The sequence below is a fragment of the Buteo buteo genome, chromosome 13 (genome assembly GCF_964188355.1).
Source record: "Buteo buteo chromosome 13, bButBut1.hap1.1, whole genome shotgun sequence".
Lineage (NCBI taxonomy): Eukaryota > Metazoa > Chordata > Aves > Accipitriformes > Accipitridae > Buteo > Buteo buteo.
In genome coordinates this window covers 20,711,287-20,782,598 of record NC_134183.1, presented here as the reverse complement: position 1 = coordinate 20,782,598, position 71,312 = coordinate 20,711,287, and the positions used below count along the sequence as shown (strand labels likewise).

Sequence of the window (71,312 nt, the reverse complement as noted above, 5' to 3'; positions counted from 1 at the left end):
AAAGATTTAATCTCCACCTCTCCTTAATGCTATAGCATAAAGAGGCCAAAAACCTCTGGAGTCCAGAGCTGGGGGGAAAAAAAAAAAAAAAAAAAAAAATCCAAGTAGAAACAAGGAAATTATCTTGTTTCTGACAAAAAGCACTGGTAAGATAAATCATTAGACAGCTGGGTCCAACTCTGCTTTGAAAAGGGAGACAAATACTGAAGTAAGACCATAGGAGTTGAAAATAATCTAGATACCAGAAACAAGCACTATTGTGCAACATAAAAACTCAACTTCTGCGGTTTAACAAAAGGGAAAGAGGAGGACTCAATTTCTAAGCAGTGGTACCTGTACGCAGGGAGAATATTGGAGATGTAAAAGTGGAAACAGAAGTTACGGAAAGTCACCTTTAAGTAAGATGCAGTTTCCCAGTACTGAAAGCTGCTAAACTTTGAGATGAGTGGCCTTGAAGTGTTTTAAGCAAAATTTGCTCTCTACAAAGAAAAAAAAAAGATTCTGCTTTAGCTCTTAGGAGAAATTCTTCAATCTGTAGATACAACAGTACAGCTGAAAATAAAAATAGGTGAAAGGTGGCTATCCATTTTAATTGAGACAACATAGAATTTGTCTTCTTCATGATCTGACTTGGAACACTCAGCAATTTATACACACTCATATTTGAAAGGATATGGGGAAAGAAGGAGGATTCTTATGCAAGTGAGAGAAGTGTATTGCCAGCCTCAGCATCCGTAGACCAAAGTCTTCCTCTTACTATTCTGTGAGTCTGGAGCCTTGCCTTGTCTTCTTTTATTATCCTTGTGGTTCAACATTAAGAAAATATTTATGCTTCAGAGTCCTGGGCATTAGACAAATACTTGCAATGTCAAAAATAATTCTCACACCTTGGTGGTATAATTCAGCTTCTGGTCTTGCTTTATTCCAGTATTTTTTCCCTTGGCTACATCAAAGATTTTGCAATGCTAGAGATGAGATGTTGAAGAGGTGGTCAAAATTTATGGTGGCAATGGAGACATCTCACAGGTGGTAGCTGGTGTCCGTTCTTTTCGTGCTCAGGATCGCACTGACCACTAGTTTTGGACCTGAGAAGGAAATTAATCCCAGATCAGATTATCAGGGACAGTGAGGAAATTCTTACTGTGTGGGATTACCTGGATATATTTCAGCCAGTTTCTCTAGACATTAGTGCTACCTTGTTATGACCTATTTTCTGCCTACACTTAATATTTGGGCAATGAGAAAGGGCAGAGCAGAGGGAAAAAATTGTACAGAGTTTTAAATAGGTTGCAATATCTGGTCTTATCATAGGTAATTTGTAGTATTTAATAGCCCTGATATACAGGAGGTCACATGAAATCATTTAGAAGTCCTGTCTGGATTCAATTTCTAAGAATGTATTAATCTCTGCCTGGCATGGGAAAGATAATGGCATTTCCTTCAGTAGAGCCTCAGTCAGTGCCAAGAGCAGGAGTCCAACTGTCATCAGATCAGCCAGTGAAAACAAGAGGGGTATTTGGTTGTTTATTTATTGAGTCATTCCAGCTTGATATTGGCTTTATGCCAATGCATATAAGTTCAGAGATAAAGAGTTATTCCTAACGATAGCAGGACAATCCATTTCTCCCCATTACAGCACACAAATCTAGTGCTAAATTAAATCCAATCCCAGATATGCAGGTAACCTGAACCTCGACTTTCACAAGGGAGAAAAGGTTCAGGAGACAAGCTGGGACAAATCCAGAGAAGGGTCATAAAGGTGCAACGAGCCAGACACCTGCATAAAAGTTTTGCTGTCTTTCAACAGCCCAGCGAAGATTTGAACTTGGAAAGGTCCAAAGAAAACTATTTAAAACCAGGTCCCAGAATGCAAAGTGAACTAGTGGGATTGCTCAGGAGCCTGAAGTGGCATTTTTTATAGAGCAAACAATATAAAGTAAATAAGGGAGAATGACAACCCTCTGTATACTCTAAAAGAAAACTAAAAGTCCTGCTGGTGTGCTCTGCTTGTCAGAGAATACAGGAGCAAAATGCAAGCGTGTTAAAAGGCTCTAGCTTGGAAGAACATTTTTTTTCTTCTTCTTTAAAGCAATGAAATGGTTCAACAGCCTTCTGAGAAGGTGAAAAATCTTGCCTGTCTACATTTGTAAGAAAAGCCTGAATTACCTGCCTTTCCCTTTAAGCATTTTCAGATACAAATCAAACACAGATGGCCCATTATGTTTATGACCTCACTGTCAATTGCTCTAGATAGTGCATGCATTAATTATTGAAATATTTTCATAGCATACAACTTTTTAGTGTTCACATTGTCACAGATAATTTCAACTTTTGGATTAGGACATATAAATGGTGTTATTTACGAGAATTAATCTCTCCAATGCCATAAAAGCCACATATATACTGGACTTTTTTTGTAATGAATCCAGCCTAAAAGAAGAAAAAAAAAAAAACAACCAACCAAAAAAAAACTGGCCTCAGTCCTGAAAGTCAACATTATGTTAACATTCCCTGCGATACATAAACGATGCCAAAACCTATTACAATTGCAGTAAATTTTGATTACCAGAGTTGTTTGTTATTTATGTCTAGAAGATAAAGATAATATTGGGAATAGCCCTCTTCTTTGCTGTGTATAAATTACATCCATAAAATATTGTGTTTTTTAAACAGTAAAAGAACTTGATTGAGGTTTTCAAATTGTTGTGTCTATTCTGCTTCAAGAAAACTGCCTTTGGAGAGTGAGCAGGCAGTGGCATTTTTTTAATTCTCATTTACTTGCAGTAGTAAAAATTGAGCAATTCTAGACCAAGTCCAGGAAAGTCCAAAGAGTAGCAAACAGCTCCTAGGAGCAGCGAAGGAATCATTTTCAGAATAGGGTCATCAAAAACACCAGTTTCCCTAGAAACAGCCCATTGACTGAGAGTTAAGGCATTCTCCTAGAGGTAAGATTTAAGTTTACACTCCTGTGAGCAAAGAAGAGGAATAAACCCAAACCTCCCCTTCCTTGGGGATATAGAGGATAAAAGGTGGGGAATGGCCTTTCTGCCAGCTGAGTTTTGGGGAGTACCTTGAGAACATCAGTCAACTGCAGATCCCTTGACATCAAACTGGGATGACCCACCTGTGAACAACACCAGCCCCAGGCATAAGTTCATCATCACTGGATCCACATGCTGGATTCCTTGAAAAAAAATTGAACCTTGAGTTCCTATACTATTTTCCTTCTCCCAAAAGCCTAGATTCATATCGTGAGAAACTTTTCTAGGTAGGAACTGTCTTACTTCAGCAGAAAAGCATAGGTATTTTTATTTCAGTTGCTACTCTTAAAAAAAAAAAAAAAAAAGGCAGATCACCTGGTGATTAAAATTGCAAGAGGCATATCTCTATCTAGAAAAAAAAAAAGAAAAAAATACTGCAGCTTCTTTTACTTATGCTTTTATTGCCTTAACATTTCTGCAAGACAAAACTAGAAAGAGAACCCCAAATTTATGGGGTGAAGAATTAAATGAGTTAATCTGTCCTAGAATATTCCAGATGAGCAAACAGAAAACATGCCTTTTTCATATTACTATTTTCAGCAAACCCTTCCAATAAGCTGATGCCATCCAAAGCAGCAAAGGTAGAACAAGGTGGGGGAAGGAAGAGAAAGAAACATCTCATGGAAGTACCCCAAGGGAGAAATAAGTTCATGACTAGCACATTTACACCTTTCTTGATTTATTTAAGGTACAAGAATAGTGTAATATGACCTGTTTGCTTCCCTAACAAGCTTTTATATTTGCAGCAGATCAAGTCCAGACCCACTTCTTGTGGCACAGGCACCTCTAACAGCCCTACAGAAGACCAAGAGCACAGACCTAAGACCTCTCCAGCTTCCCATAGGCATGGGGGGGGGGGGGGGGGGGGGGGTGAGCAATTAAAGGGGGAGGGGGGGGAAACACACTATTTTTAGCTAAAATTTGTGGTGAAGCAGCAGCACCTCCTTCAATCAAGGGCCCCAACTTCACACACAATCTCCATCTCTAATCTTTCTAGTTAAGTAGGATTTGGCTTTTTGTAGAGCCCAGATTTATTCTCCCCACCCCAGGGAAGAACTACACCAAACAGGGGAGTGCTTTTTGGTACCTCCACGAAACCCTCCCAAGCAAGTATTTCCCATCCCCTTGTGTCACTCTTCTCAAAAGCTCACCATCTGTTGCAGATGCTCTGATAGTTGAAATAACTGAAAAAGAGAAACAGCTGGCAAATAAAAGCCTAAATTTTCCAAGACACCCCTTGCCTCATGAGATGGAGCCTTCTAAGTCCTCCAAGGTCCCAGCATTCCTTTAGGCTAATTCCTTTGGTCCCAACTGGCTATAAATTCAGTGCAGCCCTAGGGCTGCTCCCTTCAATGTATCTTCTTCTTGGAGGTTGTTGTCATTGTTGTCCTCCTCCGCATATGTGCTGTTAGAAGGTAGCTAGGAAGGCAAGAAGAGGTCTTCCCTTAAGTAGAAGTTGCTCTCCTGTGGGTTTTCTGTTGCTCTATTTCTATCCAAAACTGCTCTTAATCTATTGTCTTTTTTTATTTATTCCAAAATTGTTAGCATTAGCTTTTGCTAGATCTGAGAATTAGAAGTAGAAAGATGAGGTTTCTTAATTTGTTGTGGTTTGGGGTTTTTTTTTTTTCTGTAGAGGATTGTTAAGGTTTTTGTACAGCTTGAAGGGCTAAAGCTCACACTTGTGATCATTTCAAATGGATAGTGTCTACTCTTCCAGGACTAGTGCTTATGAGACACAGCAAATATTAACTCTTTCTTTTTTTCTTTCCTCTTTTTTCTGCTTCTATATAGAAGGCAGAGGCCAGGTTAAGCTTTTGTCCTCCTAGATAACTAGGAAGTGTATTGTTTAACTGCAGCAAACCTTTACTGCTTTTTTTACTGTATACTGTGAAGAAAAGTGGATGTTCAGGAAAAGACATATCCTACTGAAACATGTTTGGGGCTGGTGGAGGCGGGCTGGCTGTGCAAACATATCTTTAGGGATTTATGATGATCAGTTTTTCAAGCATTAGGAAAGCCTGAGAGCACATTATTTTTAAATGAGTTATATATTTAGCGCTATGCCCACCATTCTTTCAGTTCTAATTTTAGAGGGCAGGGGACAACTCTGGCACTATTGTAGCCTTGTCTAAATTTAATATAGCTGAGCAGCTGATGATTATCAGAGAGATTGCCTTTTTGCTCCTTCAGGAATTTTTCACTCAGGAAAAAAAGTCGCTGTGTAGTATTCCGCTTAGGGTATCGAACAAACTGTTGTAGTACATGAGAAAAAAGTGTGCTCTAAAATAGTCTTTTAAGCCTTACCTCTTACTCCAGGTAGGCATTTCAGATACAGGAGAAGTGCATGAGGTTGGCTTGGACAATATTTTCCTTTGCCTTCTGTAGAAAGAGTAATAACTTGTGCTGGCACATACCAGCAGACCAGTCCTATCCCATCTCCTTATGAGTATAGATGCCACTAGATAAAGAATGGAGCTAAGGATCTTCCAGTTCACCAGTTGCCTTCTGGAAAGGGTGAGAAGTGTTGTTCTTCTCATCTGCTTGCCCAATGCCAAGGATCAGGTGGTCCATCCAGATCTATGGTTTGAAGACCAGAAGAGGAACTCTTCTAATCCTTCAGTCTCTTACAAGATGAAGCCCCCAGAGAGTTCCCCCAGTTACAGTCATGGGTAAGTGTGACTTTTAACTCTTACGTGGGTGTCAAGACAGTCAGACCTCAATCTGTTGTTTTTCTTATTATGGCCTTAGTAAGCAGTATCGTCTCAAGCAGTGTCTCTCTGAATTTGTCAAATTATATGCTATTCATATTTTATGGAAACGGGGACTTGTGATGCAAGGAGGTTTTTTAAGGATTTGTAAGTGATTAAAGGCAACATACACAAACACCTTAGTATTAGAGGCAAGTTTAATCTGCATTAACTCTACACAGTGTCAAAGACTCATTCTAGACAAAAGGTGCTTAATGAAAAACTTTGTAAAAAGAGGCCTTGCAACTTCCTATAAATATTAGGCTTTCTGCCTTCCTTCTGAAATACATTAACAGCCTCAAGGGGGGTTATGGATGCTGGCAAGTAAGTTTAAGCAGTCCTCAGAAGTTCCTGACACTGTGTACATCATTAGATTTTTGCATATGGTTCCCCCCACACACACTTACATGTTTTGAGGTTGGGGTGACTGCAGGTCTCTGAGAAAGCAAGATTGATAAAGCAAAGCAATCGGAGTTATTTCCTATGCATGAAATTGATTAAATGCTTCACTTAAATGGCTTATAAATTTGGCTCTCATATTTCTGTCACCCACTGCAAAGATTACAGAAACTCCGTCTATAACCATGTTGTATACAATACCAAATTACAAAAGGTTGTAAAAACTAATGTTTTGTTTAAAGTTTTGAGCAGGACCATATGCCTTCGGTGACCTTGAGTAAGCTATTTTAATTCAAAACATTTTAAAGAGTAGAAGGGAAGGAAAAAAATCCATCTGCATAACAAAACTGAACTAACACAATTTAATACTCAGTATGCAGCATATCATTTTTTACTTCGTGCCAGAGAAAATGTTGAATCTCCTTCTACCAGAGTATTCTAATTTTATAGCTATTAAGTGTATATGGTATGAAACCTAGAAGCTCAGGTTTCCCCAGATTGAATTTGCTTTTCTTATTTTATGAACTCTGTCATCAAATCTATCTGGGAACTTACATGGTCCCCTTCACTCTAGAACCCATGTGCATCAGGCAGTAGTGTTTTGGACCTCACCAGACTCTTTAAAGTGAAGCTTTATTGATTTCTGCCTTAGCATAGAGTTTCATTACCACCCAAAATAGGATGAGAAACTGAGGCACAGAGACACTGAGGATCTCAAGATGCCAAAAGCAGGTATGAGCATAGTTTGTACCCAGATCTGCTTGTTTCCCTTTCACGTAGGAGAGTCAAAGGACTTCGTACAGTTTGGGTACTGGGGTATAGCTGTACAAGCATAGTCAGCTGCTGGAGATCTACTGGTACAATATTAATTTCCTGACTGTGCCTAGTCACATGCAGTGTCCTGCACACATTTCATAACAGCTGCTAGTTACACTCAGTTATGCTCTCAGCCCACAGCAGAATAAACTTTGGGCCACCTGAGTCTTCTGTTATTTTAAAATCTTGTGTTGGCTTATGCCTTGGCTGTCCTGGTGTAAACACCTGACCTGGAAACTTGAGCTCACCCAAAGCTATCTAATTGTAGGAAAGCACATTATTTATAAAATCACAGATATATAGTTAGCCACACTAAAATAGGTGGATTGCTTTATAAATCCAACAAACACTGTTCTTCTGACAGTCATAAATAAAAATTTACAGGATCCTTTTTACCTGCAGCTCCATTTTACAGACGGGAAAACTAAGGTTCAGCAAGCAAACAGGCCTTGCCCAGTGTCAGAGAGTAAGTTCTCTGGCAAAGCTGGAGGCTGAGCTCTGGCTCTTCTGCTCCCCAGTGCTTTAAGAATGCAACCATACTCTCCTTAGCTATACAAATAAAGATCTTAAGCGATTAAGTGTAAGTACTGAAGCGAAGCTCAGGGCAAGCAAGAGTGAATTGGCATGAAATGCAAATGTAAGCATGAGAAAATAATCCCTGTGTTTTAACCATAAATGCCTGTTTTCTACAGGAAAAGCTATGTTCTCCTATAACATTTACAAGCCATCTTGTCCCCAGCAAGGATTAACATTTGGCATCGAAGTACTGATCTGGCAAAGAGCTGCCAGTAATGTAATCTTTTTTACAACCAACGACATGCTTAAAGTCTTGACAGACTTGACCTCTGCCCATTGCTAATCCCTAACTTTCTTGCCCATTCAGATGTACATCTTTAAAGAGATGGCACCGAATGTATAGCAAACAGCTAAACTTTAACTGAAGGTGTAACAAGAGCTGCCCAGAGAAAAGCATTGGGTGGAGGGAAATCTGAGTGTTCCTTACCCAGCCTCGTGCTGGGATTTTGACCCCATCGTGGAGGAAGAGGTGCCTTCTCAGTTATACGTGTACAGTGACTTTGTTTCAGCCCAGATGGGAGAACACACCTTTTGGCAAGAGAGGATGTAGTGATTTGCTTGGATTACAGGAGCACTGAAGAGCCCTAACTATAATCAGAGTCTTTATGCTCAGAATGTCTGAACAGTCCTTGATCCCAAAGGATAAAGCTAAACAAAGTAGATGAAGCTCACACAGAAAAATGAGGTATAAAGAGACCTTATGTTTTACTGAATAAGTTTCTCAACTCCCAGTTCAGGCGTTTGGTTGAAAAACCAAAGTGATAGATTTACACTATGTTCAGAGAAAATAACAGCCAATCCAAAAAGATTCCAGCTGTCTTTTCTTTCAGTTGTGTGACAACCAGTCCTGGGACACATGCCAGCTCCTCAGATATTGCTGCTCCACAGTTTAGTTATTCTAACTCCTGGCAACTGGTTATTTGACCTCTTGGTGGCTTGTCGTTTTAATATCACTTTCTCTATGTGGATAATCTAGTGGGAATCCCTCCTTTATAATGCAACAGTCTATACATGGTAATTGGCCAGAACACTGAAGTATTGTGCTGTTAAGTTCAGTCTTGAGCTACAGCTGAGGAGCACTTATTTTGGTTGGGAAGCACAAAAATATGGTTTAGTCTCTTGTTTGTGAATTAGCGGTCCCCAGGCACTAAGAGAAAAGTCTAATCTTTTCTATGCCATGTGTTATATACCAGTTTTGGATCACTCTCTAAAGCCATGTGATAGCAATCCCCTCCTCCCAGCTGAGCACAGCCCTGGCTCCAAAGGACACACAAAGAGGAGATCAGCTGAGGAGCATCAGCCCTCATGGCTTTTGCTGGCTTGTGGGTGATGAGTTACATCACCTTTGTGTGAGAAACCAGATGCGTGTAAAAACTTATCTATATTCTTCTGTCCCATTAACAGTGATTACAAAGTGGCATAAAAGCCAGCAGAGTGCTCTCTATCTCATAGGGATCCTCCAGTGAATGGCCAGTGCTGTTGGTTGAAGGTTGCTTTTCATTAGATTCTAAAGCAGCCTAAAAGCATCTCAGAAGAGCCTGGTGTATCTAGACAGTCTAATCTCCTGATGCTGTACTCGGTGAAAAAGCATGCAAGCAATCCAAACAAAAGAAGCAGCCATATATCTTTAATTTAAGGTTATATTCCATTGTAAGCCCTTTGTCCACCTTGAGCAGTCAGAGCACAGCCATAGATTTTCCAGTAGTCTGGGAATGGGATCTTAGAAAATGGTGCACTCAGTCTCACATGGACTTAAATAGGTTTCAGAATAATCCATTATGCATCAAGTGTTTAATCGACATAATTAATATTTTTAAGGGGAGCCATTTACATTGTAAGTTCTATACACATTATTTACAATTTCAACAGTAACAGTTAATGCTCTGTGACAAACTATATTGTTTCCAGCTTGTTATCCATTCATAACAAGGTCAATCTATTACCATTATTTTTGTGAATGTAGATGTTACCTTGAGGCAAAAAGTTAATTGTAAATTACAGAGGAGGGATTATTGAGTTTTTTAACTGTATTCACTGTAATGTATTGTAATGGTGCTATTTTATGAAACATTTACATTTAAAAGCATTTTGTTATTCATATCGGATATGCTGGACAAATTCACTTCCAAACTTTTCAAGAATTTACTCAATGGGAAGGGAAGAACCATTTGAAAGGATCCAGCTGAACTTTTTATAACCATTGCAGTTAAAACCAGATGTAGTCTCATCTAATTTTCCCCTTTGTCTGAGACTCGTCCCTCTGCCATTACTGTCCAACACAACTCTGAGAAATGCTTAGTGCTCTGAGAAGCAGGAGCAGATTTGATTGTAACTTAGAGTAACGCCTTAGCCCTTACATCACAAAAGTGATCTGTAAGAGATGGATCTTAAGAGTTTATTCAGCCCCTCCTACACAGTAAGTACACAGTGCCAGTCTGATGTCTGAACTCTTCTACCTCCTTACTTTTGCACAATTTCTACTGCATTGGCTGATGCCCTGGCAGACAAAGTTAAATTTTGTATTTACGCCCTGTCTTGTTTGCCCCCACCTGAGAAAAAGTCAAAGGGTATGTGGCATCGCTGGTTCCTAGATCGCAGTAAAGGCTGTCATTCATAGGCTCTGCAGAATAAGATGGAGAACCATCATAAAATCTGTGTTTCTCACATTTTAATGATGCATCTCAAGGCAAAACCCATGAGCTTTCTATTAGATCATGGACTTGTCCCTCATAATGGACAATGGAGAGTTGACACTGTTTAACTTCAATCTAGACAATGCTTCTGCTACACCTACATACAGATACAGCGGGTCTGCCTACCACACTGGTCTCCACCTTGGTTGTCTTCTATATTTGTACTTTGAATTAGGTGACTTATTTAACTGCATTTTATTCTGGCTTCAGTTATAACACTGGCATTGAATCTTTACAATCGCTTCCAGAATAACAGAAGACAAACTCAAAACACTGAATATTTTGAGCTAACTAAAGGAAGCAAGAAGATGATCACTGATCAGATGCAGAAATGCATTTCTAGTAGCACAGGAATAAGAAAAGTGTGTTAGATTTTTATCTTCCTTTCTCTACTGCAGAATAGACAGGTGACAGCTGCTGGGATATTTGCCTAACCATCCTATAAAAGATACATTCTAATCTCTCAGTGATGAAGTTTGTGTAGTATGCTAGGGGTGTTTGGGTGAAAAGAAATTTATTTCCCCTGAAATTTTATGGAGAACAATTTAAATTTGTTAGAATCCATTGCTCCAAAACCCAACTGCTCACTTGAAAAAAATCTCTTCCTTTCTTCCTCAAGTCCTAATGAAAAAGAAATTTGTCAGGCTTATGTCTTCTGTTTGAAAGGCTTAATAAGCCAAATCAGACCAGGTTTTCTTTTACCACACACTCTCAGAAACTTCAAGGCATCATCAGGTATTAGCATATCTAGCTTGGGAAGGGTTAAGTAACATTGTTTCTGTGGTCTCCATTGCTGGTAGTATGTTCAAAGTGCACAAAGCTCAAGACATGTGCATTCTTCATCCAATAACTTGTCCAGTAATTGGTATATTGATTGCTAATGTCATCATGTTTTAGTATATATAAACCCTCTCACTCTATCACACAGCCGCCAACAATCCAAGAAGTCATTGTTTATTCATTGTAACTCCCAAACTGGCCGTGTCAGATTCTGCTTGAGGCCTTGCTGATAAAAATCAGCAGATGATTGGGCACACACATTCTTGACATGGCTGACCCATGACATCTTAGGGCCAGCAGGGAGCCTGTCATTATGTGTACAATACTCTTCTTTCTTTCCCCTTATCTATTCCCAGATGACTTTGAGATTTTTATTAACTCATTAATGACTGAAGATGTCATTAAAGAAAGTGGGGAGGAGGGGGAAGAAGGACATGTTGTTTGTTTGTTTAAAAGTGGGGAGCAGCAAGCCATTGGCTCCACATAGAGAAAGGTGGAGGAAGCTTAAAGACAAAGCTGAAGTCTATCCAGAGGAAAAGATCATTAGTTCATTAGGATGACTAAAGTTAAGCTTTGAAGGGAGAAAAAAAATACTAGACCATATTTGAAACACAACTGAGGAGAGAGGGATGGATTTCTCCACAAAAAGAAAAAAATACTGGTCAGGTTTACATAGTACAACCAGTAGTCCTTACAAGCACAAAAGGACATCTTCCTGGTGTTACCCAGGTGTTCAAATACTTAAGTATTCACTCAGAATGAGTTTTGTGTTCAGGGTTAGCATTTTATCATGTCTTTAAAAGTGTGTTGTTTTCTACAGGGAAATAGTATCTGCTTTTTTTAGTTTTTCTTGTAAATATGTCAATTGAACAGCATTATATGGTAATCACACCTGCAGTTCTCCAGTTGTTTTGGGGTTTTTTTGCATCTTAAGTTTGTGAATTCTATCTGTAAATGTAGCAAACTACTGAATATAGCTTTGCAGACTTTTACTATATGGTCAGGATTTGATTGCATTAGAATATACATTAGGAGCAGAATTTTCATGTGAGTTTGTTCACAGCCTGCTTCTAATCCTACAGCAATCAGTCACTAAACTTCCCCTGAATTTGGGATAAACTAGTCCCACCTTATAGACTTTTCTTCCATTTTAAAATCTTGCCTATATTTCTTAATTTTTCTTTGAAACAATCTCACAGCTGATATTTTTATTGGAAGCTGGATTCCTGTGACAATGAAAGTTGTCTTTTTTCCTCCTGAAATTTGGGTGTTTCCTATCATTAGAGGCCTGTTGGTTTAGAACCAAGGACTGAATATTTTCAAGGATTGCAATTATTTTATTTTAATGATTGCCATTTGTGGATTGACTGAGGAATAGTGAATGCTTTTCTGTCTTAGGCAGCTGCCCTCCATATGGTTGTTGATCTCAACCTAGAAATTCTCTGACATGATTGTAGTGGTACTGGACGTTAAAGTGACATAGAGCTAGATGTCATCTGCATTGGCTGGCCTTTAATAATCTTTGTTTCAATGTCTATCTTTTTGATGAGGTGAGTGGAAGAAAGATGAGCCTGTTTCCCTGAGGGACCTGCATGTATTGGTATAAAATAATGGAATAAGCTCCCTGGATGGGACCTGCGAATTACTAAAACTAACGCAAACAGGAATCTGCTTATTCCATCATATAAACTGCAGATAATGGCTCGGCAATCAGGCATATCAATCTGACCTTATAGACTGACTATAGCAAGTTTTAGAATGCTTGATAGGAGTTTAAAAAGAACAATTTAATTATGCCATATTGTTTCTGACAACTCTCCCTTCTCTCCACTCAATAGATGATCCAGATCACCTGGGTCATAGGGCAAACATTTATTCTTGGGAATAATGATAATATTTGCTGTGTCCTGAGTCCTTGCAAAGGCAGTGGACATTATCTGCAATATTAGAAGTTATTTCTGGTTTGCTTCTTTGAGAGATTTCTTTTCCTTTTTTGTCTCCTGATAATTAACAGAACATCGTTTGTATTGCAGTGAGAGCAGAGGTTCTCCATCAAAGGTCAGAGACTTGTGCAAGGTGCTGTCTGGGGCTTTAAAAACTACATATACATATATATATTCCAGAGGAACACGCATGGGTTTGAAAAAAAGAAAAAAAAAAGAAAATAACAAGAACACATCAGCATATGCTGGCCTAATCAGCTATGCCCAGCTTAATCAAGGTGTGCCATTTACCTAACGCACATTTTTGAGAGGAAGGTTTCCCTTCTCCTTACTTTCTGACATCCAGACTCCCTTCCATCACGTACCAAAGTGGGAACATGTGATGAATCTTTGGATAATGGACTGTTGCTTTGACAAACTACTTCTCTAGCGAAACACGTGCCTGTGTTGGCGACAATAATAGCAAAGTGCGGATTTGTGGAAGAAATAGAGGCTTTGAGGGCTACAGCACCAGACTCTGAGTCTATAAATTGCTGGACTGGGATGTTAGATGCCTTTTAATATTTTCAAACATCCAGTAGAGTAATGAAAGAACTGTAGGACTATCCTGATGTAAGACCTCGGGAGAGTTGTTTTCAGACATCATGGGAGCTCACAACTTGTTTAAGAACATGAAGTCCTATCCAAGTAATAGCTGGAAATAAGTTGCTTGATTTTTCTATCCCTAAAGACAAATTCTTGTAATAGCAAAAGTGTAAAATCCAACAAAGAGAGGCTTGATACTTTCAGATACTCCAGCTACTTCATAGTGGAAAAAAGGCATACTGACAGTGAAACTATTTGGGGTAAATAATGAGGACAGACTTCTCAGAAATAAACTGGCATGGATTTGGCCATGAGATGTCAGATTCATAACTTGGGAAATGAAAGACTCTATATACTAGAGAGCAGGCCCTAGCCCAGCAGTGGCAATTCAGCCTTCTGAGCCACAGGGATTTCTTTATAAGCAGTGGTATATTAAATGTGGAATCGGGTAGGCCAAAGGGACAGCAGTAAAACAGAGACAACGTGCAGTGACCAAAAATGAGCTAAAGCCAGACACTAATTACTTTGCAGTAATTTTGTTTTCCTTTAGAGTTGACTAATATCTCTTGCTCCTGGATGGTAAATGCTTTTCCTATCACTTAGGTTTTACAACTAGTACATTTATTTTTTTTTAGTTTAACTGAAGCTGCAGAGAAAGCAGGTTTTGTCTATTTATCTGATCTAATACCTTTATCAATATAAAGATGAGGGGTGGATTTTTATACTGTGCACATAGCTGGAGTGGGCTGAGGAAGAGCACTTTTAGACAGGCCTAGGTCAACAAAACAGATTCATCCATCACATCTGCCAGAATGGAAAGATAGTTGTCTCGATGCTCAGTCAATCCGAGACCTTTCTGCTGAGTCAACTGACAAGATTGCAGATATTTCTGACAATGAGGACACTTATCCGCTAGTAAATAGACTGAAGACCACCTACACATTTGGCGGTGGGTCTTCAGTTTAGGAAGCTCTAAGCTCTTGAACACCAGCATATTGTTATTTGCAGTCCTCTTCTCCCTATCGGTTGAGAATTGTTACCAAAAACTAAGCTAGAATAAGACAAAATAACAAAAGGAAGGGATTCTGAGGTGATAATGGTGGAAGGTGTGAGAGTCAGTAGAAAGTACAGTAAAGAAACCCATGACAAGTCATGATAAATGGGTCGTTATAAAATTCATGTTTAGGCTGCACCAGTCTGGGGATAATGCCATTCGTCATGGCAACACTGGGGCACTAATGAGCCCTCATTGCATATTCATGGCTTTGGCGCCTCTCTTCTCTCTCTGCCTCCCTCCCACCCTGAACCAATGCCTGGTAAATATCTCCACCTCAAGCTGAAACTCGACTTAGGCTGCTTTTTTTTTTTTTATTTGTTATGTTGCAGCAATTACACTGTAAAAGTGCTGCACAAGATTGATTGCTCTGATCTGTAGTTCAATTGTAAATTAGAATACACATCCCCCTGGGGACACACGGCCCCTATTTGTGATTAAGAAAAAAGCCCCATAATAGACTAATAGCTAAAGTTCTCTCTCTTTTACTTTCAGGCAATTAGCTTGATGAAATGGCCTCTTTTTGTGTACCCTGGAAGTGTAAACCGATATCATAATGAAGTATATGATGTTTATTCTATTATTTTCACCTTGCCATGTATGCAGGAATGCATAAATAATGGCTGCTTTGTCTAGTACATTTACTGATTCAGAAGTAAACTATGTCTTAAAGATGCAGTGTATGATCCTGCAGCCTTACGTTAAGCTGGACACTGTGACTAGTCCCTATAAAAACTAATGTTCTGCTGGAAGAAGTTGGAGACCATTTTTAGTCAGGTGATTAAATACTGTTTGCAAGACACTGCCATTTATAAAGAACCTTAATTGGAAAACCCTCCTAATAACCTTGTGAGAAAAATAAGGTATCTCCATTTTACAGAAAGGAAAACTGATGGGGAGATGCTGAACACGTTACACAAGACCATACAGGACCTCAGTAAGTGCTTAAGAAACCCTAGCTCCTTGAACTTTTTTACAGGCAATCAGAAGGTCCTTTTCCTCTCTTGTAAAGTGTTATTAATGCTGTCCTGGATGGTTCATGGTGTGGCTCTGACCTTAGCTTGCCTCGAAGATGTAAAACTCCACGGTGTCACGCTTGCCTTTGTTCCCATGTGACATACATGGCTAAAGCTCTTTCACCTGAATCCAAGGTGGATATGGTCATGCCCATATTCAATATCAAGTGTTGGCTGTTGGCTTTCCCAAGGCTCAATTCGAGCCGTCAGTCTGAGCAAATGAGTCATGTTGTGCAACAGCATTATAACATTGTGATGGTGTTCGTGCAGTTCAGCTCAAGATAAATATCTGGGAAGAAAACTGCCATATGATGATAGCTCTGGCCATACCTGCTTTGTGACAAAAGGTGCTTCTACATTAGCCTTTCACTTTGGCCCAGGAGTGCACTTTTGAAGTGAATCCTCCAAATGACCCTGCTTACCCTGCCTCACAACGCGAGGCAGTCTTGGAGCACGCAAACCGAATGCCTTTGTGTGAAATCAAACCAGATGATGTGGTCTGGAAGCTCCAGCAGCTAACGGGAATTCAGCCCACAGGAGCATGCTAGAGCTAGTCCGAGTCAACCTCTGACATGCAGTGACCTGGGGCCAGTTTGTGCTCTTCAGTGCACAGTGTTGACATACCTTTATTTGCCTATTTGCTAAGCAAAATGGGGTTCCTAGCCATAGAGTTATGAGAAGTTCAGATAATATGGCAGGGAGGACATGTGAAATGGCCTGAAAAACCTGCATGAGAAAATGCACCACTTTATGTATAATCCCATCAGTTTATCTGCAACAGAAATATTTTCATTTAGTTTAAATTCTGTGTAAGAGAGGTTCTGTAGGGGAATATAAGAGTTTGGAAACATTTTGCTAAGCACTTCCAGTGCAAACCTTCAAAGGGTAACACTCTGTACATGGCTTTAATACCATATTCTGTTTAAACTTGTTCATCATTGTCTTCTTGCATGACAGCCCTGGCATTTAAAATATGTTAGGGGTGACACAATACTTTCACCTGGTGCAGGCATATATCACTGGAAGGATGTTCTCATAAACAAAGTGCTGCAGGCTATGATCTTATCATTCTCCTCTTCCTTCTTCTCAGTTCAGTTCAATGACAAACACGTATTTCTCTTCTCTGCTCCAGTTTCTGGTCAAGAGAAGCCTGGTGTTGGAGCAACAGGTGATGTTGCAAATCAGGAATGACAAGCATTGGTGGTAGCCTGGTGGGGGAAAAGCAGCGGAGGGGGCAGCAAACATGCAATGAATTTTTTCATGCTTTGGCTGGCGCACCAATTCTACATGGTGCTGCAATTTTATAGCATGAGCAAAAGTTTACTCATGTGCATGCCTGCACATGCATGGTTTTTTTGAGAAAGACATAAAGCAAATTAGAGTGTTCACATGTAATTAGCTGACTATTAGTGTGGTTCAGCTGAGGCGATAGGCAGACAGTAAACTTTGAGATAGCTTGCAGATAAAAGGACTGAGGGTGTTCTGGGGAATGGTGGAGGTAATAGTTCAGAAGAGAAATTCCTGACAAATTGAGCAGGCATCTAAGGGTGTTCTTGCCCTATACCATTAGCACAGCACAGTGTAGCTATACAAGCCTTCCCTCTCTCACCTACAAAGCTTGACCCTTCCTGGCATCCAGGGCTCTTTCTCCTTGAGAACATTTTTAAATTATTTAAGAATTAATCATAATTTTCTGTTTAAACACATTAGTTTGGACTAAAACTGAAATTCCCTGCTTATGCTTCCTGCCCTATTTGTGACAGCATATGAAAGAGAGACTACAAGCCTTGTAGAAGCTGGAATACCTCCAGTTACTTATCTAAGAGTGTAGATGACCAGGTCTAGTAAAAACATTATCACTTACCATAAGTAAGCATCACACTTGGAAAGAAACCCAAAGTGTGTCCCAGTTCAAGTCTTTGCAACTTCTATGGAAATGTGGGTATTTTACTAAATCTTTGTGCTAAATGAAAATGGCATTATCTTTTCCCTCATTCTATAGCTGGCAGAGAAGTATTTCTTTCTGTCCTTTGGGAGTTTTCAAGATTTCATTTTTTTTCGACTAATTCTCTGGCTAACCAATAAGCTGCTAAAAAAAAAAAAAAAAAAATCAGACTGAGCCATTTGCTTCAGTAATTTCAAAATATTTCATTTTTTGCTTTCACTTACAGATTAAAAATTAAAACTAAATATATTTCAAAGCAAATAAATGTTCATTTAGAAAAATATCTATTGGGACTCTTGCAAAGATTTGAAATGTCTTTTAACATCTTTTTTTCAGTTGAAGCCTCATGAAAACCACATTATTCCCTCCAAACCTTTTTGCCTGATTGGTGTTTTCCAGTACAAAGTTTTCATGGAAGACCCCTGACATAATCCACTTGTGTCATAAATTCAGTATCTCGGGGTGTTCCTGTCTGGGTTGGCTTCTGATGAGGAATAATTGAGAACTTCATGGTCTGAGTTGATCCGGCACTGAAAATTTAAAATACTGTTGAAATTATCCATACTTCTGAGTATCTGTTCATGTAAAAGCTTACATTTCTCAAGGCCTGTGTACCTATGGCCTGTTGTCCCTTCCATTACTCTCAAATAGGACTGATCTAAAGTGTTTCTGTTGAAGTAAAAATTTGTCATAGGTTTTGCACAACTTTTACACTATTTCTTTGCCAGTGTGTAAACTCCACAACAAGTCTGTTCAGACTCTGTCTGCAAGGAAAATGCACACTTGATATATCAGGGGAAATTTTCTTCTTTTCTGTCATGCCAGACATAGAATTCACCAAATAGGCAGAAGAACTAGCACTGTTGGAGTGGGTAAAGCCATATTCACCAAAGAACACACTATTTTTTGTAGACAAGGAATCACTTTTCAGTGTACAGTTAGCAACATTTGGTAAATAGTAATACTTTAACTCCCAAAGAAAATTACCACTTCTAGTTGTAACACTCACTTGTTCGAGGCTTACGTAGGTATTTGTCATGAACAAAAGTCGGAGTAAATTCTCTCCAGAAGAAATGTTGAATCAAGAGTGCAAGATTGTGTTGATGTTTCAGTTCAGCTTGAAGGAGGGAACCTTCTGCTGTAGATCTCAAGGGATGCTCAAGGGGAAGAATAGCACATACGAGGAGAGGAGCCAGCATGCCGGTGGCCAAGAGCCTACCACTAGAGATAAAGCCTGGGGACCGTGTCAAGGTAAGGGCCCTCAAAAGCCACTCAGCAAATGCTTTCTTTGCAACTTGTGCTGCCCTGCTTACCCCTTCTACCTTACTGTCCTGTTAGTTTTCCTCCTCCCACTCTGCAGAATGACAGGAAAACCTGAGGTTTTTCACAGGTTTCTGGAGAGAGGAGCAAGCTTCCAGACAACCATTTGTCTTGCCTAGAAGTAGCTGTGCTTGCTTAGACCAAAGGTCCAGATAGCCCCTCACCATGTCTGTGGCAGAAACCCCTAGCAGATATGCAGAAAAATGTCGGAAGTCAAACACAAACTAGTTCTTCTGAGGTATTTTCCTTGTTCCTGTTGCTCAGTGCATTGCAGAGGCTAACAATAGAAGTTGCATAAAACAAAAATGTTTAATGGTATCAAAGAAACAATCTTCCATGAATTTCTAGTCCTTTTTTGATCTGATTATATTTTTGGTATTCTGTGGCAGAAAGTTCTGCAATTTAATTGTGCTGTACAACAAACAAATTTTTCCTCACTTTAAACCTCTTTTGCTCCTTGTACTAATATAGTGAATAAATATTCCCATCTTCAGAACATTCTTCATAACATTTGTCATCATATAAACCTCAGCCATCTCCTTTCAAAGAGTTCTAAATTATCTAGTTTTTCTCATGTGGAAGCAGATACGTACAATTACCCACAAGACAACCATTATCACACCCAACTGTTGTTACTGAGACTGAAACTCTTTTGAAAATTAATTTATTTAAAATAATCCAAATGGTGCAAATATCTGAAGATCAGGCAGATCTATAAAACCTGCCCACAGCAAAATCATGCAATTAGAATCATGCTCATAAGTGTTGGAGTCTTAAAACATTAATAGATCATTTTAATGGAAGGAGTTATTAAAATTGTATTTGATTTCCATTATTACAACACTGAATGCACTATGGAAAACTGAGTTCATGAGAGAAGTACAGCGCATAACAGATTCTTATTATCTGAGTTGAAACTTTAAAATAGACCATGCTTTACAGTTCTGCCTGAATTTTCTTTAGTATTATTTCTCTTCTAAATTGATAAGAACTCCTGTTTTTATATTAGAAAGAAAATGAGGAGGAGGATAAGAAAACAGCTGGAGATTGAAATAAAGCCTCAGAAAAGTAATTTGAGGAGAAAAAAAATCCTTTCCAATGTAAGTAATTTTTGTCATATATGAGATATGTTGTTCTGATCATAACAACTATCAGAAGTCCCATGAATTGCAGGGTTGCTGTAGATGATTTAGGAAAAAGTCGCCCCAAATGTGGAAGTAATTATAAAGAAATTCACGACTCACTAGTAAGCATTCCTTGTTTTATTTCTGTTACAAGTAGACTGTAATTTCTGGATCTCTATCTGACATCTCTTTCTTGGGCACTTACCCTCCCTGATGTGTTTATAAAATTCCACGTTTCATTAGTAGGACATCACCAGAAAATCTGATGTACAAACATCTTCCTTAATCCAGTAGAAAGCAGAGTTTGTTGGAGTCAATGGAATCATTTCCATTTCCAACAGACTTAGGAATAAACCTGCAAGGGTTAAAAAAAATATATAAACATGATCACAAAGTGGAGGAAGGAATACAGTGGATTTGCTCTGCAACTGAGATATTTTTAGTTTTGTATTCTTTAGAATCCCTGTAAAGGTATGTCCCTTATGCCTAGTTGTCGAAAATAGCATTTAGGTGTTTAGACTTGAGTTGATTTAATCCAGTACAGAAGTGTGCTCTAAATTTTTCAGTGCAGCACAAATGTGCAAAAATGGTGTCTTCATTTTCAAAAGCTCCGTATCATTTAGAAGAACTGTGCCAATAAATTAAACAAAGAGTATTTGTATTAAAAATAGAAAGTGTCCTGTAGAAAAAATATTCTCTATCTTCTGAACTTAAAATATGGTTTAAAATTCAATGATCAGACCCTTAGCAGGTGTAAATCATCACATCAATGATGCTGTAACACTTTACATGATATTACCAAATTGTCTTGCTGGTAATAAAGAATATCCTCTATGGAATAAGGACCAATGATAGGAGAAAGTATCAGCTGATATTGTCTCAGCACGCATAAGTGGTAGACAGAAATATTCATGTGCATAATCTTACACCTTGCCTACATGATACCCAGTGGGCTAAAGTAATAGCATACAGAATTATCTTGGAAAAGGCAATTCTCAACAGAAACTAAAAATCTTATGCGTTGTCTGTAAGTTTCTCATAATTATACATGGCAAAAATGAAAATAAAACTAACAGACATGCACTTGGAAAATGTTTCTTTAAAGTTTCTTTAAAAATCCAGACCATATAATACTCAAATGTTTTTCAAGACCAATTTTTCTGTTTCATCCCAAGAAAATCAGTATCTCTCTCCCCATTCCTTTCCATGGGTTTATTATGTCTATATTCTACAGCCCATGGAAATAAATGTAATTCTTATTACTCAGAAAGGTGATGAAGTCATTCTGATGAAACATGACAAACTTCTGCTCTGAATTTCTGGTGTAAATTTCAGGGGAAAAGGACACCTCAATTCAATAGCCACTTCCATTAAGAGCCATACAAGCTACACCGGCTGCTACAGCACAGTTCCTTTACCATACCAACATAATGAGTCTTTTCCAGAATCAAACTTTTCTTTAAAAAGCAAGTGCTTCCCTTCCTCATTATTACAAGTGCATCTCTTCTGATGCTTGTGAAAATTATTTTTAACAGCTTCCTTAAGATGTCCATTCTGAGCAGCATAATCTCAGGGTTGGGATCTCAGATGTTGATGAAATGTGCTCTGACCTATGTGTTCTGCTTATGGCTTTCCCCAGTATGCTATGTTTGGGTTTTTTAAATCACTTGGTTTTAATTCAAATAAAGTCACTATGGGGATGGTAGGCCTAAATTCCATGTAACAAAACATGTAGTTGATGACCAATTCCCTGTTTTCTCATATTGGTTAAGATCAATTTTGGTTCCACTATCCAAAAAAACTTTAGAAATAGTCAACTGAGGGAGGAAAAGTATAGTGCATAGTGGTGAATGATGCTTGGGTGCACGTATTTAAAATGTCCTATAAGTCCAGAATAACCAGAATCATGATGTCATAACCAGATGACATTAAAAGGCCAAATATTTACCATACATGAAAACAAAAAAATAGTCTCTATAGACTACCTGTGGGTATCTTTATTGCAGATACTGAAGGATATTCTAGATTAGCAGAAATCAAGAAAGAATTAGGCATATGTGTATGATTAGTCTTTGATCTCATGTAAAATGTAGAAGGCAGAAAATACTGTGTATTACAGGTCCCTGAGCAAGAATCATCTAGGCATCCAGTGCAAACACATTACAATCAGAAGACTTTTTCTGAAGTATGAAAAAAATCTACTAACAGCAGGAAGCAGAAATATTGGAACGTTCCCCTTGAAGCCCTCAAAACTAAATCTGGATGCCTCTGTGTAAGGCAGGCTCCAGCAGCACTGTCTGTCCAGGAGCTCTGATCAGGCTGTCTCCTAACCTCAGTATCTGCACAGTCCAAGCAGGGACACATTGAATAGTAGCATCTTTCTGAAGCTGCTTAATGTATTAGGCTCTTTTTTAACCTGTTGGTATCCTGACTTCTCTTGTATCATGTAACATGGAGAAGTGTAGCCTTTTTCCTTATTAATATAGAACATACAAGTATCCTCATATGAAGACTAGCAAAATGCCACCTGTTGTAAAACAGCAAATATTTTGTATAGAGGGAAAATTCTGTGACCTGCCTACTAAATGAGAAGCATAAACAGTTTATGTATGGCCCTCGGTGAACTCATCCCATTTTGTGCATATTGGAGCTCTGCAAATCTCCAGAGTTTTGTGTTTAGCAAAGCAGATGTGCAAATGGAGATCCTGGTGACCTCACCTCTGAGAATCAGGCCTTTGACATACATTACTCTCCTGCTGACAGCAAGAGAAGTGTGGATCAGTTGGCATTTCACACCTGCAACTAATGTAGAAGTTGTAATGATGTAAGTGAGCATTAGGAATAGAAGTGATGCTTTAGACACGAACCAGCTATATTTAACAGGAAAGGTGCAAATCCACATTACGACTCGGGATATGTATTAGCTGCAGCCCTTCTTTAACCTGGAAAGAAAGAATTATATCCAAGGGAACTTACCTCAGAGAGTTTCTCTTTCCGCTGGCAGAAGTGATGATTAGGCTAAAATTGGCCACTGGTTTTATCTGTAGTTGGGGAATATACGATTTAGTTCATACAGCTTCAGCTGGTAGGCCAGTCTCAGTTCAAGATCCTGATCTACTGTAAGTACCTCTTCACAATCAATAGAGCAATGAACTTGGAGTAGAGCCGAGGACTTTGCCCAGCTCCCTTGGCCTGGACCGAGCTGACCTGGTGAATCTGCAGGGGGATGAGATCTCGCTGAACATCTGGAGTTCTCCAACTCCCCTCTGCCTTGGGAAGTCTGTGCCTCCAGACAGGTTCCTGGGGCCAGGAATTACAACAGCTTTTCACCCACTGTTTTCTTGTTGGTAACATGCTCTGCTCTGCTCCTTGGGCCTTTTGGAACTTCTACTAATGCTGCAGGATGTATTTATCCTATAATATTCATCACTGATTGGGGCTTTCTTCACTAAACCAGATATATCAACTGCAGAGCATTTGGGGTTGGATATGTTTGTCTGTTACTCCATCGAGGAGTAACAAATCTTGTTGGGTGGGTAGGAAGGTATCATCACCCATTATATCAGCTTGCTTAACCCAGGAACTCATCTCCACTTGATAGTTTTTGGAGGTTTTTTTATGAGTGTCTAGCAAGTGGCTGCTCTGATGCCTCCCAGCCTACAGTCTGATGCCTCATGGCTTTCTTCCTACTGAGAAATGTCACAGATGGAAATGAGCAGTTTTGTTTCCTCCTGCCAAGCCTACAGGGTGGAGCGGGTCACGCTGGTACATATCCCCTTGAAAAGTCAGGGGATGCTACCACCACCAAAGTTGGCCCCTGGGCAGTTAGTTACGTGACATTCGGCTTGAGAAAGGAAACCGGTTTGTCACCTCATTGCCTAATGGTGTGATCTCAAGCCAGAGCTGGGGCATACCTATGGGTGCAACAGATAAGATTACATTATTAACAGTATACTCATCATGTTCTGAAGATATTCTAGTTTCCAACCTCCGAATGTGATACAACATTAAAAACGTGGTGGGATTCTCCATTACATGAATACTAATTTATGGGTTCTCATAACAAAGAAAACAAATTATCTCTTCCTACTCATCCTCCTGATATCTGTTAGAAGATACAACAGCTCCAAAGTAGATGAGAGCTGCCATAATCCATGACGCCCTGGCCTGAGAACTGTATATACATGTAGGAAAGGGGTTCTTACCCAGAATAACGTAAGCTATAAATGAAGTATGTGTGAATACTTCTGTATAACATGATAGTGTGTCTATAATCTGCAAAATGTATTTTGGATGTAGTTGAGAATAGTAGTGTATGTGATTCAAAGTAATCAGGTACATTAAAACATGTAGGAAGGGCACAGAAGAGACAAGGGAATGTACAGGTAAAGGCAGGAAAAAAGGAAAGAAAACAGATGTGGAGACAGCTAAAAGGATGACAGGTGTGACAGGCAGGATCAAGTAGGACAAATCCAAATATTTTGTAAGAAGATGGAAAAATGGCTCTCTGGCATTGTACCTTTTAGTGTTTCTCCACGACGATGTTATAGTGCTTTTTCTACTCTTGATGCAAACCAAGTATTGAAGTTCTCCTGGTTTGGGTTTTTTTCCCCCTGTGTAAGATGTCCTTTACACTGCGATGAGATCACTAGTATATTAGTTCATTTTAATCTTTTCAGAAAGAGTCTAGGAACTGCGGTGAGGTCATGACTGCAGTAATGTATAAAAGGATGGGTTTATGGAGGAAAGGAGAAATTTTCCTCTCATTTAGCAAAACTGTAACAGAATTTGTGGCTCTAAAGTGTGTTGGACAAGTTAAGGTTTGTTTATTTTTGTCTGTTGCATGTTTTTGCAAAAGACATCCTGCCTTATACTTTTTTTTTCCTGAAGTATTGCATAAATCCAACAAAGCTTGCAGACAAAGCACCCTGCTAGAGTAGTGCTCCATTTGAACAATCATCTAGAAGCATCTTTACCCATGGTACCTCTCCAGTCATACAGTCAAGAGGGGGGCAAAAAAATCAGACTCCTGTGATGACCTGAATGTCCTCACATTAGACCTTCTGTATCCTTCAGAAGGCAGATGCCTCACTGAGAACATCCTAGTTCCCATCTCTTTCAAGGAGGAAAAATCCTTGGGGCATCCCCCAGGGCCATGGTATCACTGTTTAATACAACATAATTGTGCGTCATTGATCAATGGAGTAATGTCAGGCATGAATTTGGACCATGACATTTCAGGCAATGACAGCGACTCGCAAGTGCCAAATTTTCACTGTTATTCTGATTTTACGTCCAGTCTTTTCCACTCTTTGTTTGCTAAGTGAAGTGACAAGACTTAATTATATAATTCTGAAAGGTCTCTGGATGGATTTAGTACTGTAAAGAAATATGTAGACAGATGGAATCACATGCCTCGCTTTACCATGGCCAATGTATTGTATTTTAATGTGTTCTAATGAACTTAAAAATTACTCCCCAGCGTGCTTGCTGCCTGGGTCAGAGGGGTTATTCTGAGTTTGCCGTCTTCCTGGATTCTTGAGATAATTCCCTCCGGATTTGTTGGGTCAACAACAAAGTGGTGATAACAAATACACTGCTGCTTTAATCCAGTGCTATGCTTTCTCCCTCTTTGCAATGTGGATTTGTGCGTACTAACAGTTACACTGTTCCTAGTTTAACAACTTTAGAGCATTAGTGACATGCAGCATAAGTCCAGTTCCCCTTTCACATCTAGAGACCAAATGTCCTGGATGATCTGTGTGACACAGCGGATGCTGCAGGTTTAGTTTTGCTCAAAGAGTTTAAGAACCTTAGTTACCCAGAAAGAAGTGGGAGATTAATGGCGTTCATGGATAGCGATAGGGAACTGTGTGCTCTAAATGCCATTGCAAGCAAAGAAGAGCCCACCTCTACATACTACGAATATACATAACTATAGAAAGCCTTCCTATTTAAAAAGACTAATTAATAATGCTTAGTGGTCTGGATTTCTAAATATGAATTGTCAGGGATTTTAGTGGGCTTAGGGAGGTGGGGAAATGGGTTAATATTGCATTGTTTAAAATCACAGGGTTTTGATTGTTTAAAACAATAAGCAGATAGGGTTTCCATGCCAGATTTGAGACATTTGTTCTCTTTTATTTGTACTAAAATTTCAGCTTGAGCTCACATTGTCATTCTACCCAGACTGCTTCCCAGACGAGCTAATTTGTCTACCTGTGTTCCATTTTAGGCCTTGGTTTTAATTTGAGGATGATTCCTGCTAATACCAAAGACTGGATAGGACATCCATTAAAAGTCTACACAGCAATTGAAATGGAAAATTCCAAAAGAAACCCTATTAGAGTTTTTCTCCATCAAATCAACATTACAGACTTCTTATGCATTTCTTAATTAGACATTGATATTAACTGGACTGTTGCATGATTTAAATCTAGCTCTTAATCTCAGCTATTCTATGCTGCTGTAGTTTTTATGACATCCAACTAGCGACTGCTTTATGCATTAATCTATCTGGAAAACCACCTTCACATTTTTTTTGTCTTTTTTTAGAAGAATAAAGGCCCCAAGAAGGAAATGAAAGCTTTTGGGTTCAGCCATTAGTAATTTTCTGCTTAGTATTTGAAAAATTGCTTATTTTAATTGCTTCATAGAAGAAAAAGATATCAAAGCTAACATTCTTTCTCTCCAAACTTTGTAATTATTTCTCTCAGACTCTTATTTGAAATGCCTTGAAAGGATTTTCATTGAAATGTAGATTTCTTCTCTTTCAAAAGTACTTTTATTCCCCCGTGCTTCTTTCCCTTTTTTCCTAGTGACTTCCTCTCTAGATTTAGAGCAAAATACATAGACTCCAATTTCTGGACACTGTAGCATGTGTCACACAGATGTCCCTTAAGTGCCATCTTCTTTAAAACTAACCTTCCCATGGCCTAGAGACTGAGCTGACAATTAGCCATAGGTCTTAGATAGCCTGGTATCCTCAGGCTTCCTCCACAGACAGCGAAGAAGAGTCATAGGTGTTACAGGGGTTTGCTATATCAGTCATATTCATTCTGAAAATTGCTGTGTGATTTGCGTATTAATATCACTACCAAAACCAGGGGGAGCCTAACGGAAAAGTTTTATAGATGTTAGTGAGCATGTCAGTGAACTGAAGTTTGGGGCTTGTGATAAAGTCTAGGGACAGGTAAGCTTTGTATAGTTTTGGGTTCTGTTTCCAGCAGTATAAGTCCTGAATACCCTAATCCAGGGAGGAATTTGCTAACCAAAACCTGTAGTTAGTTCTGCATTGTATTTTAACATTCGTAGCACAAAGCTTCAGGATCATGTTAGCCTCATCAGTAATCCTTGATACCAATACAGCAATAGTAGCAAGAAGTTCTTTATTTCACCTATACATTTTCAGGGAACATTATTTACTAATAGATTATGATCTGGTCAAAATGATCTATACATTCATTACATCTAGAGTGGGCTTTCATAACTCACAGTATCTAAGAATGAGGCAAAACTCGCATTTGTTTATAGTGCAGCAATTCTGCTCAGCAAAAAAAGGTGCAGAGAAAATACTGTCCTAAGCACCTTGTGATCTGCTCTGAGTCCCAGGTGATTTCTCATGCCAGCTCAAAAACATCTTTAAGAGCCTCAGAAGAGTGGGGATCTGGCTGCCTCAGAGACTCCTCAAAATATAGCTGTTCTCTCCGCAAGTAAGCGGCCCTGCAAGCCTAGTGCAGTCATGGCTAAGGTTATCTCGTAGGGGGAATCTTCACAGTGAAACAAAACATATTGAGAAGAGAAGATTGAAATGAAGCTAAAGCATTCTCAATATCAGATTTTACTTGCATTTTTTGCAATAACACAAAAGGAAGAAAGAGAACAAGAAAATGAGTTAGAGGAAGATGGAGAGAGAGATGGTCTATTAAGCAGAGCTACTTTTTTACTCTCTGAATTTACAGTCCTGATAGACATCTTTATTCAAAATTACTCATTTTTTATATTCAGATACTACAGTTTTCAATACTAGGTCCTAGATTTGTCTGGACAGATTACCCTCTTATTCCCACAATGAAACTTAATTATCCTTTTTATGTCTTCAGATACTTTCAGTCATTTCCTGAACTGTTTCTGGGGACAGAGCAGCTGATGGGTCAGTGAGTAAAGCAAGTACTGTGCATCCCTGTTGGCCACACATTTCTGAAGGCAGAAGGCCTTTGGCCCCAAGTCTCCTTAGAAAGATTTTGAGCACTAGTACATGCAATTTGCTCAGATCTACTTTTGCTGAGCTTTTTTTTTTTTGACTAGGCAGAGACTCGGCATTTTCTCAGCACCTTTCTGTGTATTACTTGGAAGGATCTAAATGTGAGTAACTCACCTGGAATCTGTAGAAGGTTATTTGAATGATTCATCTCTGAGACAAGAATAACCCCTCATGAAACCCAGGATGGAAATGACTGCATGGTTTAAAACACACCTTCCTGTATCACTGCTCTTGCAGCAGGAAGGAATGCATCTGAGTAGTTAAAGTCCAGATAACTAAAGACATTTGTTCAAAGCAGCAGTAGTAGCACTGAGGGTCATTTAAGTTGCTGGCATTGAGTAGTTACTAGATTTCAGGACACTTCATTGGCTTCATCTGTGAAGAAACTTATAGCCCACATTATCCATTATCACTACCTTCTTTGAGCAAAACTAACAAAGAGTAGTCAACATGGAAAGGTTGCACGAGATAACCCAAGACTTGCAAGTACTAAAGAGAAAATTGTAATGACTATCCATTCAGTCTTTGAGAGTTATTTTTTAGCTCTTATTATTTTTGTAAAAGTCTCAGTTCTTGAAATAAGAAAGTAAAGAAGTGTTACAATAAATTAAAACATAAATAGGCTTAAGAAAATCACCCAGTTCATCAGAAAGCAGAGAAATAGCACAACTGGTGTGTGTTATAGAATCCTTTATGAATTAAATGCTAAATCCCAAAGGGCTGACCCGGTTAAATAATTTTAATATATAAATAGAGCAGGTGTTGCTGTGGTACACAGGTATGCTTCATTGGCTTGAACAAGTAGTGGTCAAATGCAGTTTCACAACTAGGCTGGGATTAACAACAGACTTTGTACGGACTTTATACATTCTATAAAACCCAAATTAAACAAAAATCCACTTACCCTGGAAAAGTATTCATATTCCAGTCACATCTCTGCATGGAAGTTGCTTCTTCCAAATCCAAATTGTGACACCAGCCTGAAAGCAGGGAACAGGATGGCACAGTATCACTGAGACTGCATAGTCTTCCCACCAAAACCAGAGATTGAGACTGCACTGTGGAATAAAACACAAGTTTCTCTGTCACACCTAACCTACATTTTTTCCTGATGAGTTTATCACTCTTAATAATTTCCACTAGCCTGAGAGAACAGATAATCTGTTTTCTATAAATACAGTAAATAGTGCTTCAAAGGACATGGCATTTATTCAATTCATCATTTCAGTGATCCAAAATAAACGTAAAAAGAAAAGATGCCTAAAGCAACAAGCAGCAGAGGGTCTTGAGCTGAGTCCCCATTTTTGCTGCTGATGGGTTCTGCCATCTTAGACCAGTAACTTCAACCTTCAGCCGGGGTGCATTTGTCTGCCTCCATAAAGCAGACAGCACCTTTTATAGGGCTCTTACAGTACAGTGTACTGTACAATCTGTACAGTGCATGGCGGTAAACTAGGTCCTGATCTCATCTGTGCCCTCGCTCCATGTGACTGGAAAATGGGTGATAAAAAATAATAATAAGCTCTGAATAATTATGTATTGTCTTTATAGTGAAGCAGGTCTTGAGAATTGTGAGCTCTCCACTGGGAGAAGTCCCATATAAAAAATCTCCCTGGCATAAAAATGAATCGGATCCTGTCACATGAATGGCCTGCATTTACTATTCTTTTCACTTACTTTCTAGTCGCTCATTTTCTGAGCTGACTTGTGCCTGTTCCCTGGTTGTCAGCAGAAGCTGGGTAACAAGAACTTGCTGGAAATGGAATATTAAACAAACAAACAAACACACACAGAAAGAACTGCTGACTCGGCAGATGCGCTATTACAACCATGATGTAAAACTATCAAACAACAAATGTAACTTCTGAATGTCTCATGATTCACATCACAAACAGCAAGGGAGAAAAGTGAAAGAGGATTTTGACCAGTACTAATGAATTTGGAACAACACTGGATTTTGAGATCATAAGCAATTCAGGATGGGCCCGGATTGAATTCTTGGTCTGTCTGAGCAGCATATGTTCTCCTTCCCGTAACCGTTGCAGCATTAAGCACTGCATCCATCATCTGTAAAAAGGCAGCACTTGGACTACCCTGATAGCAAGGACTACTCTGCTATAACCAAGAAAATCAATCAGCATCTCAGCTCTAGGATACTGAAAATGTTTGGGAAGTTCAGGAGAACGCTTGTCTCCTCCCGAGCTCCTGACAGCTCTGAGCGTCATACCAGGGCTGCTTGTTTCATCTGGGAACTGGGGAAGGCACATGCTGCCTAGACTTTGAAGCTCTTAGAAAAGGTACTAGTTCATACCTGCTGCATTGGGCTCACTCCACGTATGGGGCATCTCCCCCAGGAAGAGGGAGCAAAACAGAATAGGGCAGAGGCAGAAACACTGCGAGTAACCTAACGGAGGTTTTGGTGGGAAGAAGGGGAGATCAATTATCGGAAAAATCTGCCGGCCATTAAGTGTCCTGGAGCAACTATTGTGACACTGAAGCAGTGAGTTTCCATGTGGCTTTAAGACATCTGCCCTAAGGAAGCATTTGCAATTGAAACTGCATCCTCTTTTTCTTAACTCTCCAATTCCCATGGGCCAGCAGTTGCCTTGCTAAATGAAATGCTTCTTTAGGGAGACCGGCTGGCCCCAGGGGACTGGTAATGCAATATAGTGCCTTTCATCTCTCACCCATGAACCCAAGTCAAACAGAGTTTGGTAAATGGCCAATAACCCTTACCATCCCAGGGGCTGTTTGGTGACCTGTGTGAAATGAGGAGGGTCATCTCTGTGTCTGTTTACTAGAAGGCAAGTGTCAACTTCACCATAAAAAGGGACACAGTTACTACTCATTATCACCCAATTTAACATTCTTAAGCCAAGAGAATAAGCCCGGAAAACTCAGCCATCGTCTTACTCAGTGATGGTAGTGCCAGTATGTCAGGGCTTGAAGTACATTAATGAGGACAGTTGCATTGTAGCAAACCTGTGGACAAGAAATCCAAGTCTGAACTACTCACAGTGGCACGTGATTGCAGTTCTCCCCAGATCTATGTGGAAATGCCCAGGAAGAATGGTTCAGTTTTTAGGTGCAGCAGCCACTGAAGCATGGCCATGAAGTTACAGAAAGCTGCAGACTTCTGCAAATCTGCCTTTAGGGTCTTAAATAGACACAGGCAACCTGCATAGGGACACAGCATCCAGCACCGATAGAGTTAATGTGCTGAAAAATCCTTCACTGGAAGGCTCTGTTCCCTCACCCGTCATGAATATACTGTTCTGGTTACCAAAATAGCTGTATTTGGAAGGGTTGAAGGCCAGAAGCTCACTGTGCTACCCATTCTTGCCCTATGCACTGCTCATTTTAAGGTCAGACCTTTAGCATCAGGAACCTGTTAGAAGAAAGAGGAATCACTTTAAAAGTTGTTGCCACTCTGGGGGTTACCCTGGAAGGTCCAAGAGGGGAAAGGGAAGGGCGGGGGCAGATAAACACTTGGTCAAATGAAAAATCAGTTGCCCCTAAATTTCAATAGATCTGCATAAACCTCCGAAACCCACTCAAAACCCCAGCCAGCTTGTTCTTACCCACAATGTTTCTAGTCACCACTATCATTTTCTAGCCCTTCTATGCCATAGCAATGATGACATTGTCATTGTCAATTCTGAGTTACTGTTTAATCCCTACTACTTGATTAATTGCACTAAATTGGTATACCTGTATTAATTAAACAGAAGACAGCAGAGGCAGCTTTTACTTGTTCTTTTGCGTAGACCATTTCCCAGGGCTTCTGAGGTTGTGGAAAAATAACAATACAGACACACCACACATCATATTTCAGCTCAGCTGATAAAACTATTTTACTCACACAGTGGCCCATGATTTTTTTCACATATCACAGTAGAGGCTTAATTACCATGCTGCTGCTGCATGGCAGCTCCCCTTGCTTTTTTTTTTATTTGTATTATTTGCAAGTCGTAATCATGTTTTCCTGTCATCCCCGAGCAATGTGCGTGCGTGCGTACAGGCAAATGCCAAGCCTGGAAAGGAAATTTGATGCGTGTCCATGAATTGGAGTTTTCAAACTTTGGCTGAAGATTAGTACATGTAAACATAGCTCTGCCCCCTTCATCTTGGATAATTGGTCACAAATGCTACTTGACACTTCTCAAATCAGACACTTTACATACTTCTGAGCATAGCTGAACTTTTTTGGCAGGAATTAATTTGCTTTGCAACTCAGCCACTCATTCCTGGCCCGATCCCTACTCCAGTGATTTCAGTGCAATGTTCTGCCAGTGCGAGAAGCACAGAGGCAGGACCAGATCTGTTTGCTAGCGTTGACGAGCCTGGCTTTGTTCACTCCCTCAGAAATACAATTACTGCAGCTAATGTTCTGCCCTTTACCAGCCTTGATTAACAGTGGGATTTCTACCTTTGAGTCCCTCTTTCTATCTCAATTACTGTACAAGTTACATTGCATCAGGGGACAACTCAGAAAAATGAAGGCGGCAATGTAGCATCACCAGAAAATGCAACTTCTGACACGCCAGGACCCTACCACAGCAACATCAGCTTTATGGGGGAGGGCTACAGACACCACCCACCCTCGAAGACATTGTCTCAGCTTTCTCCTACCTCTCCTGCAAACGGTGCACGCCCCAGCAGAGAAGGGGAATCCATTTCTGAAGTGCTGATGAAGTTTGAAGTAGCCACAGAATTTCATGCTATTAAGCAGCCTCCTGTTTGCTCTGACATTGCTGTGCGTTTCCTCACCGAGCACTGGTACTGCAAGAGCTGAGCAGACCATATGCTCACTTAGAAGGGCTGCCAGGTCTCAGGGAGCATTACTATGCCTACTCCAGGAGGGGTTTGGGGCAAGAACACTTTCCATAAAGGTTTTCACTAGGAATATTGTATTTTATCTGGTGATTTATTTCTGTCCAGCCTCTGGACTAAATGGCAGTTTATCAGCATATCCATGTACATTTATGAATAACCAATGGAAAATATCATTCACCCTTTATTCACTGGGATGTTGATAAGCTGCAGCATATTAAAAATGTTTGTCAGTTTGTTCTTTTCAGCTATCAAATGGGATGTATGCCAGCATGCCCTCCTCATGCTGGCTGCTTCATCCAGAAAATGGAGAAAAAATGATGAAACAATGTCAGTTCTAGAAGAGGGCGAAGGTTCGCATGAGTTATTTTAGCATTATTGTCTTGCTCGTCTCTAACACTAAATCTGTAAATTAGGTTGAGCTCCTACCTGCTGAAGCAAAGGATGAAACTCTGTGCTGTGCTTCAGGTATAGACCATGAGAGAAGCAAATACCTGGTCACGCACTCATGTTGCCTTGCCTCTCAGGGCTTCATACAGCTGGAAGCACTGATAAGGAGGAGCCAGGACAGGAACAGTCCATGCGATGTTTCTCTGACTTCTGGTAGCTTGGGCCATGACTGAGAGCTGAACCACCATCCAGCGACAGTCAGAGAACCAGCTGCACCGACCACCTCCCCGTGTGCTTGGTCCCCACACTTTCCAATCCTGGTCTTGTGATGGTTCATCCCTAGAAAAGGAGGGTAGCTGCTGTTATAAGAGTTATGGCAGATTCACTCTGGAGAAGCAAATGCCCTTATTGCCCCTGAATTTGCCATGGAATAATGCAAGAAAAGACATTGCCTGCTAGTATGTCTTGGGTTTTCATAGATTCTTACCTTAAACAGATGGAGACGTATCTTACTTCCTCCTGTTTAACTCTGATGTTGGAACCATTATGGGAGTGGTGGGTATAATATTTATAGGTGAACAAGGCACCAGTTGACAAAGAGATGCAACATAGCTCTAAAGCCTGAGCTAAGGAGGAGGCTTAGTTTCCATTGCTATTATCCATCACTATATAAATTTAGCTTTCAGGTCCTAGACATTTTAAAATAACATGTCTAGTGTTAGAATAGAAGAGTATCGGAAAAAGTGAATTACAGGTTACAGGCTTCTAGTATTTGCAGTAAAAGAACTATTATAGTAATTACACCTACAGAGTACTCATTTATGTTGTTATTAGGGGAAAAGGATGGTAGAATTAGGATGTACGGAAAGAAAATCTTGCAGAAAGGGAGCCAAATGATTTAACTGGGACAAAGAACTATGATGGCTACTCAACACTCTTCTGTTTTCAGCACGTGAGCTTACCTTGTGTGTGTGGACCAGCAGTGGCCAGTGGTTTAGGGGAAACCACTATAGGTCATTGATGTCTGGTGAAAATGGGAACAAACCACAGCCCACGGAAAGGCCTGACATCACACACAAAGCCCCAAACTGGGAGCTGGATGCCTTATTGTACCGCTGAACATCTCCACAGTCTTTGCTAGGCGAGAATGGAAATTGCCCAAATGACTCTGTGAGCTCGATACTTCACAGACAAAAATCCTTCTCCACTGCCAGAAGGATCAAACCCAAACTCTTGAACATTTGAAATGAGACCAGAATAAGAAAAAAAAAAAATCTTTGTTTCAGGGGAAAGGTGAATCTCCATTTTGACTCATTATTTTGTGGTTGGGGATAAGTGGCCATTATTAGTAGTACATAGGTACCCACTGTTGTAAATCTACTGCATTACCTCCTGGATGTCATTACTGAAAGTAAGTGAACTGTTGCTTCAGTGGCTAAAGATTTACTCGCTTAATGCCTGGTGTCATCAACAAATTCAGGCTGGCAATGACATCCTACTTGTCTAAACTAATATACAGCTTTGCACTCTCCTTGTGTTTCTTCCCATTCAAACTTATGGCTTAGTGTTAATGTCTACCACTAACCAACATTACAGCTGAAGTGAATGAAGTGATGAATGAACACACAGTTTGCATGTAGATAATTAGAAGTCCGGCTGAGTAAATCACATTATTTAATGTATCATCATTATTTTTGTATTTTAAAAGCATCTAAACAATATTATTTCTTCTAAAACTCTATCTCTTCAGTGCTCTGACACCAGGGATGAATTGTGTTATGCATTTTGGTAGAGATTTGCTTTCTAAAAAAATGATGGATCCACTTGGAGCTTAAATCATTGCTGTAGTAAGTTAGTAAGTTGTCCCTACTTGAGAAAACTCTTGTGTCAAGAGTAAAACTCCTTGTTTGGCTGTGCTGCAAGAAACAGGGTAATATTTAATTATGACAATTCAAACTCATCTGGTTTCTCCAAGTGCAGACTATATTGATTTACAGTACTAATATAGAAAAGGCAGAATTAAAAAACTGGTTTATTTAGAAACTCACTTATTCCTAAAAATGTCTGTTCAGCTCATTTTTAAATTTGATTTCTTATCCCAGGTGAATTACACTGCATTTCTGAATCTCAAGAACTGCTTGTGCCTGATAACAGCTAATCGAAGTCCCAACATAGTTCAGTCATTTTGATTGTAAGATTTTTGTTTGTTGCTTTATTGGACAATGGTGTTTGCAAAAGAGAGATTAAGAGCACCAGAGACAGCATTACAGACCATGATTAGTGCATGAGACTTAATATTAGTATAGGACCGCAGTCTGTAAGATCAGTGGCAAATGAAACCAGCTTGCAGGCAGAATCAATGTCTTGTTCTGAAAAAACAGTAAGGAAAATCCGTGCCAGTGTTTCAGCATGACAAATGAACTTAGGCAAGTTGAAGATAATCACGATTATTTAATATTCCACAGCTTTACAACTCAATACTCTGTGGACAAAAGATCAGAAGGCTGCTGAGTCCAAAGTTTTGAATCTTTGGGTCAATATGCTTCTCATGTCTTCAGCATTTAGTTTAATTTAGGAGGAAACAGTTCTGAGCTAAGATAAGATCTCAAACAAAATTGACGTGGGCTCGCAACATGGCCTAACATAACAATTTAATCTGTCCTGTGCTTCCCCTGAAAGAAGGCTTAATAGCTGTGGTATGATTTCACCTGCTGCTTCTAACATTTGCTCATTCTTTTTTCCTGAGCAAATTTGGACTATCAGATGGCGAGCAGCTTTGTTCATGGTAGACAAACTTGAATTCATTTAGGTTTAATAACAATGGGTTCAATCCTGGATTCAATGGCAGTCTTAATGAATGGAGTTCTTGGAAGACAAATATTTGTTTGTGTTAAAGAGAAATAATTAATTCTCAATTTTCCTGGGTATGAGGTGATTACAACACATATCAGAAAATGTTTTCCCTGTGTATCCACCCTTGTGCGTAGGAACTGCAGGAATGTTCCCCAAGCCCTGGCATTGCAGATACAGGCCATTTTGACCTTGTTATTTCAAAATCTGAAGTTTCACAATTAATTATTTGGTGTGAGGAAAAACGTATCTCTTACTCACAGTATTATCTCAGGCCCTCGTGGTGATCTGATGCCAGGGAGTAAGGCGAGAAAAAGGTCCACGTCGCTGCGATCCATCAGCAGTCATAGCTCAAGACAGGACTACTCAGATGGAGAAATCCAGGCTGGATCTGGATTTTGGCCCAATCCTCACCATTGTCTTAGATGTGGGCATCTTCCAAATTCCTGTGGGAAATCCCGTATTCTTTACTACTTTCCCTGCCTCTTAGGAAGCAACCGGAGCACACGCCACCACCTTGCCTGGCCAGGGAAGAGCTGGCTGAGCCGCCAGGCTGGGCTGCACTGTCCAAAACTGAGTACCCGCTGGCCTCAGTAAAAATTAGCAGGCTTCAGTAAATTTACCCTGCAGGCAATATTACCCTGGAAAAACATCGCCCACGTTGCTAGAGTTTAGGACAACAAATTAGAGCTTTTCACATGCACTGGAAGCTTCCCCCCCCCCCCCCCCCGCCTTTTTTTCTCCCCCCTCCCTGCCCCCCCAGTAACATCCAGTTGCTTAATTCCATTTGAAATCACCCGGGGTAGGCACCTAAATAATCTTGTCCTTCATGCCTGTCAACATCTTGAGGCACCTAACCACCTTTAGAGATGTGGTGTGAAAGCTTGTGAACGATGCAATCGAGGAGGGAAACAAAAGACAAGTATCCCTATTTGCTGCCCAAGAATCCACAAAGAATGCTGCTTCAGCTCTGCTCTGATTTCTAATTAGATTATGAGTGATGTAGGACTCTGAAGCCAAGCTGGAGTTTGTGCTAGCACTTTGCATGTATGAATGACAAAGGGACACTACTTTCATATTGATTTAAGCAAGCCAGTGGAAGAATGTTTAAACATCAAGTGCTTGATGCCCCAGTTTGCCAGAGCACCTGGAAATATCAAATTAATTCCAGGTGTTCTGCCATTAAGACAGGCTTGCTGCTTTTACAGCCACACACACAAAATGTGGCTCCCAGTTCCACAAATAAAAACTGAGTGGTTTCTGCTCCTAATGCCTCGACAACTCTGACATATTGCAAGTTCTGGAAAGAATTTTAATCTACATAGTTTTTTAAATGGGGAGGGGAGTGAGGGGGGAGGGATTTTAAATATGCTGCATACAATTTGTGATGGTCATCTCTAAAATGCAGCTCCATTATCCTTTTCCATTTGGAATGAATGAGGCTAATTAATTTCAGGCCATACTTGATGAGGTCAGCACCATACGAAGGGTGCGTGCTAGACATTGCTAATCTCTTTCAGCTGAGAGTGATGAATTAAAGATGAAGCATTCCTTTGCAGGCCTAATTTAGAATGTATATCAAAAACCTACAGCAAATAATACTATACCCTACAACAAAGGAAAACTTGTTCTCTCAGGCTCCCATGTAGGGTTGATTTTAAAGGCATTTTCATTTCACTTTGGAATTCCAGCTGTGGATGGGTGAAACAGTTCAGAAAATTCAAGCTTTCTCTCCTTCTATTGCTTTTATGGACAAAAGTAGGCAAGGGGGAGGCTAAGGGGAGAGAGAAACTAGTCAGTGTTTGATCCTGTGTATACTGTGATTCTGACTGTATGCTCGACATTTAGGAAAGCTGCCAGGGTCTTATGCTCCCCAAGCACCTGTGACGTGACACCCCCCCCACCCCCCCAACAGTGCACACTGAAATTTTACTGTTGGATTTTTTTTTAAGTCTGGGGGGAAATCTATCAAGTGTCCTGTTTTGTTCAGCATCATCTCAAGGATGTTTTGTTGGACATTGCAGGCTTTTCCCTGGGAAGAAGGACGGGTCCAGCAGTTCTGCTAGGTCACCCAACAAGGACACAAGAGCTTCCAAGCCAACACGGAGCTGTGTTCGTCCGTAGGGAAAAACACCTCCCTATGCAAAAAGGTCCCATCGCACGTAGGGGCGCAGGTAGCAAAATTTAACAGAAAAAGTCACCACGAAAGCACTCACACCAGGTCTGGAAGCAGCACATATTGCTACAGGGCTCTCAAATTTGCTGAACTTGGGGCTCAGCCAAGCTTTGCCACCTTTCCCTTAAGCAAAGCCCCCCATAAAGCCCACAGGGGTTTTCCCCAAGTGAGGGACTGCGGGATTTGGCCCTGTGGGCAGCAAGAAATTAACCTTAATTGTCCTTTGGGTAAAACAGGGACTATGAAATCCTAATCCGGCCTCGGAAGGAGGCTAAAAACAATAGACCACCAGCTTCCCCACCACTTTGCTGTTTAATACCTGGCAGTTTCTTGAAATTCTTGACAGGTTGCTACAGCCAGTCGAAGTTCCCAACTGGTGGCCATAAGCGGCTGCCGTCTTTGTATCCCAGTAGTCCTCATTAGAACAAAGCTGCTTCGAATTAAATCCAATCTACATGCCGAATCAATCTTTCAACCCTTTGATTGCTTCTGAAAATATTTATATTTCTTAATAATGCACATTTTGTCCCACAGCCCGTGATTAAACCCAGACAAGGTCCGGAGAAGCCTGAAGTATATGTGGAAGGGGTTATTTTGGACAGGAAAAGAAAGATAAAGAACACAGGTTTTTCCTATTGTGAAGCCATTAGAGTGTATAAATCTAGCAATTGCAGTTGTATAAGCATCAGAGTGGGCTTGTAATAAATACAGATTGGAGTATTATAGTAACCAAATGGAGTTTATGGATTATGTTCACTAGTTCATATTTCTCAGCTACTACAATCTAACTAGCGTCATGCTGCACTCAGCTATATTAATATTCCCTATTAATATTCTCTTTACATGTTTGGGGGGGGGGGGGGGGGAAGTTAGGAATCAACTGCTGCTCCCTGTAAAACAAACATGTTTAAAGAATCATGCCCTCCAAAGAAAAAAATAAACAAGGGGATGCTGTAAAGCGACTGTGTTAGAAGGGCACGAGCTGCGGCTGAAATAGGCTCCATTCTGCTTAAAGTTAATAACTTCCACCTGAGTGAGGATCTGGCCCTAATGCAGGGCATTTGCTGCGTGAAAATTAGGATGTAAAAATGAAGACAATAACTGCTACTATCCCTTACCCGGGTAAATTTTGAAGGTGGTAAATAACAAGCTTTGGCTGGAGATGAGAAACACACAAAGGCTTTGAAGCTGTGCTTCGTGGTAAATAGCATATTATTCCCTCCTCAAAAGGTAGAATACATCACAGGTAAGATATGTGGAGATGAAGGGACGGATACATTCCTTGGCTGAGAAGTAGCCCAGATAGGGCCTGATCCTCCAGAGTGGGGATTTGCCATCGATTAAGAAGGTAGCTGTGGCTGAGGACACAGATCAGATAAAGGCACTGTACCTGTCTCCCTCCCTAAACATAAATGACTGCCCTTGTCTATAATAAAAGGGAAAAATTGACTTCAGAAAACATGCCATGATAAATCTCCTTGGATAAAGTAGTAGAATGCCTGGGTGAAAGGGAAAGAAATCCTAGAAACTAAAAATATATTATGCTTATTTAATATCATTGTCAGCAACAGCATCCCATGGTAAATACAGCTAATATACTTCAGCAGTGGGCTGGTAAATGCTTGTGATAGTTTTGCTTGTGACAGTTTCCCCTTTTATAAAGGAGAGAAGGAAATATTCTCAGTTAAAATATTATTCATTGATTCTTTCATCACATATTTCATTATACTAAGCTGTAATTTCCTAAATATGTTGGGGAGGTGGTATTATTATTATACATATATCCTGAGTCTTGACAGCTATTTTGCATTAATATATGATTTGGATGCTCAGTCTTTAAGGTAGAGAGAAGGGGTTTTATCATCGCCAAAAATAAGGGGAGAGGAGTGATGAGAAAAACCTTTCACAAGTAGGGACGGACCCAAAATCTGATCACACACATGAAAATCCATTTTGGATCAGGCCCCCAGCAGAACATTGTATAGTATAACCAGTATTTTCTGAATATCTTCTATTGTTTGACAACCCTGATTTCACACTAAACTTGGAGTTCATTTCCGAACAGAAGCCTTTTGTATAGAAACTTTAAATCATATCCCTTCATGAACACACACATACCATAGAGGATATTGTCTTATTAAAGAGTTTAAGCCTAAAGGTGTATGCCTATTTTTAAAAGAAATTTTCTGATTGTAGATAACTGCTCAATTTGATTTAGTGTCCAATGATAGTGATGGGGTTGATAACTGAGCATTCATCGGTAATTCATCTTGTGCTAGTAGAAATTTACAGCAAAGCAGTGCTTTCCCAACACTGACAAGTCCTATTAATCTTCTTCAGACACATTTCAATAGGTGTCTCCATCTGTGCCCAACATCTAAACACTCTGGCATCACTAGGGACTTGGAGACACCTTCATTTCAGGTTACACTAGTGAAAATGTGATACTAGATTGTACTCTATTTTTAACCTAATTCTCTCTTTTCATTCAATTAGCCTTTCTTGCCTGAATTTTTCTACTCATGTGTAACATCCTTTTCCCAGGAAGAGCTTAAAAATGAGATTTAGCTACTTAAAGAGACAGAATCTGCCAGGGCAAGAGCAACCAATAGCTTAATACATAAAAGCAGGGTAAGAGAGCTCACGCATACAACGCGGAGAACGAATCGCCAACCGCAAAACACGTCCTGTGTTGCTTGCCCACGATACTGCCTTCCTGATGCACCTCTTGCAGGCATTGTTCGGTTAGGACAGGTCTGAAACCAAACACCCCACCTCCAGCTTCCCAATGTTAAAACAATTGCAGAGTATTGGGGGGTTGAAATCCAGTATGTACCAAAACACTTCTGTTTGTTCAGGCTGCACGGGGATCACCACCATACATCCCGACTTCACTTTACATATACGGCTAATGCATGAACAAACACAGCACAGTCAAATTACAGCAATAACATTTATGGGTGGATTATGTTCCAACTTCCTCGCTTATTATTAAAAGCAAGTAAACTGCAAAGCACATGGAAGAGGTAGGGTGCAAATGCGGGTGAATTTCCACTCAGAACCAAATGTTGTTTTTTCACTATCAAAGCTGCGATGAGTTTGTTAGCAGACGCAGCACAGCTTTAAAGCTTACTCATTCAAAAATGTGTGTTTGGGTTCTCTTTTTCCTCCTTACTCCATTTACGTTTGCCTTTCAAAGAAGAGCAGATGCACACCATTTGGATTTGGGTGGCTCCTACTTGCTCTGAACTTTCTTCTGAAAAGAGCAAACCATGAGCCATGCGTCTGCTCCACAACTCAGAGGCAGTTTCAAACTTTGTTTCTGGCTTTATGAAGTTCTCTTGTGAGTCGTATTATAGATCTAAATGACCTTATTGTAGGTGGCAAGTTTAAATGTGCCATATTAATAACTTGTTATCCAAGACAAATTAAGTCCTTATGTGTCAAAAGCACTCTGCTCTGGATTACCTACAAGACAAGTATTTATTGAATAAACGTTGGATCCAATTTCATTTTAATGTGACTGACTGTATGCTTCAGCCCCTTAGAATGAGATAAAAACACTCAAAACCTATAACTGTGTTGCAACATTACACCTAACTTGTCTATTTCTATTATTGTCTTTTTAATGTGAGATATCAAAAGTGTTTGGCGTTTTTAAGGATGATGATGATTATGATGATATTATTATTATTATTATTATTATTATTATTATTATTATTATTAAGGAGAGAGAGAGAAAAAAAGACTGGCATTCAGCCTAAAGAGAAATCATTGAAACAAATTAATCCTATGCCGTTTAAATTGACATGGTAATCCATCATCAGCAAAGGGAAACTCTGAAAGCAATCTAGAATCTGCAGTGTTCTTTCACTGGCCCTCAGGCACAAAGACAGATAGTAAAAGAGGAAGAGGGAAAAAAAATCATAAAAGTTAGCAGCACCTTAGCAAAGGGAAGGGCTAGAGAAAGCAGCTTTCACTTTTTCCTACTTTCAACCATCCAGTTCAGAACACAACGCTGATTAAACTTCAGCCGTTGCCTACTAATGTTTACTTCTGTATGTCAAATCATCTTCGGCTGCTGAGATAGGAGTAATTTCAAATAGTGCAGAGCCCTCATCCTATATAAACTCTACCATTGAAAACTCTGCCAAACATCAACTTGGGCATTTCTGCTTACAGAGGGCCTTTTATTAGCCTAAACTTGATCATTCCAAATGGACGATAAATTCTATTTCACAGCCCTGGACAAAAGAGCTGTACTATCCTTGGGAGTTTAATAGCCAGGATTTTCACAGAGCTAGCATGAAAAACTGAGGGGTTTTATTTGGGTTTGAGTTTGGGGTTGTTTTTTTTTTTTGTCTATCCCCTGCTTTCTCAGCAGGGCTGTCCACTATAATGTATGTTTCCCAAGGGTTTTTTCAATCTAGTTTTAAATATCTAAAGTGATGAGACTTTGTGCACCTTTAAAATTTTATTATACTTACGGTCAGAAGAAAACATAAACCTCTTGGGCCTTGAAAGCCCATTGCAATACAGCCATTATCCCTATAATGTCAACAGAGCTACAAAATTCTCTAGAAATAAACCTTTTAAGAACAGCTTTCCCTGCCTCGTGTTTTCGTTTAAGGTCAGTGGTGCATCACTTTTTGGAAAATGTTTCCCCTCTCTGGCCAGATTTAGCAATCTGAAATAGAATGTATATTACTAAATGAATAAGTTTAATTTTAGACGCTGAAAAAATAAATAGAAGAAGAGAGCTAGGGCAGGAATAATACCTTTCAGTTAGAAACAGGCATAGTAGAAAGAAAAAGTCAGAACTTTAGTGCCAGGGGCAAAGGGGTGAAAGGCTGCCTAATACGAACCATATCCAACATCTGCCCTATTTTAATTTAGCAGGGATAAAGTTTCTTCTTTTTTATTATTAAGAAAACTTTATGTGGCAGAGAAACCCATGAGCTATGTTATCAAAACTGTTTTATTGTCACACTGAAACTTAGAACTATTAAGAATTGGTGGAGCAAAGAGATAAAAACTCCCCTTCTCTCTCCTTTTATACTCTGTGACAAGCCTGGGCTCGGGTCCTGCTGTCTGGGATGTCCTTTTCACATCTTTATGAAGTACTGCACTTGGGGCTGTAACACAAAGGGGAGGTTAATTGTTCAGGATGGGTCCAAATGATTGATTCTCCAGGTAAAAAAAAAAAAAAAAAAAAATCTGAAGATTTAAAACAAAATACTGCTGCAAAGACGTTCGCGGTGGTCGCCCTCAGAGATGAGCGATGGTGGTGGTGTACAACAAGTGTAAAGAAGGGCTGGACTGGGGAGCTAGCTGTATGAGAAACAGCCCAAATTGCCAGGCTGGGACATGATCTCGCTCCATCTAAAGTTTTCCACCTAGATAGTGCAAATTCTACCATAAAATAACAAAGTATACTAAAACACATGTGAGCAGCTGTAGGAGAAAAAGAGCAAATTGGTTTCTGACAAAAGAAGGATGAATACCTTTGGATAATCTAAAGTTGGAATTTGATTGAAAGCATAACATTCCTTTAAGCATCAATATGCTTAGGATCCAAAATATGGTTATTTTATTACCAGTTAATACTTAGATCAAAGCAAAACACTGTAGCTGGAAGGGACATTCTCTCTGGAAATAAAGTTCCATGTAATTATTTCCTATTAAAAACTAAAACTGGTCTTAGATTCAAAAATTTGTGCTTCCTTACATGTGATATAATGCAAGCTTGTCAAGAGAGAACAGACGTGCCATTTTTCACTGTTTGCTGGTATCCCTTTGCTTTAAAGTTTCCAGTTTAGCTTTAACCTTTGAATGTGAAAAATTCTCATCCAATTTACCTCAGTGAAACACAGGGGATTATTCTGGATAATATTGACTAATTTCTTACAAACAGAAATTAGAATTTGATATAAACCAGCACCATTTTAAATAAAGTCTCCAAACATAAGGAGGTAAAATATAAAGAAAATGATACAGCGATTGATCAGCAGTTGAAACTTAAACATTAAATTGTAAACAAGTGTTTTACTCTTGGGTAAAACAGCTCATCTTAATTCAATTCGGGACATGGAGTTTAAAATATGCACTCAAAATATTTCCAAGAAAGCTGCAACCTTTCAGAGGAAAGAGATAAGAATGTATTTTAATTATGAGGTTATAAATATGCGATCTACTTTTTTTTTTTTTTACCATCTCCTAACGTGGTACATAACATTGTTCAGATGCAGTTATATATCTATCTGACTGTCTCTATTCCTGTCCAGGGTTTTCTTTTTAATTTTTTTTTTTCCATTTTTTTCCTGATAGTTCAGTCTCTATTTATGTCATCTCTGATGCAGGCCCTGGAAAAAAATAATATATCTTTCTGTACTTATAAACTACCACAGAATAAATAGGGAATGGTTCCTTTTTAAAACTGATGGGCTAGTATTATAAGTAGCAATATGAAATATTTAGACACATTATTTCAAGCTTTCCGGCTGCTTCTGATTCTGCTAATTGTTTTTGATCTGTCACTCAGAAATAAAAAAAAACTTTAAGGAGTTCATTAGGACTGCAGAAAGGAAGAAGAGTCAGATATAAGGCAGCAATTATAACTTGGTTTTAAGATATTTTTTATTTTTTGCTGACTCCTCAGCTATATTGTTTAGTAGAAGGATGGCTACAATATAATTCTATATTAAAACCTTGTTAAATAAAGAAGGAGCTGAGATATTCAGCTGGGATATTGTTTGCTAGCTCAATTAGTATCCAAAGAATTTGAAAGTACAATAAATGTATCTGAAGACCATATCTAAACATACTTACCAAAAAGTACCCACCTCTCTCAGCAGTTCACATATTTCTGCCTTCTGACTGGGAGGGGGGGAAAAAAGAGAAAAGAAAAAAAAAAAAAAAAAGCCAGTTTGGATGTATAGGTTAAGACTGGCGTATGGCAAGGTTTGTGTGAAATACAAAGAAACCTGTATTTCACTCAACAATTTCATTGCTTAAACATATAGTTTAGAAGCATCTTTTCCTTAAACATGTGGTTCAATAGCATTTTCTTCAAAGGAACAATTCAATGTGTTAAAAGATTTAAGAACAAAGAATGTGCTGCAAAATGCAAATTCTTACAGTGTTATACTGTGTATGCAATTATGTATGTAGGCAGATAGATATAATTTGAGAGTTATTAACTTTCAACATCAATGATGTACCCTGAATCAATACAATGTAACTACCTATTAAAATATAAACCAGGTGTGTTACCAGGCAAATACAGTCTGAGAAGCTTTTCTATATTTTTTTTTTCTTTAAAGATTACAGCTCTACTATGGAAAAGAAGCTCAAGAGATTGCTGCTGGTCCTAAAGATGGAGATTGTTTGGCTTTTTTTTTTTTTTTTTTTTTAATATTTGACATTTCTAGAATATTTCATTTCCTCCACGTTTGAAAAAGAAAAAATTTTTAAAATCCCAGTCTGAAATGGTGTAAAGGGAATAAATTTTTCTCACAAACATCCATACATTTATGCACTTCCCCGTGCATGGGAACAAGAAAAGTTCCATTTCCATTTTTCCTTTGGCTCAAGGGAGGGGAAGGGAGGGAGCAGAAATCATTTTAAGCCTTGCCCCCCCCGCCCCCGTCGGATCGACCCCTCTTGCAAATCCCTTTCTTCTGCCCTCCCTCCCCCAAACACACAGCCTGCCGCAGTTAACCTTGGAGCCGCGCTGGGGAGGGAAGGGTTAATGAAACCAAGCTCTTTACGACCTCCAGGGTCAGACTCTTCCTATCTGCAATCTAAGGAATTAGGTAAGGAGGTTATAAGATTATAGTGAAAGGAGTTATAGGCCCTCGTAGCCTCACACCTGAACATATTGGGCTAATCCACTGGGATTCTTAAAAATCGCTTCAGCTATGGAAAACTGTTAATTAGGCTGAGTCTATCCCGAGGTTTCCTGTTGCATTAGTGATCCAGCCGAGCTGCCTGCGCTCTATAGGCTCACATGAAATGCGCTTAATATGCCTATGTATGTATATATATATATATATATATATAAATTTTTTTTCCCCTTCTCCACAACTAAAGCCAGCATCAGCCACCGATTTCGGGAGAAAGCAGAGTTTGGGTGAAACTCAGCCCGAGAGATGAACAAAAGTCATCTCCCCCCGCCTCGTCCCTGAGCCCTGAGTGCCCGGCAGGCTATTTGCAGCTGTTTCTAACTTCAGTGTTTGTTTACAGTAGCAAAATTAGCACTTGGAGGAGAAGTGAAAAGCTGTTTTCACATCAGTTTTACTCCTCGGTTCCTAGCTTTAGATGTCTTCCCTCCCTCCCTCCCAGCAATCAGCATCATTTAAAGTGCGGCTCAAACTTTCTCCCGCTCCTTTGACTTCGTTCTCTGCAGTCGCACCCTATTTTCTGCTAAAGAAAAACACAGGCAGAAGGTAGCGTTTGAACACGGCCCAAACGTCAGTGATTCGAGGCAATAATAAAAAAAAATATAGATAGATAGATATAAAATCCCAAGCATCCCTAAAGAACGTATTTTAAGGTCGCTTGGCAGAGCCCTGCCCTGCTCCCAGTTTTCTGCCCTTTGGCACTTAGACACTCGCTCGTCTCCAGCAAAGTTTTCTTTAATCCGCTGAGACACCCCAGGGTTGTACCTGAGCCACGGCTGAATTGCTCCCTACGACCGCTAAAATCCTGCAGCAGCAACTCCCCAACTTCAATACTTAAAGCACGGGCTGGTTTTAGCCATTTTGTCATTTGAAGAAATGCTGATTTTTTTTTTTTATGTCATTTGTGGTCACCCTCGAATGGCAGTAATCTGTAGATTACATATTACGAGCCTTGTCATTACGTGGATAAAATGAGGTGGTTAAACGCTAAAATCCATTTTACTCACCACATTTGCTCGGGGGGGGGGGGGGGTGAACAAACTTGTAGGAGAAGGATTTAAACACCTCGCATCTGAGCTGGCTGTGCCCTCGCTTCTGCTGCTGCAGAGCTCCCTGCCTGGTGGGCACCCGGGGCTGGAGACCCCTCAACTTCACCTCGAAGGCAGGCGCCCGTTTACTCCAGCCCTCGCCTTCCCCTCGCTCCCGGGTCTTTTGTCCCCATTTTCGTGGTGTCTCAGCATTGCTTCACAGGGGCGACTTTTCTCTGCCTCTCCTGGGTTTGCTCTGCAGTATTTCTAGGCTCCTACTCGCCTCCTCTCCCCCCCGTTTGCCTCTTTCATGTGTGTCCCTGATCCCTCTCCAGCTGATGCGATTCTTTAGAAATGTGGGTCTTATCCCGTCCCTACCTTTGCCCGGTCTGATTAGATATTATTTTTTCATTGGCTCTGCTACAATGGGTTCCTCCCTTTAATCTCTCGATATATTTTCCCCCTCCCGGTATAACCAAATCCATGAAATTCACAGCCTCTCTCTTTGACACGACTGGCTTGTCTAATCACTCCGTATCGATTTCCCTAACTCTTTTCATCCAGCTGAAGACACATCTTAAAACACTCCAAGCCAGAGTGTGCTCTTTGCTTTATACACACTAATAAAATGATTTACCCTTCTCTCTCTGCTCTCCTCACAGGAGAAAATCGTTCAAGTCCCGGCTATTTGTGTGTGATCAGTAAATATTTAGTGTGGCGACATCTTCAGCTCCTCTCCTGATCAATACGCAACCCAACAGGAGGTGGACTATTGTCCGGGTAGTGACTTGCTGAGATCTCCTTTAGATGAATTCTTTGCCCCCCATACAGTCTGTTATGATTTATCCTCGAAGGGAACCAGGAGAGAGAAATTGAGGCTTTAAAAACGTCTCTTTCTAACCTGTTTACCGTGACATTAAAGCACCTAAGCAAGGAATGGCTTATTCTTCCCCCTCTCCCACCTTCCTTTGATGGGCTAACACATCCAAAGTGCTGCTGGAAAACGAGTATCAAACCGGGCAGCCGTCGCACGGTTGCTTCGCATCCCTGTACCCCTCTGCCCCTCTTCCCCGGCCCCTCCAGCAAAACCCCGTCCTGTCTCTGCAGTGCAATGTCACGATAAAGGGGCGATTCCCCGGTCCCACCCTGCAGCATCTCCGGGCAGCGGACTCGCTCCCACAGCTCTGCCTCAGCGGGTGGGTATCGAAGTGCCCAGGGATGGAGTGTGCCCCAGCAACTTCCAGCCCACCTCCCTCCTCCTCCTCCTCCTCATCGCATCCCGCAGCTCTGCCTGCCCCAGGATCAGGCTGAGGCAGGGCTGGGGGCTGATTGCTTTTTTGTTTGTTTGTCTGTTTGGGGGGAGGGGGGCTGAAACGACGTGGAAAACCTGCAGTGAAGACAAAAAAAAAAAAAAAAAAAAAAAAGGTGGGGGGAAATGGAGAAGAGCTTAAAGCCCGGTTCCTGTGGTTAACCATACACGAGAGCTTTCCCAGGGTGATAAAATGGACAGAAAGAGAAGTTCGTGAGTGTATGTTTTATCCTGATCTGTTATTTCACTCCTGGGAAAGCCTATGGCTCGAATAGGAAATACTTCCACTTGTAATTACCCCAGGACTGTGTGCTGTGTGCCCGCTGATCTCCGGTTAGGTGTCTGTGCAGCACACCCAGGCGAGACAGCTACGCCTTGTGTGCGTGTGTCTGTCTTTGATGCAGGGCTGGGTGCCTATACACAATAGATACACAATTATATCTGTAGTGTGTGTGTGTGTGTGTGTGTGTGTGTGTGTGTGCTTACTCACATCATGTCCTGTAGCCTACAGAAGTGCCCAGCTATTTATATTATTTCCGTGCGTGTGCATTTGCACATAAGCTATAGGTCGAAGGCACTTCTCTCTGTAAATGTACATTGCATGCATACGTGCTGCATAAAGATATGGCTGTGTGTTACAGATGTGCGACTGTTATTCAAATCTCAAACCAGCTACATCCACCTGTTAACTTTGTTTAGAAACCACTTTCACTAATGGCTTTTCGCTAACTTATTCAGTCCGTTACTCGAGTATAGGAGGCAATGGAGGGGAAAAAATCCATATGAAACCCTGCTTACAGCCTCTCTTCGAGAGGACACTTTACACACCTTGCCTAGACAGGGCTCCTATAGAGCGCTTATCTCTCGAATATATCTTTATACTAATGCATACTTAATTGGTCTGTCTTGACTGTCCATATAAAACAATTTAATTAGGGTGCTTTCTGCTTTAGAAAGAAAGAAAAAAAATCTGCCCAGCATTTATTGTATTTAGCACCAATACAGGCAGAAAATGTTGCACAAGTTTTTGGTTGAAAGAGCACCTATGTGTCCATTGAAGGGCGTTGATCCGAAAAGACAGAGAGGACAAGTAAAATCGATTTGAAGCGACCCTCTCTGTCCCTTTCACACCATTCAGACACTCCATTCCTTCTAAGACAAAGACCCAGCGCCTTGGGAATGCTGGCAAGGGGGAAAAAAAGGAGGAAAGAAAAAAAAAAGGGAAAAAAAAAAAAAGGCTTCAATCCCCCCAAGCAAAAGGGAGAGCTCTGAAATTCCTTCATATTGCTGTTATTTACCCCCCCCAAGATATGTTCAACTCCAGGATTTTCTTCAATTCAGGGTCTAACACTGCTACTGCGAGGAATGTCCCTGGAAGGGGAGGAGGTAATTATGGCTATTAGTGCTGCGAGCCCAGCCTCAACCTTGGTCACTCGCAGGCTTTTAGGGTTAAAATAGCCCTCACCTCTGACCCCTGCGGAGCAAAGTTGTAGCTATCACCACAAGTTGGGCCAAAGTTTTCAAATCCAGGGCTGGGCAACACCGGAGGGGGGAAACTTCTCCCTGGAATTATTTTTGGTTGGGATCTTAATCATCTTTAGTCTATTTAATTGCCTTTCCCTCCTCCTTTTACCAGACAATCCCTTTCGGAGTGGTGGGGGGGTATCTCGAAATGCCCTGCTCCCAGTACCTTTCCCACTGCTCTTTCCATTTAGGTTTAATTTGGCAGATTGTTTTCAAGCATGAAAATGGTTATCATCAAACTGAATTACTAGGTCATCCTTTCATCCACGGATCTCAGGAATAAACGGGGGGGGGGGGGTCCCACTTTAGGCTTTCCCCACCACGACCCGTTCAGCTTTACAGAAAAGGAGCGTTAGGAAAAGGAGAGAAAGGACGAAAAGCTTGAATTTGTCTCCTGGGCTTTCTGCGCACCTTCACGATCCTCCTCGGCAAGGGGGGGAATTTGGAGCTGGGGGGGGCAAAGTGAGGAGAGGAGGGAGCCCACAGTTGCAAGTACCCCTCTGGCAATAATAAAAATTCATTCAAGTGGGCTATGTCTCCATCTTCCATGTACTGATTAGACTTAACAAGAGTGGAAACTTGTGTAGACCATATTTATGGTATTAACGAGCAGTTAAAAGATTTATCCTTCTTCTGATCAATATTGTTCGTGCCCGCCCCCTCCCCCCCCCCGGCGCCCCGGCCCTCCCCGAAGGCTGCAATGACAATCGCCTTCATACTTTTTCATCACCGATCGAGGTGGCAAAACCCTTTTGTAATTTTCATTAGCCCAGTAAACATGCAATTAACATGCAGCACTGTGGTTAACTTAATTCCTGTTTTAAGGCAAGGACAAGCAAGAAATGGAAGAGCGTTTGTTCCATTTGTCAAGTATGACACACTTCTTACCCTAACAGTTTCTTAAAATAAAAGCTCGGCTCCCCACCACCACGACCACCACCCCTCTTTCCAGAAACCCCCCACACTGATAAACACACACACAAAAAGGAGCAGGAATCCATTAGTTGGAGAGTATTCTCCTGCCAAAGGCGGTATAATGTATTCCAAATTTTTCCCAAGCCCTCACTGTACTGGGGTCCCGTCCCCCCCCCGCCCCGGGAAGGGGGCTGACGAGCTGATATTTCTCGTGGGTGAAAGATTCAGCCTCCTCCTAACCGTATTCTTTTTTTTTTTTTTTTAATAAAATAAAACTAAACGTGCTTCCCATGTCTAAAAGTTGCCATGTTTGTGAAGGGGGTGGGGAAAAATGTCTCCAAGGGTTTCAATTAGCAACAAATGATTATTGCAACGGATTTTTGGTAATGAAAAAATGTGGAGTACCTCTTTCGAGCTGGGATCTCAGGGGCAGTGAAAGAGAGAGAGAGGGGGAGAGGGAGAGAAGGAGAGAGAGAGAAAGAGATTGCTGATTAGCTCGGATTCTTTCCCAACTTGCTTTAGCGTGTGCTTGCGTTCCCTGCCGACCCTACACAGGACACTATATATTTTTTCCCCTTCGGTGCATGTGTTGATAGTTCAGCCTGTAGTTGTTTGCGGTTGGCTTTTTTTTTTCTTTTTCTTTTTTTTTTTTTTTTCCCTGCCGGGGAGGGGGGAGGTGGGGAGGGGGGGGGCTGAAATCGGTCGCATCCATCCTACCCCCACAGTCATTAAGTTAGGAGATTTCCCTCTCTTATTTTTTTTTTCCTCCCCAATTGGAAGGGTGGGTTGTGAATATTTTTTCTTTTTTTTTTTTTTTTTTTAAGTCTCGCCTTTCCAGCTCCAAACAAGGTGTAGCGAGACGCTCTTCCTTCTAAGGAATGAAATGAGAGACAAGGATCACTCAAAGACATCTCCTACCTTGGGCTTGGGGATTTTTTCTTAAAGGCGAGGCGCACATTCCTAAGCAGCTATGTACAAAGCCCCCCCTGAAATCTTGTCTGTGTAAAGTTAGAGTGTGTTCAGGATTTTTTTTTTCCTCTCTCCCAAGGCTGATCGCTAATAATACATCGAAAGCACTTCCCTTTAGGTTGTGGGAAATCTATTCCCTTCACCTTGCCTCCTTTTTTTTCCCCCTGAAGGCTGTAACTTCACTTTTTTTTTTTGCCTCTTTTTTTTTTTTTTATCAGTTTGCACAATCGCTTAGATAAACACCAAGAAGGAGACTTCTCTTTAATTACCCAACGCACATCTTTCTGGGGGGCAAACAGCGGTCTGATTATTTTTTTTTGTTTGTTTGTTTCACCTGCCAAACTAAAGGAGAGGTAGAAAAAGGAAGATGCAAGCGATTTGGGACCTTGAACAAGGCAAATATGGTTTTGGTATGTTTACTTATAGTTTTTTTCCTTCTTCTTTGACACTTTTTTCGGGCAATGTGTTGTGATTCTTGTGTTTCTCTTTTAAGGAAAACAAAAAATCCAAAAAAGCAAATGTTAGCTAACGTGCGTCTTAAACGATCGTTTCTAAGGTTACGTGGGTTGCTCTAAGGAGGGGAAGAGGGGAGGGGGGGAGACCCAAGTATGTGTAATTGCAGCACCATCAGTTAGCACGTCCTTTAGCTAAATAAAGCAAGCAGCAAACAAACAAACAAGCGACCAAACCCAACGACCGGAATCGGCTTCCAGGTCCGAGGCGAGGCAAAGCGCCTCAAAGTCATTTCCAAAGCAGCGTCCAGGAGGCAGAGCCCGGGCGCTGCCTCCCCTGCCTGGGTCTCAGGCTGCTGGGGGGGAGCGGCAGGCTGACCTGCTCGGGAGGGTGGGGAGGGGAGGACAAGTCTCTTAACTTAAGTGATAGGTATTAAACTGCACGGAATTGTGTCGCCGTGTGCAGCTGGCAGCGTTTATCTAGGGGTGGGGGGGAAGGAAAAAAAAAAAAAAGAAGAGGTCGGTGGTGAAGGTATAGCGCCGAGATCCCCTCTCCCCCTCCGGTCCCTTCTCTGGCTAAGCAAGTACAATGGAAAGAAGCTGGAATATACTCACCATCCGAAGGTGTGGTTGGCAGTTCGGCTGAGGCTTTAAGGCAATTATTTATCCTCTTTTTTTTTTTTTTTAAGTATTATTGCAAAGGACGTAGATCTGACTTTAAGCAGCAAAAGTGTTTTGCTCTGACAACAGCATGCGAGGCACGGTTCCTCGTTTAAAAAAAAAAAAAATCACAAAACAGGATTCCCCCCCCCCCCCATTCCCTTACCACCACTATCCCTTAAAAATACCTATTCGGTACAGCGCTCGCAGAAAGCCTGATGCAGAAATCTTATAGTCCGGTCTAGGAGTGCCCAAGCCAATTAACTTTAAATCCTTAGGAATTAATCAGATTAAAATGTACAGAAGTTTCATTCTCGTATGCATACGTGAGCCAAAAGTCGTTTCCCTTTAAGAGATCCTTTTCTTTTAAAGTTGAATTTTAGGCAGATAAGAGACTTACACTAGGGGGCAGCCAGATACTGTACTTGCTCCAATCTTCAGCAATTTTTTTTCCTCTCTCACAGCATATGCTCTGATTTAGCACTGTAAATTTTTCAGAGGACCCAACTCTGACAGCCCCTGGTGATTTTCAAAGTACCACAAGCCAGTGGTTAAAAATTGCATTGACTTGGAAGTTCAGAGGCACACAATAGGAGCCACTTTCCCTATTCATGGAACTTCAGTGTGGTGGAAGAGAAAAACACACACATACTACATTGAGGGAGAAGAGGAATTCATTGAATTCTGTTAGACGTAACTGCTTTCCACTGAGTTCAGAGCGAAGCTCAGTATTTGTTCGATGCTGTATTCATATTGCGATTTAATCTAGAAAGAATTAGAGGACTGTTAGGCAGCTTTCTGCCAGGAAAGCAGCTTCCCCCTCCTTCCTCCTCTTTTTTAAAACCTAAAGATTTACACCGGCTCTATCCCCTACTCTATTTTAGCAAAATAAATCCTTCCACTCTCTCTCATTAAAATAAATTTACATCTGCAGTAAAATGGCAGGAGGGATGCGTTTGTTTATTTGGAAAACCAATGCGGTCTTAGTTTTAAAACAGAGCATTTCCATTGTCATTAGGCTCGGAGAAGGACAGTTGAGAATCTCCCCCTTCTTTGTGAGGCGCTCAGGTTTCGAGTATTATTTAGCGAAATTAGATGCAGTTCATTTTTACATTCATCTGTTCTGCCTCAACCCACTCGCAGGGGTGTTTTCAAATAAACAGCAAAGCATCTAATGGTGCTAATAGATAGTTATATTGCTGCATCCCTCGAAGAGCAAATAGTTAATCTGGGGCATTCTTCATTAATGCTTGAGCAATCAGCGTATACGGCGGCTTTTAAGCGTATATCAATGGCTTTTCATTTTTACGATCATACGTTCAAACTATTAATATCGTACGTCCTGTTAAAACCGCTTTCTCTTCTGATTTCTGCATTTGTTAAGACGGCATTAATGTTTTTTCATGTGGTGAATTAATCCTGTTTACTTTATCAGATTTGAGACAGGAAAGGTTGGTGTTGGGTTGGGTTTTTGTTTGGGGGTTTTTTTTGGTTGGGTTTTTTGGTGGTTTTTTTTTTTTCCTCAGGAAATTCAGCATCAGCAACAATCTGTGACTATTCTGCATTTTGAACCCCCACCTTCTCCCACCCTCCCCGAAAGGTGACCTCCTCGGCTCTGGGTTATTTGGAAATCATAAGGCAGTTCCCCATATTTTAACGGGGAAAGACTCCTTTCCCCTCTTCAGCCTTTCCAGTCCATCCTGGTCCCTGTTTCAGGGAAAGGTTATTTTTGCTCCATCAGGATCAATGGGAGTGCCGCAGCCTTGCCTTTGAAATTGAGCCGCAGTACATCTTCGTTCGTGGGGTCTTAACACACCAGGTTTCGAAGCAGGACATTGTCAAGTCTAGGTGCTTTTTACAACTTTCCAGTCATCTCAGCACCTGCGGCTTTAGCCACATATATTATTCCTGCGGCAGAAGGGGGTGTGCATGTGGCAACATGAAAAAGTGTGTGTGAGGAGGTGAGGGGCAATTAATCCTTTACAGAGTTGTGCACAGGTCTGTGTCCCCACGTCCGTACTCGGTGGCCAGCTCAAATGTGAGCGTACATACACGCGTGTGTTCGCAGAGGAGGAATTGCCTGGCCGGGCATTCATCTGCCTATTTTAACGTGTTTTCTTTTTTTATCTCTCCGTCGCTTCGCCTGTCCGAGTGTCTTTGGCCATTTTCACCAGGAGATGAACTCAAAGTCCCCGTTCCGCTGCCCGGTAGCTATATTCAGCGGGAAATAAATAAACAACTGCGTACTTAGATCGGTTACCTCTTTAGTGGTGCTCCCACTATAGCACAGAGGTTGTGTTACCGTGTCAGGGTACGTGTGATCCGAAAGGGAAAAAAAAAAAAAAAGAAAAAAAACCCAAACCCCAATCCCCCCCACAAAACCCCAGAATAAAGTTAAAGGGGTCGGGACGAGCTGCGTTACGGCAATGCCGCGGAGGTTGCGAGGGAAAAGACGCGGGTGTCACGTTCTGCCGAGCAGCGTTGCGGGGTTTTCTTTCCTCCATCGCGCTAAGGGGAAGGGGTAGACGGTGTCTGGCGTGAAACCGCCGTCCTCTCGGCCGGCCCGCCGGCTCACCGGGGCGCCGGGGGACGAGGCGCCCGCGCGGGGAGGAGTGCTCGGGAGGAGCGGCGATGCCCCGTTACCCCGCCGGGGACACGGCCGGGAGAGCGGCCCGCACCGCAGCGCCGGGGCGGGACGCGGGACGCTCGGCAGCACCCCGCGGCTCGGCGGGCGGCCGGGGCACGGGGCGAGCGCAGGTGTCGCCGCCGCCGCCGCCGTCCTCCTCCCGCCGGTCGGCCCGGAGCGAGGCCGAGGGGGCCGAGGGCACCGCCGCCCCCGCCAGCGCCCGGCGGGACCTCCGGCGGGCGGGAGCCCGCGTACCTGCGCAGCCCTGCCCCTGACGGGGAGACGGCGGCCGCTCCCCTCCCCCAGGCGGCGGCGGAGGGGCTCGGGTTTATTTTATTCGGGGAGTTTTACCTCATTTTAGCGTCAGTTTTTCTGATTCTCACCCGCGCGCCCCCCCCCCCCACCTCGGCGCCCCGCCGCTCCCCACGACCCCCGAGGCCGTGCCCCGGCGGGCGGCCCCAGGTGAGGCGGCGGCGCTCCGCTCCCCTCGCCGGGCTCGCCTTAACCCCTGGCCCCGACGGGGGAAGCGCGACACGGCGGGGAACCGGGGCGAGGAGTAAAGAGCGAGAGGAGCGCGGAGCCGGCGCGGAGCGGCGTACGCGGGGGGACGCCCCGGCCCCGGTGGCGGCGGCGGCGGGGCGGCGCCTGCCTCTAGGACCGCGCGGGCGGCGGCGGCGGCCATGGCAGGCCGCGCAGGGCGTCGCGGCCCAATGAGGGCCGAGGGGCGGGGCGCGAGCTTTTGACCAGTCAAACGCCGGTCGGGTTGCCTTATAAGGCGCGCGGTCGCCATGGCAACGTGCGCTAAGTTGCAGCAGTCGTGTCAAAGTTCACTCTCCCGCCAGCGGGGCGAGCGGCCGGCGGGGAGCGCGCTCGCCACTCGGCCCACACGCCGCCCGCCCGCGCCGCCGCGCCCCGCCCCGCCCCTCCCCTCACCGCCGCCGGGGGGGGGGGAGCCCCCGCTTTTTTTTGGGGGGGGGGGGGGGAGGGCTGGCGCTCTTCCCCCCGCTCTCCCCGTGGTGATTTTCCCCTCTCCCCCCCCCGGCTGAGAGCGATGCTGCGCGCTGGGTTATGATCCTTCCCTCTCTCCCTCCTCCTCCTCCTCCTCCTCCTCCTCCTCCTCCTCCTCCTCCTCTCCTCCTCCTCCTCCTCTCCTCCTCCTCCTCCTCCCGCTCCCCTCTTTTATCATCCTGGCTGGCTGGGCGCTGCGCTGGCGAGTTGACTCCTTCCCTCCCCCCCGCCCCGCGGCCCCCCTCCCCCCGCCCGCGCCGTGAGCACCGGCGGCGCGGAGGCGAGAGCCCACTTGCGAGGCGGCAGAAGCAGCATAAGGCAGCGCGGCGGCGGCGGCAGCGGCGGCGGCAGCGGCAGCAGCAGCACCCGAGCGGCGGCGGCGGCGGCGGGAGCGGCGGCGGGAGCGGCGGCGGCGGCGGGAGCGGCGGCGGGGACACGGCGCGGCGGGAGCGGCGAAGCGGCTGAGCGGGGCAGAGCGGAGCGCAGCGCGGCGGGGACGGAGAGGAGGAACAAATAAAGAATCATAATCATAATAATTAATAATAATAACAATAATAATAATAATAATAAAAAGGCGAGGAGAGGAGGAGGAGGAGGAGGAGGAGGAGGAAAAAAAACAAACAGCCAGCCCCCCCACCCCCGAGCCCAAAAGAGGGAGAGAGAGAGAGAAAGAGAGCAGCGCCCGGGCGGAGCGGCGGAGAGGAAGAATTAAAGCGAGCGAAGGAGGGAGGAGAGACAGAGCAGAGAGAGAGAGAGGAGGAAAGAGGAGGAAAAAAAAAAAAAAAAAAAAGCCCACAAAAACAAAGCGATCGCAGTTGATGTTGCTGCTGCAAGCTGGACTTCCAAAAACTACGGCGAGACCGTCCGCTCTCCGCGCCGAGAAAAGTCTCCTCAGCTGTGCGTGTTTTTTTCCGCTGTGTGTGTAATCTTTAACCTTTTATTCATTCTTATTTTGATGGCTTTCCTGAATGGCTGACTGCGAGCTTCCCTGGACCTGGCCCCCAGACACCCGCCTCTCCTCCTTCAACTACTCTGCTGCAGATCAGCTCTAAGAGAGAGAGAGGGAGATCTTTGAAGAGATTTTTTTTTTTTCTCCTCTCTCTCTCTCTCTCTCCCTCTCTCCCCCACCCCCACCACCCCTTTACTTTGCTCTCCTGGAGCCCAGACAATCGACTCGCAACTCGCCCCCCCGCACACACACCTCCATCGCCCCGTGCTTCTGCACCTTCGCCGGTACCGGGAGATCCCCCCCACCCCGACCCTCCTGAAAAAAAAAAAAGGAAAAAAAAAACCAAAACAAAACAAAACAAGGCAAAACAACAAAAGAGAGAGGGGGGAAGAGAGAGACAGGGGAGGAGGAGGAAAAAAAAAAAAAAGACTGCTGCAAAGCTGATCTGAAAAGCAAAGCAAACAAACTTTGAAAATAAAGGGGGAACAGGAAGTTTGGCAACGGTGTCCAATAGATATGGCAATGGTAGTCGGTGCGTGGCGAGACCCCCAGGACGATGTGCCCGGAGCTCAGGGAACGCAGCCTTCGCAAGCCCCGCCGGTGCAGGGACCTCCGGCCGGGGCCCCGCACACCCCACAGACCCCGGGGCCCGGGGGCCCTCCCAGTACGCCAGCCCAGACCAACCCGCCAAGCCAGCAGAACCAAGGAGACAAACAGCAGCAGCAGCAGCACATTGAATGTGTGGTTTGTGGGGACAAGTCTAGTGGCAAACATTATGGCCAGTTTACCTGCGAGGGTTGCAAGAGTTTCTTCAAGCGGAGTGTAAGGAGGAATCTCAGCTACACTTGTCGTGCCAACAGGAACTGTCCCATTGACCAGCACCACCGCAATCAGTGTCAGTACTGCCGCCTCAAAAAATGCCTCAAAGTTGGCATGAGACGGGAAGGTATTGGGATTTCATTTGTTTTGCAATTTTTTTTCACTCGCTGCGTTTGGGGGTTTGTTTTGGTTGTTGGTTTGGGGTTGTTTTTTTAATTCTTATTATTTCTAACCTCCCTCCCCAAACCCCAAACCCAGCCAGAACCTTTCCCCACCCCCACCCCCCGAATAAACAGACAGAAACTTTCTCGTAATGAAAGAAAGAGGTGTTGGAGGGGGTGGGCAGAGGAGGCAGGGGCTCTTGCATGCTCTCTCCTGCACTCGTAATTGATTTGTGTTTGTTTTGATTTTGCTGATGGAGGTTTATTGGAAGTGGATTTTTAGTTTCACGCTGCTTAGGAGCGAGATGATTATTCTGACGTGGGGTTACTTTTCCTTCATGCTTCCTCCTGCATGCTCAGCGTTAGCCCCCGTCCCCCGAGCAGCTCCGGGTGCGTGTGTCCGTGTGTCCCTGTGCCCGTGTGTGTACACACACACGCAGCCTCACGAGATGCGTGCACATACACACACGCGCACACACACACACACACACATATATATATATCTCTCCTCCAGCACCCTGCCTTAGATTGCAATTTTACACAGGCGGTTCAAATTACTGTTACAATGGGACTCACCCTACCGAGGCTCTACAGCACTCCACTGTGGATTCCCAGCCGGATTTTTCCTCCTTTAAAAATATATATATATATACACACACGCATATCCGCGCGTGTGTGTACATACATATTTCCGTGTGCCTGCCTCTCCTGATTGTTATTATCGCACTTTTCTCTTCTTCCTCTTATTTTCTTGTTCCTCCGGGAGAGGCAGGAGGGGGGAGAAGGGACCGGGGCGGGGGGGGGGGGGGAGAAGGAGCAGCCCAGAAGTAAGTGTGGGGTGCTCGGGTCTCTGCAAGTCGAGTCTTTGTGATATAAAATTAGACGAGAAATGTGAGCCTGCAGTTTTCCAGTGCGTGCTCTGTGTCTGGACGCTGCTATGTAGGTTAAGGGTTAGGGGGCTTGGGACTTGCTGGGCTCCTCTCTTTGTGTTTCTGCAAGAGTAACTAACCTTGTAATACGTGCGATAACAAATATAAATCAAGCACATTTTTAGGCGTTCGCCCTGCTTGCTGTCTCTCTGCCTCTGAGCCCTTTTTCTCTCTCCTTTTTCTCTCGCTGTCACCGTGTAAATTTATTAACAAAATGAAAGGCCCACTTTCCATGGGCAGCTGAGGAAGGTGCCTTTGGATAATGCCCCCAGTCTCGCCGGGGGACCTGCCAGGGATGTTGTGGGGTGATCTCGCCTCCTTTGATATTTTTTATTGGGGGGGGTGGGGGGTGGAATATGTAATAACAGAAGCAACAATATATTCAGTGGGCGAGAAACGCGTGTGGGACCGGCGCCGGGGATTTTGAACTGAAGTGTTTCTTCCCTCTTCCCCCCCTCCCTCCCCATCCCGCTCCCCCAGCCTCAAATCCGTAAGCTGGTGTAGATGTAATGAAGAAAAATACCCGGGCACACAAAGACGCATCCCACATCTTTTGAAGGAGGGGTGGCGGTGGAGCAGGGGGGGTGTGTGAAATAACTGAATTGTGGTGTGTTTGGGGAAGTGAGGATCTCGGGCTCCTTCAGGCAGTCCTGGCCGAGCGGCTGGCGTTGCTCAGCTTTTATTGTTGCTTTTACTTGACCCGGGAACCGCGGAGCCTTAAAGCGGGGCGCGGGCTGAACTCTGGCTGGAAAAATGCATGTTCCCCCTTAAGCTGACTTGGTACGGTGTCACACAGGCACGCACAGGCACACAAAGCAGGCTGTATTTGAACCGATGGTCGCAATTCAGATATTAATAGCTGTAGTTTCTTCTTTATTTACTGCAGCGGTCCAGAGGGGCAGAATGCCACCCACACAGCCAACTCATGGTCAGTTCGCCTTGACAAACGGGGACCCTCTCAACTGCCATTCCTACCTATCCGGATATATCTCCCTTCTTCTGAGAGCAGAGCCCTACCCCACCTCCCGCTTTGGCAGTCAGTGCATGCAACCCAACAACATCATGGGCATCGAGAACATTTGTGAACTGGCAGCTAGGATGCTCTTCAGCGCGGTGGAGTGGGCCAGGAATATCCCCTTCTTCCCAGACCTCCAGATCACAGACCAGGTGGCCCTCCTGAGGCTGACCTGGAGCGAGTTGTTTGTCCTCAACGCTGCCCAGTGCTCCATGCCCCTCCACGTAGCTCCGCTCCTGGCAGCTGCTGGCCTCCACGCTTCGCCAATGTCTGCTGACCGAGTGGTCGCCTTTATGGACCACATACGAATCTTCCAAGAGCAAGTAGAAAAACTGAAAGCATTGCATGTCGACTCTGCAGAATATAGCTGTTTAAAGGCCATAGTCCTCTTCACCTCAGGTAGGCAGCATTTCTTTGCTCTTCCTTTTTCCTTCCCCCGACCCCCCCTGAGAACTGTTTGCTCTTGCAAAGCGTTATTGCCTGCACCCCATCACTGCTCCCTGCCCCCGAGAACCAGCGCGGTCTCTTTCCTTTTAGGAACCGGTGCCCTGTGGTGTCCCCTTCAGGGCCTCGGATCTGAGCATCCCATCTTCGAGGGAGTGCGAAATTAAAAAAAAAAAAAAAAAAGACATAATAACACACACACACACAAAAAGGCAACCAAAACACACCCCAACCCTAGTCGAATAATGCTGGGGACAGGGGAAGAGGGGGCTCGGGGAGAGGCACCCATTCGCCATGAGAGACTGCGCTTTTCCCATTGAAAATAATATTTTATTTAACAGTATAGCTCTGGGTTGTTGCATTTAATGACACGCATCCGAACAGCAGCAAAATCTGTTTGATGTTGTTAAATACAAGTCGTCCTATCAGTGAAACCACTTTAAAAAGAAGATCATTTTATGGGCAGCCAGGAAGGGAAAAAAGCCCTGCAGGATTAAAAATTGAATTAAAAAAAAAAAGTTAAATGCGCAAAGCTGAGTTTAAAATATGTTCCCTGCCATCCCATAAAATAAAATAAATCAACTTTCCAAAGAGCTGTCTCTGATTTAAACAGAATGTGGCAGTGAGCAGTTCTGTGTCATTTAAGCTAAGGGGAAAAGTTTGCATTTGTACCCAGCAGGAACTGCATAGTCCAAAGCGAGTAGCGGGTGCGAAAAGATCATTACCATAAGTAGACAGGGATAGTATGAAAAAGTAATAAGAGACTGAAGCTGCCACTCCGCAGTGTAATTCCGGGGTGGCACAACCATGCCTCTCCCGAGGAAAAGACCTCGAGGTGTTTCTTAGATAATCAAAGAGAGAGGGGGGAAAATATGTGTCAACTTTTGCTGCCTAGAAATAGTGCATGAGTTATAAAGCAATAATTGAGTGCGTTGTGAAATCTAATTAGCTTGCACTAGAGTTTAACCTGGGTGAGTAATAATCCTGATATTAACTCTGGAGGCTAAATTCTTTCTTTCTTTTTTTTTTTTTTTTTTTTTGAGGGGAAAAAAAATCTGCTCGCTAATTTGTGCAATACGTTATCTCAGATTGCTAACTTTAAGGCTGCATCGGCAACCCAGTGTGCTGGAGCCCTAGAAGTTTGGGGATTAAGTTTAAAAATACCTATATTTCTCCTGTAACTCATTTGAAAGCTTGGGAAAGTGGCCACGCGATAAACATATGAATGGAAGCAGGACCTGTAAAATAATTACTCATCGGAGTTTTTTAAAGCCTGATATCAGGAAACAGGAAAAAAATGTAGTTTATGTGGGAAAAGAAGGGCTCACAATCCATTCCTTGTTGTGTTAAAGGGGGTCTGGGGAACGAAGTCATTTTCTGGACTTTGTCCAGGTTCTGGGTCGTGACCTAAACTTCCTTTTATATATTATTGCTTTACACATAAAAAACTTCTCTTTTTTTTTCCTCCCCCCCCCCAAATTACTCGTGCTAAAGTCCTAAGGTGATCAATGAGCAGGGCGCATCTAGCCACAGGGAGACAGGGATCCTGAGTGGGAAGGGGTGTACGTGGGGTGCTTATTTTATTTTTCTATCCTTTTCTAGGATGCATTTTCCTTTCCCTCGCTCAAACGCTCAGCGAGGATCCCACACACGCTCACATCCCTCCCCAGCCCCTGGCCAGCTCACACCCACACCGAGGAGTTTATTTCCAATCCTGCCTTTTCTCCCAAATCACTTTTTTTTTTTTTTTTTTTTTTTAGCCTTCTGAGAAAACAATCGTCCGATCCTGTCGTAACTGTTTAATTTATTACTATTTTCAAAATGTGAGGCCTGGCGTGTAAATTGCCTCCCAACTAGATAAACGTTTCTTGTTATCTGATTCTGGGGAAGATAGCCACATGCAAAAAAAAAAAAAAAAAAAAAAAAAAAAGAAGGGTGATGCATGCAGCTTCTGCAGCACCCCAATAACACTCCCTGATGTAAAGCAGACGCACATAGATGCATATAATGTTTGCTGCAGCCTCTTTTAAGACGAAAAAAAAAAAAATCTGGGTTCTAATGACTCGCAGAATATGCATGTGTTAGCCCTGTGCCTAGGAAAGCCACAGGGAGGTCAGGTCACAACCTGTGCTCTTTCAGCACAGACGTCTCTGATTTAAAGGGAACTTATTGTATTTTAGCGTATCAGGAAAAAAAAGAGAAAAAAATGTCCAGACCCTATCAGGGAGTTTTCTTCTTGTAAGGGCCTTTAGGTTTAAAAAGAAGAAGAAGAGGAAAAAAAAGAGGGGGGAGTGGAGGGGGGGGAAGAAAGAAAGAGAAAAGAAAAGAGGGGGGAAAAGAAACAGCTCAAATGAACAGAGAGATCACAGTTTGCATGGCTGCCTCTGAATAGGCTAAACTGACAAGATCAGTTTTAAAGGGCCACTTAAATCAGTTTCAAAGACTGAAGAAAAACGCGTTGTCTTCTTTGGGGGAGAATCTGTTGCTGGATCCGGGGCGCCATTATCTTTGGCTGGGCCAGTTTTTTATTATTATTATGATTTCTGTCACTATTATTAGTATTCCTTCGCATCACATGGTTGGGCTCTCCCCAATTATTTTCGGGGGGGGGGGGGGAGAAATAGTGGCTCCCTTTCCCCCTTTTCGACTCAAGCCTTCCCCGCCCCCCCCAGCCTTTCCCCCTAAAATACAGATATACAAAATTACGCTTGGCCAGCACCTCCTTGTCACCCCCTCAGGTCTGTCATGCCATTAGAAATCTCGAATCTTGGAGATTCTCAGTCCTAAAGGAGACCCTCCAGAAGAGAGAGAAATACAAACACACGCACATACACAGGGAGAGAGAGATTGTCCCTTTTGGTAAAACCTACTTAAACTCTGGGGGGCGAGGTGATGGCGCACTACCTACACTTAATTCTAGCAATAAAAAAGATCAAATTAAAAATTTTTAAAAAACCAAAAACCAAACTTTTTAATCTGATGATTGTTTTCTTTTTTTCTTTTCTTTCTTTTTCTTTTTTTTTTTTAATACACTTTCTTCTAGATGCCTGTGGTCTCTCTGATGTAGCCCATGTTGAAAGTTTACAGGAGAAGTCACAGTGTGCTTTGGAAGAGTATGTTAGGAGCCAGTATCCCAACCAGCCAACACGATTCGGGAAGCTATTACTACGTCTCCCCTCCCTTCGCACTGTCTCCTCTTCTGTCATAGAGCAATTGTTTTTCGTCCGTTTGGTAGGTAAAACCCCCATAGAAACCCTAATCAGGGATATGTTACTGTCTGGCAGCAGTTTTAACTGGCCTTATATGTCCATTCAATAAAATATTTGAGAGAGAAAAAAAAATTTAAAAAAATTAAAAATTGAGAAGGGAGATGAAAGAGAGTGAAAGGAAAGCAAATGACATTTGGGTTCTGGTTGTTTCTTAAATTTCCTTCTGCTAAGAAAGGATGTAAAAGGATGTTACAAGTTTGCTAAGAGAAGACAGGAAAAAATTAATGGACTGTGAATTTAAAAAGAGACTGTCAAATGAACTTTTACAGAATGCATTAAAAACTCCCGTGTCGTTCAGAAAAAAAAACTTGCTACTTATCATTTTTTGTAAAAAATAAAAAAAGAGAGAAAGAAAAAAGAAAGAAAGAAAAAAGAGAAAGAAGAAGAAAAGAAATGATGGTCGGCTTTTTCTTTTTTTCTTTTTTCTTCTTTTTTTTCTTTTTTTTGGGGTAAACTTTTTAAAAATTCTCGCTTAAAGTGCATTTAAAGGAAATTTGGAGAAAATTAGCAGAACGGAAGAAAGTAAGTCTTTTTTTTCCAAATTATTAATTGTCCTATGTGTCTATGTACCTATAGCTGTTCTTTTTTGTATTTTTCTGGTTTCAAACCAGTTTATTCTGTGGTTCTATAATAATTTTTGATATAACCTTGGCTTCTTTAAAAAAAAAAAAAACTGTGTATCCTTAAAATATATGTTCTGAAAGAATTAAAACTGAGTCCACGAAAGTATCATAGGAAGAAAGGAAAAGAGAAAAAAAAAACCCTCAACAACACAATGATGGAAGCGCACTTAAGGTGGTGACCCAAAATCTAGCTTGAAGCTGAGAGAGCTATAATTATATAGACCCGAATGAACCACACGTGTCATATAACTACCCCCAAATCTAGGTTTTTTGATATTTCGGACAGAAAATGAACTGTGGGGATTTATTATAGGTAGAAGGAATTCGTGTCCAAGACACACTACGGTTTTGATTTAAAAAAACAAACAAACAAGCAAAGTGAACTTTTGTAATTTGAATTGGGTTCCACATAGTTCATCATGAATTGTTATTAAACTCCTCTATCTGTTTGTATATTTGCAAGCCCTTTGTATTATAATAATTGTTGATATTTTCCCTTTTTAAAAAATACCATTGAAATCAGCATGACAAAATAACACTGTTGGCACTTATAGATAACGTGATTGATTCAGTATCTTAGAGTTTACAGTTTTGTGTTTAAAAAAACTGAAGGTTTTTTTTTTAAGTGCAACATTTCTGTATACTGTAAAAGTTATAATAACTGAACTGTTTGGTCGAGTCTTTGTGTGTTATATTCCAAGGAAAATTGAAAGTATTCAGAAATTAAAATATTATTTGATATCTGAAACTTGTTTGGCTGTCATAAATGTCTTTCAGAAACCACATTACTTCTCTATAGTTTGCAGTCATTTAAGTCCATAGGCGATTGATTTGTTTACTTGTCACAGTAAGTTTGTAGCAGATGTATTGTAGTGTATTTACCTGTTTAATTCCGGGATGGGGGCGGAGGACTTAAGTTCGTGGTTTATCTCTGGTTTTAGGAAGTACTATGCTGAAATGGTAAACCATCAACCCCCATTCATCTAATCCTCCTGTTAATTAAAAATGGATTTTCTGGAAAAAAAAGGCCCTTATTTTTGTCACACTTAAGTGCCTGCGTAGGAAAGGTATTGTTGTGAAAAAGTATTAGAAATCTGGAGATCAGTATCTATTTTATGATCAGAATGGGGCGAAAAATCTTTTGTAAATGTCTGACATACGCGCACAAGATCATTCAAGCAAGGTAATAGCAGTATTGTAAATATAGGTCAGTTGTTTGCAATGAGTTTTCTTTAAGTATGTGTGATTTTTTATAATACTCCGTAGTTGCCATCTATCGTTGTCATTGAGAGGTCTTCAAATGGAGTGGCTTTAGCTTCTAGCACTGAGGAGTCGGTTTTTAATGTATATATACTCTCAAGTGGATTTTTTTTACCTTAGACTGTGAAAGCATGACCACAGGTCATCTCTATATTTTACATATGGGATATATGTCTGTATGTGTACTTGCATACATACATGCGTAGGCGTACATGCATCTTTCCTGTGTAGCTACAGGGCCCTCTCTTGCAGTCCTCGCACAGGCACAGCTTCCACTGATGTGGTGGGGACCTGCCTGGGCGAGTGGCATAGGATCGGACACACCAGTTGTGAATTTAGTGCTATCCCGAGCAGGCGAAAAAACCCCAAACCTGAAGGAAGGCAAGATGATGTGGTTTTGCAAGGGGTTGATATTTTGGGTTGTGTGCGTGCGTGTCTCTTTTTTTCTTTTTTTTTTCTTTTCTTTTTTCTCTCTCTCTCTGTCTCCCCCCACCCGCCCTCCCCTTGGTCTATAGCAGATGCTTTGTATGTGAAAGCTTGCAATTTTGTTCTTGTCTGAGGCTTCCCCCTCTCCCTTTTTACCACACGTAACTACACCATGTTGTGGTTTCACAAAAAGAGAGAGAGGGAGGGAGAGAGATCATTCTGTAAAGTCGATTAAACCCTGATCTTTAGTGTGTTCCAGTTAGACACATCTGTACTGGGGGCAGAGGGGCGTATGACTGTGAATTTGAGCAGAGTTTTACATCTGAATCATGGCTCCTTTTCTATAAATATATAAATATATATAAATATATAAATATACTATTATTGCAGGGGATTGCTGACCTCTAGATTTAGCTTTTTCTATTGCAAGTGCTATCCATGTGAGTGTGTGTGTGTGAAGTTTTTATGCTTACTAAGAACACAGGATCTTGACTTGTTTGTTTTGTGTTAGTTTATTGTAAACAACCATTTGTTGTAAATTGTTATTGGCATTAAATTATAATTTATGATTTTCAAATCCAAAACATTCTCTGCTTTTTATGTTTTAAAGCCTGTAAGCTATCTCTGTATTTATAAGTTTCTTGCAGCGAGCTTTGGTTCACAGAGAATAATAGTAAACAGAAAATGCACCAGGGTTAAATAAAAACACACACACACACACGCACGCACACACACACACACAAGCCCCCATGTATATATGTTTGGAATGCTCAGAGGAGGATTTGTTTAGGGACTTCAGTTAGTTTTAAGTTTATAGCATTTAAAGAAAGTTTTTCTTTTCATGCTGAGTTAGAACAAAAGATCTATCCAAAGATTGAATTGGACAAAAGAGGAGGGTTGGGATCGAGAAGCTTGTTCTATGTGGAATTGAGGAGAGATTTTTTTTTTTTAATGAAAAAAAAAAAAAAAGCTGCTAAACATGGCGACTCTTTCCCTTTAAGTCTGTAATTTATTTTTTTCCTTGCGGTTCCCCCCCCCCTTCCCAACCCTCCCTTTGATTTCCCCCCCCCCCTCTTTAATCTGATCTTAGTTCGCTTTATTCCTTCCCCGCCACCCCTGCCACCGGCGCGGGGAACTGGCGAGGAAAGACCCAAAGGCGACCCGGAACGAGAGCGATCGCTGCAGAGCCGCCCGCGGTGCAAACCACATCTCGGGAAAGGTCTTCTTCACCCCCCCACCCCCCTTCCTCCTCCTCCTCCCTCTCCCTCCCCGCCGCCGCTCTCCCAAACCTTCCCCGACCCCGCCGGGGGAGCGGCGGCGGGGGATGGAGCCGGGGGGGGGGGTTGGCCGCCCGCGCTGTGCGTGCGCGGGGCGCGGAGGGGCCGCGGAGAGGAGGCGGCTCTCCCAAGTTCAGACAAAAGCGGAGGGTTGGGGCGTAGAGGAGGTGCTTTGGCGGGCGGTGCCAGCCCGCCCGTGGGGCTGGCGGGGCCGGGCAGCGCCCGTAGCCCGCGGGGTTCGCCCGTGGGGCCGCACCGCCGGCGGCCGGGGGGGAAAGGGGCGGGCGGGCGGGTTGGACGGGTGGGTGGGAGGGGAGGACGAGGTGGAGGGGGGGGGGGTGGAGGTGAAGAGGAGGAGGGGGGGGGACACCGCGGAGCGCTGCGCGGCCGCGGGGGCGACGCGTGGGAAAGTCCGCCGCGGGGTCCGATGAGCTCAGCCAACATGGCGTCCCCGGCCCTGCTCGCTCGTTCCGCGCCGCGCGGAGGTCGGGGGGGGGGCGAGGGGGGGGGGGAAGCGGGGGGGAGGCCTCCGGCCTCCCCCCCGCTTCCCCCCCCCCTCGCCCCCCCCCCGACCTCCGCGCAGGGTCCCCGCGGCCGGGGGGTCGCCGGGCCGGGCCGGCGGGAAGAGTTGCCGGCCCGTCGGAGCGGCGGGTGTCTCTTCCCCCGGCGTTCGTATCCCATCTGCATGTAAATGACCTGTGGAAGCATCTCCCCCGTGCGAGCGCGGCTCAATGGCCATTGAAGCGGAGTCAGCCCTACCCCCGGGGTGTTAAACATTTAGGGTTTGAGCCTGCGGAGACAGCGGGATCCTCGGGAAGGTGCCTTAAAAAGAAAGGGAAGGGGGGGGGAACCCAACACACGCACGCAAACCAAAACAAAAAAAAAAAAGGGGGGGGAAGAGAGGAAAGGGAGGAAAAGGGAAGGAGAAAGGGGGATGTTTCCAGGCGCTCCGTAACCGCCGCTGCTGATAACAGGCGGGATGTGGGAATGGAGATGGGATTTTTATTTTTATTTCTTCTTTTTTTTTTTTTTTTTTAATTAAAACTTTAGTGGGTCCTGGGGATCGTGCTCGCTTCGCTTTGCTTTGTAGAATGGAAAGAGATACACGGAGAAATGCAGGCCTTGTCAGGATTTATTGAAGTTGGGTTTAAAAAACGTGCTTCAGATGATTTTTCCCATTTTCTCAGATTTCAAAGGCTCCCCGCAGTGCGGCTGCCTAATTAATGGTGAAATTCAACTAAATCTAATTATGCAGTAATTTTAAAGCAGTTAGTCCTGGGCGCTGCTTTGTAATAGGAACCCAGTTTTTAAAGTTTGCTTAATGTGTTGGTTTAGGGAGCTGGGGAGGAGAGGGGTGTAAGAGGCAGAGCTGTGGGTTTGTTTTCTTTTTCCTCTTTCCCCCTCTTCCCCCCCCCCCTTTTGTAAAGCGAAGAAATGCAAAATATAAACCCAAAACACCCATGGATAGCGAAGGGCGAGGAGAGAGGCTGTGTTATCCATCGTATGTGATACGGGTATTGAGTGAGAAGCACCAGCGAAAGTGTAAATAACACAGTAGTTAATAGGGACCATAAAGGTATTCCTGGCCTGTGGATTTCCAAGTGCCAAGCTGTTTTAGAGAGGATCTTGAATCCTGCGGTAATAAAGGGGCAACGGAGACACACAGCGTCTCTTCTTGGAAAATAGAAACCAGATTTCTGCTATTGAACATCTATTGTCATTAAGAGGAGAGGCTTGTGCTCACGAAGTTATAAATCTTATCACCCTTTTGATAACACAGTTGTAATCAGTTAGCATCGCATTCAAACCCAATTGTAAAACTGCCTAATTTAATATGTCATACATGTCATTAAAACTTTATTTTTCCCCCTTCTCTTTTTTTTTTCCCCCCTCTCTCTACCCATTCCCCCCCCCCCCCCCAAGTAAAATGTCAACAGATCTGGCGTGGTAACGTGCAGCAGGGAGAGCCCAGGGTGGCTGCGCGGCTCAGGGGGCGAGCCCGGTGCTATGCTGAAGAGGCTTTGCCTTCTTCCCATCTAGGTAATCGGAAGCGTTTGTGTCATATTAGAAGAAGTTTAGAAAAAAAATAATAATAATAATTTAAAAGAGGGGGGGGTGGGAGAGGAGGATGAAATCCTTCTCCTTCCTTCACAATTGCAATCGCTCAATGAAGTTCTTTGAAAGAAACTTGTCTTACGATTAGCTAAGCAAACACATCTGCTTTCCTAGTTTGGGCTTAGCTAATTATCAAAACAAAGGGGCCGTTTCTTCTTCTACCTTGCTGGAAAGAAGATGTTATTTCAGGAGTCCTGTCCCTCCTCCTCCCCCCCTCATCCACACACACGCAGCCCCTATCCCAGCCCTTCCCAGCGAAGCACCACGCTCGTTTTATTGGGATTACCGATGGGGAAATGAGTTTGCGCACTTCTCTTCCTAATGTTAAGCTTTATCATTACCTTCCTTGGAACAATATTTTTCCAACCAAATGTCCCTGCGGCAGGGCGGAGTGTGGAGGTGGGGTGGGAAGGGGAAGGGAGGAGGGAGAAGGTGGTTTTGAATTGCGGACCAACTTCGCAGCTATTTGAATCAAGCCTGCACTCGGTTGATTTTAGTTGACAGAGCGTGTGTTGAAGCTGAACTCTATAATTTGCACTTCTGTTCTTTTATTAGAGTTGGACAACGAACTAATGAGCTTTCCCCCAGCACAGTGTCACTTGTATTTATTTTCTTTTGGAAACTTTTAGATAGAAGAAGTGTTCTTGAGAAAGGGCAGAGGTGGGGGGAAGGTTTCGCGTGGTGTTTTGGTGGTTTGGTGTTGGGTTGGTTGGGGTTTTTTTCCCCTGGAGGTGCGGGCATCAGCTCTGTGTTTGTGTGTATGTGTGTGTGTGTGCGTGTCCCTGTCCCCCGCGAAAGGCGACCCACGGGGTATTAGAGGAGGATAAGCTCCGAGCTAGATGTGAAATCCGGGCGATGCTTTCCTTGGCATGACTCGGACGGTGGGAAGGTAAAGCAGAGGTGATCCTCGCCAGACACCCGAAAAGAAAGATAAATAAATAACTCAATAAATCCTTGCTCCTTAGGCGGAGGCTCCGCGGTGCGGGCGCACTGCTGTGCGGAGCGATGGGCGGTGAGCAGCGGTAACCCGAATTTGATCCGGTCTCTGCAGGAGCGGGTTAACTTTATAAAAGCAAGAGGTG

General features: G+C 42.5%; 1 protein-coding gene and 2 long non-coding RNA genes across 11 annotated transcripts; 1 reads left to right on the top strand and 2 right to left on the bottom strand.

Annotated features, from left to right (window-relative positions):
• Positions 1-19,562: 19,562 nt before the first annotated feature.
• Positions 19,563-59,655, bottom strand: LOC142038985 (uncharacterized). 7 transcript variants are annotated; one of them, XR_012652769.1, is made up of 6 exons: positions 53,265-53,683; positions 36,637-36,821; positions 33,565-33,864; positions 29,207-29,360; positions 23,016-23,080; positions 19,563-20,394 (listed from the first exon to the last, which is right to left on the bottom strand). It is a non-coding gene; the product is annotated as an uncharacterized LOC142038985 (long non-coding RNA). The 7 variants fall into 7 exon arrangements; XR_012652772.1 differs by lacking the exon at positions 53,265-53,683 and adding an exon at positions 59,449-59,655 and having other exon boundaries at positions 19,563-23,080; XR_012652773.1 differs by lacking the exon at positions 53,265-53,683 and adding an exon at positions 58,681-58,773 and having other exon boundaries at positions 19,563-23,080.
• Positions 51,632-67,422, top strand: NR2F2 (nuclear receptor subfamily 2 group F member 2). Of its 3 annotated transcripts, XM_075045034.1 has the most exons (5): positions 56,783-57,073; positions 57,321-57,346; positions 58,622-58,838; positions 60,688-61,215; positions 64,304-67,422. In XM_075045034.1, the coding sequence occupies exons 1-5, from the start codon at positions 57,004-57,006 to the stop codon at positions 64,576-64,578; spliced, it is 1,116 nt and encodes a 371-aa protein (XP_074901135.1). In that variant the 5' UTR covers positions 56,783-57,003; the 3' UTR covers positions 64,579-67,422. The 3 variants fall into 3 exon arrangements, with proteins under 3 accessions (XP_074901134.1, XP_074901135.1, XP_074901133.1); XM_075045033.1 differs by lacking the exons at positions 56,783-57,073; positions 57,321-57,346; positions 58,622-58,838 and adding an exon at positions 51,632-52,607; XM_075045032.1 differs by lacking the exons at positions 56,783-57,073; positions 57,321-57,346 and having other exon boundaries at positions 57,979-58,838.
• LOC142038986 (uncharacterized) lies at positions 57,894-58,193 on the bottom strand. Its single transcript, XR_012652775.1, has 2 exons — positions 58,145-58,193; positions 57,894-57,991 (listed from the first exon to the last, which is right to left on the bottom strand). It is a non-coding gene; the product is annotated as an uncharacterized LOC142038986 (long non-coding RNA).
• Positions 67,423-71,312: the final 3,890 nt, after the last annotated feature.

Excerpts from the sequence above, each read along its gene's own strand:
- NR2F2 (XM_075045032.1), top strand. The coding sequence starts at position 58,409 with ATGGCAATGGTAGTCGGTGCGTGGCGAGACCCCCAGGACGATGTGCCC. Across the intron at positions 58,839-60,687 it reads AGTTGGCATGAGACGGGAAG|CGGTCCAGAGGGGCAGAATG; the intron begins GTATTGGGATTT and ends TATTTACTGCAG. Across the intron at positions 61,216-64,303 it reads CATAGTCCTCTTCACCTCAG|ATGCCTGTGGTCTCTCTGAT; the intron begins GTAGGCAGCATT and ends ACTTTCTTCTAG.